This window comes from Danio aesculapii, chromosome 21 (assembly GCF_903798145.1).
Source record: "Danio aesculapii chromosome 21, fDanAes4.1, whole genome shotgun sequence".
In the NCBI taxonomy this organism is placed as follows: Eukaryota; Metazoa; Chordata; class Actinopteri; order Cypriniformes; family Danionidae; genus Danio; species Danio aesculapii.
This window is the reverse complement of record NC_079455.1, coordinates 1,161,456-1,213,955: the sequence shown is the minus strand read 5'-3', so window position 1 is coordinate 1,213,955 and position 52,500 is coordinate 1,161,456. Positions and strand designations below refer to the sequence as shown.

Genomic DNA, 52,500 nt, shown 5'->3' with positions numbered 1-52,500 from the left:
TGGTGTATAGAGTGTCATATTGGGCTGATATAAGCACACCCAGTGCTTTTTTTCAATTTAACAACATAAAAACGGTGGACCAATTGGAGCGGTTTTTAAACCGACCGCAACTTTATGTAGGAGAGCGGTCCCCCCACCCACCAATATTGATTGACAGGCGCGTCATCATATCCCTCAGTTTGTTGATTCACGTCCGCCATTTTCAGCGTGAGTTGAAGCGATATCACTAAAGGAACACGCTAGCTCTAATCGGAATTATTGGTTGTATCTTTAGGTAGGTTTGCAAACATGTGTACTTCTCATTGAGTCTACCTTATACTTCAGCCGTTTGCATTTCTCGCGATCCCAGAAGCTCCCTGTGATCTTAACTAGCATGCGTTTTAGAATTCTAAACATCGGTTTCTATCAGGGTACACTCAAGTCGACGGCTGGGCGCCGCGGACCGCTGCAGAAACCTATGTTTAGAATTCAAAAATGCGTGGCGCGATGATTCGGGACACTTCATGTTTCTGCCGCGCCACAGAGAGTGTCTGGTGTGCCGTGTCACGGCTTCGAGCGGCGCATCCGGTGCCTCAGTCAAAGTTAATTCAGTGTGCGTGGTTATTAGTTTCTGTGTACAAGCTCGGCACTTGAAACTAGCACACAGTTGGCTGTAAAACTGTACAAAGACACAATGATTTTGTACTCTCTGCTTGGTCTGTGTCAGAGTCGTACATGTACGACTGAATGTGGATCCTCTCACTCCTGCTCCTTCTCTCAGTCTGCCTGTCAGACTCTGTTGCAAACGCAGAGCGGGTGAGCTCATGGCCCCGCCCCTTGTTACGTTGGGCAGGAAGCCGAAACTAATTTACATGTGAAGCAACACACCCCTAAATCAGCGAGCTGTGACTAAACATTGCAATAAATGACTAAAGGTTACTCCGTTATTGGGCACGAAGAAATATCACCGGCTAAGATTAATAAATGCTTTTGTAGTTGTCATTCCATCGACTTTAGTTAAATTTGTTTAAGAAAAATAGTTAACTAATGAAACCCTGCTGTAAACAGTCAACCAACAAAAGACCAGTCAAACTAAAGTCTTGTTAATAGCGAGAATTGTACCTTACAATAAAATGTGACCAAAAAACAATCTGAATATTAACTGTTTATTATAATGATTTTATTCTACATGCCTAATCGTACCCAACATCTAGACCCAATGACTACCTTACTGATCACTAATAATCAGCTAATTAGTAGAATATTGAGCTCAAAATCCTATGTTTTGTATCTATCTTATCTAAAGGTTTGTTAATAACATTAATTTACATTAATATGATCCAAAACAACACCATCAAGTCCACTTCTGAATGGCGAAAGAACTAAATGAAGACTTTGGAGTGGCCTAGTCAATGTCCTGACCTGAATCCAATTAAGACGCTGTGACATGACCTTAAAAAAACATATTAGCATATTACATAGTATTATTTCTTCAGTTTGTGCTATTCGACATGCTTTTTAATTCAATACTTTAGGCATTGATTTTGTTTCATCCATTTCATATATATATACATTTAAAAAAACGATATCCGCAACACACTGCATAAGCAAATGAAATGCAGAAGGGAATAAATGAAAGCCTGATCATTCTGCCTTTGTAGCAGCAACTGCATCTCGGTAATTGAGTGAACGAATCGATGACATCACTCAGCGTTTCTCTGCTCCAGCACGTCACCACGGGAACAGACTGTTTCTTGAGATGGGGCGTTCCGCTGTATTGAATTTAATTTGTCCAAAAGCGCCTGATACAGCAAAACATCTTTTATTTATTTGCTCGGTAAAGCCCCTTTCAAATGAACCACTGAACCTGAGAATAGACTGCCACACCATCCTTCCTTTTCTATTCATTTTTATGAGGCTGCGTATCCCCCCGTGGGACCTTTCGAAGGCTTTCGGATGAAAAAATACAGCAATACTGATGCGTGTTATGCGCTTTGATTGTCATTGGTAATTTAAGGCTACATTCCTGGTCCATTACGGTGCTACATCATTTTTTTTTTTGTTGTTGTTGTCAATTTATCTAAACCTAACCCAAGGATTTTTACATCATTTATAAAGCCCTGACAGGACAACAAAACTATTCCAGGCCTTTTCTGTGCCTGCTTGTTTGTTCACGCAAACTTTTCAGATCAGAAAGCTACACAGAGAGGTTAGAGCGATTAGTTTATCCAAGAAAAAGAAAAATTAACATTGATTATGTAAGAAGGTCACTGGTTTGAGTCCCAGTTTGGTCAGTTTCTGTGTGGAGTTTGCATGTTCTCCCCGTGTTGGTGTGGGTTTCCTCTGGGTGCTCTAGTTTCCCTCACAAGTCCAAACACATGCGCTATAGGGGAAATGAAGAAACTAAACTGGGTGTAGTGTATGAATGTGTACATGTGTGTGAATGAGTGTTTATGGGTGTTTCCCAGTTACCAGTACCATCAGATGCAATTTGTTATAGTATATTAAGGAAGAAAATTGATAGCATGTTTACCCTAAGCAATAAAATACTGTCATTTATTCTCAAACGTTGTTTAATCACATCTAAAACATTCAATGTGTCGTCTTTCATCTATATAACTCGTGTTGAATATAGAAACGTTATGTTTTTGGTGTTGTTTAAATTAATTACACATTAAAGTGAAGCAAAAACTAAGCCAGTGGGTTTTTTTTTTCATTTAGATTCGTACAAAATGACTTTCATTAAAACGTCAATTAAATTATGAAAGCAGCACAATTCCATTTTAAAGCAGTTTCAAGCACTTCATCCAAAATTTAAGCACTTTTAAAACTTTATAAACAACACCAAGTCCACTTATGAATGGCTGAAGTAAAACAAAAAAAGACTTTGAAATGGCCTAGTCAATGTCCTGACCTGAATCCAATTGAGACGCTGTGACATGACCATAAAAACACCGTTCATGATCCAAAACAACACCAAGTCCACTTATGAATGGCTGAAGTAAAACATAAAAAAAAAACTTTGGAATGGCCTAGTCAAAGTCCTGATCTGAATCCAATTGAGGCACTGTGACATGACCATAAAAACACTGTTTATAATCCAACACAACACCATCAAGTCCACTTATGAATGGCTGAAGTAAAATAAAAAAAGACTTTGAAATGACCTAGTCAAAGTCCTGACCTGAATCCAATTGAGATGCTTTGAGATTACCATAAAAACACTGTTCATGCTAAAACAAAAACTCCTCCAATGTGGCTAAATTACAACAATTTTGCAAAGATGAGTGGGTCAACAAACATTGTAGTTTATGGACATTTTTTAATATCAGATACAATGTTTATCATACCAGAATCACATTTTCAAAATTTCAGCCCAGGCTCACTGTGATTACGTACCCCAGTATACATTTCTGGAGAGCGCAAAATATGTCCCAAGAGCTGCGTTTTTTTGCAGTTTTTGTTTCCGTAAATCCACCAGAGGTCGCTGTGTATGCTTTTTCAGATCTCAAATCTCTCTTGCGAGTGCTATTTATGCCTGCTGTTCTCACGTAAATCCACCAGAGGCCACTGTGCAGCCATAGGTCACACAAATGCAGCCATAGGTTTCTCTGGCTACATAATTCATGCTCTCCAGAAATGTATATAGGGCTACGTTTTCACAATGAGCCTGTGTTGCAAAATTTGTACGCATCTTGGTTTAAATTGAGTTTAAATTGAGGTCTCAGGATTAAAACTTCAAGGGTCTGTGCTACTTTTCTAAGTTTTGTAGCTATAAAGCATGCTAGGAAGCTAGGAAAGTCTGTTTTCTCTTTCCATATATATTCATCAAAGTTCTCACAGGCAAGAAACGAAGCCTTCAATTTACAAGCAATTCATCATCTGCTGTCAGTGTGATGTGTGGCTACAGGAAACCATGAAGTCTTTTATTTTGTAGTAACACCACTCTAAGACTATCTTGAGATGCAGCGGACATTTTGGCAGGTTTGTCTGCGGCGTAGAACGAATCTCTTCAATCAGACTTCACTTAAGCATTTCCCATTCTGCAGCACAGCACTTTCATTGTCATTTCTCTCAAGCGAACGCTGTGGGGGGGAAATGATGTGTGTGAAATATCACTAGTGCTCTTTGTAACTCTGCTTTGGCATGCTCACTTGGTTTGCCGAAGCAAGGCTTCTCCAAGGCATGTGATTTCACTTTATTCAGTCACCATTTACAATAAGGCTGCATTAAAGCTCCTATGAAGTGCTTTGAAATGTGCGTTTTTATTTGATGTTTGACGTCATCTCAATCGAAACATCACGAGAGGGCGGGGCATATAGCAGCTCCTCCCCTTTTGAAAAGTCAGCCAGTAGTATTTAGTTTTCCTCACAGCTCTGCCAGTGAGTGTTTGAGCTCAAGCGCATCAAATGAAGAGCCAATAAGAAGAAGGGGCGGGGCATGTCAGACACTAGAGAGGATTTGACTGGTCAGAAGAGTTGATGAGAAACTGAAGTATGAGGAGACGTGAATATAATCGTCGATCCACTTGGGCAGAAGTGATCAACCGTAAACTTTACATGTTGATATCAGTTTTATATCTTCTAAACATCAATATTTGTCACTGTTTTGGAGTACATTAGCTTATAGATATCCTACAAACTAACAATACTGATACTAACATCTACAAAGCTTTATTTTAATGTCAAGGGGAGTGCAATAGGTGGTTATCTTTAGGGAAAAACAAATGGTCTGCTGGTTGAAAGTCTCTTCACATCCTGATAGCAATGTATTATATGTATTCTAATATTCTGAGATGCAAGACCAATTATTTATATATATATATATACACACACACACACGTGTTACATTGACTTCATTGTACATCTGATTTTAAAAACATGATGCTTGTGTTGTATTGTTTTCCCCTCTCCTGCTGCAGTGTTGGCAGCAGATCCAGCTCACAGCTCTGCTTCAGGGATTTACACTTGTTCATTTGAGCTTGATTGGCTACTGGAGGCAATTTACACTCATTTTAAACAAGATTTCTCCTGGTACTGTGTTTCATAGACCACACACAGTGGTGTGTGTATTTCTCATTACGCCACACGTGTCACTTTATCCTTCTTAAACACTTACAGTACGTGAGCTGCTTAAAGCATCGTTGTGCCTTATAGAAACTCATCCATACAATTTTAAAAAGTCAACATAATGTTTCTGCACTGCCAAAAAAAGCTTTGCTTACTTCATTTTTAGTTTTGTATCTAGTCCAGATATCAAAAGATTCTTAAATCAAGATGCATTTTCCAGACAAGCAAAAAATATAGTCTTGTTTTCAGAAAGAATGAGTCAAATGAAGTGAGTTTTTCCCTAAAACACGCAAAATAATCTGACAATGAGGTTAGCAGAATAATCTTGAATAAATTTGAGATATTTAGACCCAAACTCTATTTTTTTTAACCCCTACCCGTTCCCCTTAACCCTTAAAACAGAGTGTAAAGGGGAAGAGCTTCAAATTTACCTCTAAGAAAGGGGACGCCACTACAACACCTGCACACATCATCATATGCCATCGTGATCTCTTACTTCATATGAGATCGACTATATGAGACCTGCTGTAGTTATTCCAGTTGTGTTATGTTTTGGTAATCACTAAAGGCAACAATATCATGTTTTCATAACCATATAATGTGGCAATATTCTCATAACCAGCGATGCCCACAGTAGGGCCTGCAGGCCAAAGTTGGCCCACCACCCCATCTGAGAATAATTAGAAACGCAGGTTGCGGCGAAAGCCTTCAATGGAGACCGCCATTACTAATTCAACGTAACCTTTTGTTTGTGTGTTTGTTTAATTCAGGGGTGTCCAAACGCAGTCCTGGAGGGCCGGTGTCCTGCATATTTGAGTTCCAACCCCAATTAGACACACCTGAACCAGCTAATCAAGCTCTTTCTAGGTATACTAGAAACTTCCAGACTGGTGTGTTGTGATGTGTTGGAGGAAGTTGGAGCAAAACTATGCAGGACGCGAGCCTTCCAGAACCGAGTTTGGACACCCCTGGTTTAATTGTTGGGTTACAAAAAAGTCAACTGAAATGACATGTTTTAATACACAAGACATCGATGAGCAAATCAAGGCAAAGGCAGGTTCAGCATGACTCGTGTATTTAGCATTGAACACCATTGTGTTATAAATGTGTTTTCAGTCGGCGCCAATAGCCTTGTGGTTAGTGCGTCGACACATGGCACCTAGGTGTTCACGGCGACCCGAGTTCGATTCTCGGCTCAAGGTCCTTTGCCGACCCTTCCTCTATCTCTGCCCCAATACTTTCCTGTCTCTAAATCTCCACTGTCCTATTACAATAAAGGTGAAAACCCCTAAAAAAATATTTATAAATGTGTTTCATTGTAAAAAGTTCATTATAAAATCTAAAAAAACGTATAATAATAAATATAAATGGCCCCGAGTCAGGCTAACGTAGGAACCACCAATCAGACGATTCCTAACTCAGTATAAATAAACAAAGCATCTTACCTTTAATCATCTTCGTCTTGAAGAATCCCCCCCTCCCACCCCCTCTCCTCCTCTTTTTTTCTCTATAGGGCAGCACGGCGGCTCGCACTCTGGCCTCACAGCAAGAATGCCTCCGGTTCGGGTCTCTACCTGGCCAGTTGGCATTTCTCTGCGGAGTTCATGTTCTCCCCACGCTCGCGTGGGTTTTCCCCGGGTCTTCCGGTTTCCTCCCACAGTCCAAAATATGAGATATAAGTAAATTGATGAAACCAAATAAACACCATAGTCAAATTCCGCCAGCAACACACCCTCATAACAATCTTTAAGCAGCAGGAGCGGGTGGGGTGGGGCGGCTCTCGAGATCTGTCGCAGTATTTTGTGAAGTTTATTTATAAACTAATATCGAGAGGATCATGTGCTTATTATTGATCACAGCTGGTCCCGCATTATCCAACTGATGATTCACCAATCAGACGATTCCTAAGCCACTATAAATACCCTCAGTTCCATATCACAGCCATCTTTGTTTTGATGAATCCCCCCTTCCACCCCTACTCCTCCTCCTTTCCTAGATGGGTGGCACGGTGGGCCAGTGGTTAGCACTGTTGCATCACAGCAAGAACGTCACTGGTTCTAGTCTTTACCAAGCCAGCCGACGTTTCTGTGAGGAGTTTACACATTCTCCCCGTGCTCTCGTGGGTTTCCGCCTGTTTCCTCCCACCGTCCAAAAACATGCAACTTAAACTAATTGACTAATCCAAATTAGCACTATAGACATGCTCCTAGTAAGTAGTTATCTCTTAAGAGCAATCACTATCTGTTCATTAGCTACTACAGCAGAGTTCTCCAGATCTACCTGAGCTCAAACTCGCCTCTCGCCTTGCAATGGGAGGAAACCCCAAGCTTGAGGATCTTATGAGCTCAGGGCTCTCTCCTGGGACAGCATGCCAAGCTTTATAATCAATCATCAGCTAAGTGTGAACTCTTGAAGTATGTTTAAGAGCGTTTAATAATGGTGGACAGAATGAAAGTGTGTGTGAGTGTGTTCAGTCCTGTCTGTTTCAGAGGTGTTAATTAAACACCGTCTGCCTCTGGGACGTCACTGTCCACTACACCACAGTGGCCCCTCTGCCAGAAATATATACAGGGGCCCATGGGCCCACAGGCGGATCATCAAACACACTGCCCTGCTGCCAACACACACACACACACTTAAACTTTGTCCTCATCATGCACACTCACAAAAAACGCACACACACATATACACAAGTACACACAGATGCACACACACACATATACAGAGAAACACACAGACACTCACACAAATATACAGTCACACACACAGATGCACACAGACACATACACAGAGAAATAGACACACACACAAACACAAAAACACACACATAACTACATACACACAAACATACTCGCGCATATACACACAGACACACACAAACAGAAACACACTCACACAAATACACATAAACTCACAGTCACACACACACACACAGATTCACTCACACATACACACTCACAAAGACACTGACACGCAAACACAGACAGACACACACACACACACACACACACTGAGCGCTCCAGATGTAAGGAGGCTTGAGGTTTACAGTGGTCTGGTGTTCAGGCTGAATGTGTGTGTGTTCTGATTGAGTAATGACCGCTCTGCTGATACACACTGGAGGAGGAGAAGGAGAGATGTTGCTGCTCTCTCCATCCGCCTCTGTTTTTAATATCTCCTGCCTGCTCTCAGTCCCACCATGAGTTTTACACACACACACTTTTCTGTTTTAGTGGAGTGTTAGGACTCGCCTGCACACAAAACGGCCTGATTTTACGCTCGGCTGTAAGGGGCAATAAATGTGGGATATTCGTCCTGAATGAGCATTTGCACTCCAGATGTCGGCTGATGTCTGGAGAGCTGCTTCAGTGGCCGAGATCTTATTTCTCAAGGACAGGAACGCTGTGAAAGAGGAGTTTAGCTGCACTGTAGAGCAGAGTCAGAGCCATCAGTGAAAGAGGATCAGTCTAACTGCCTTCACAACACAACACATGTTTAAAGCACAAACATCTCAAAAGTGTTGGCCTATAGGGGTTTGGGTTGGGTGGTTTGGTTGGGTAGGGTTATTTGGTTTGGTTAATTTGGATGGGTTTGGTTGGTTTGGTTAGGTTTGGGGGGGGGGGGGTATGGGTTGGGTGTGGTTGGTTGTTTAGTTTTGTTTGGGGTTGAGTTTTGATTTTTGGTTAGTGGTTAGTTGGTTGGTTGTTTGGTTGGTTAGTTGGTTGGGTGGGAAGCGTGGTTTTTTGGGGGGTCGGTTAGTTTGATTTGGTTTGGTTAATTAGGTTGGTTTGGGGTTAGGCTTGGTTGGTTTCGATTGGTTGGTTTAAGGTTGGGTTGGGGTGTTGGGGTGGTTTTGTTGCTTGGTTAGTTGAGTAAGTGGGTTGGTTTAGTTTGGTTTGGGTGGTTGGGTTGGCTGGCTGGGTGGGTGGGGTGGTTTGGTTTGGTTTGGTTTAGGTTTGGTTGGGGTGGTTGGTTGGTTGGTTGTTTAAGTGGGTTGGCTGTGTTTGGTTGGTTGGTTGGTTGGTTGGTTGGTTGGAGTGGGGTTAGACGGTTGGTTTGGTTTGGGGTTGGGGTGGTTAGTTGGTTGATTGTTTAAGTGGGTTGGTTGTGTTTGGTTGGTTGGTTGGTTTGTTTGGTTTGGGGTTAAGTTGGATGGGTTGAGTTTTTTTGGTTGGTGGTTGGGTGGGTTTGTTTGGTTTTGTTGGTTAGGGATTGGGTAGTGATGGTTGGTTGGTTGGTTGAGTAAGTGGGTTGGTTATATAAGGTTGGGTTGGTTTTTTTGGTTGATTGGTTTGGTTTGGGGTTGGGTAGGGTAGGGGTGGTTGGTTGAGTAAGTGGGTTGCTTGGGTAGGGTTGGGTTAGGTTGGTGGTTTGGTTTGGGGTTGGGTAGGGAAGGGTAGGGTAGGGGTGGTTGGTTGAGTAAGTGGGTTGCTTGGGTAGGGTTGGGTTTGGCTGGTTGGTTTGGGGTCGGGTTGAGTTGGGGGTTTTTTTTGGTTGGTTGAATGGTTGTTGAGTGGGTTGGTTTGGGGTTGGTGGTTGGGTAGATTGGTTTGGGTTGGTTGGTTGGTTTAGGGTTGGGTTGTGTTAGGTTTTAGGGTTGGTTAAGTAGGTGGTTGGTTGGTTGGTTGGTTGGTTGGGTCTGTGTTTGGGTTGTTTGGTTGGGTGTTTTGGGTTGGGTTGGCTGGTTGGTCCTTTGAGATAAAACTGCATTTAGTGACTTATTTCTTGCATAAAACAAGTCTATATAAATGTTAAGAATAGCGTATACATAATTTACAGTTTTAATAACTCATTTCTGATAACTCCTATCATTTGTATTTACCGTGATTACAATACGTAATATTTTACTAGCTATTTTGCAAGTTACTAGTATTCAGCTTAAAGTGCTATTTAAAAACTTAACTAGGTAAGTTAGGTTAGTAGTCGTAATAATAATAATTGTCTTTTTGTTTGTTTTTTGCTTTTTTAAAATTACAGTTAAGGTAAAGGATATAACACTTTCCACAGGAGAAAAATATAATAGGAAATATTGTGAAAATGTTCCTTGCTGTATTATTTTATTAGAAAAATATACACACCAACCTCTTACATTTGGTTATATTAACTAAACATTCTGAATGTTTTACATAGCAGTCTGCATGTAGATCTTGAAATATTCATATTCTGATAGAATAAGCAACATTAGACTTCATGATCTGCTGATAACAAGACTATCAGTTTGTCTGTTTTTTATTAAAATGCTCATTTTTATTGTGAAAATCTGACATGACTAATATACTTAATATAATACTACGTGTTCAGTAATCTCTTTATAGTTTCAGTAAAAAAAAAGTTCAGTAAAAACTAGCCCTTTTATAAAATAGGAGACAGTTATATCTATTTTTTATAAGATTTTATTTTTGTTTATTGTTATTCTTTTTATCCTATTGTTTGTTTAAGTAATAATAAATAATATACAACAATAATCTATAAAATAAAAACATTGTTAATTTATGTATGTATATTTTTTGTACATATGTGATATTTAACCTTATTATTCATATCCTTATTTAATGAATAATTATGTTTTCCTGATAATGTCTTTCTTAAAAACCTTCTGCACTTTAACAAAGACATCTGCGCCACCTAGTGACAAGAAACTGTTTTAACACTCACAAACACCATTGAGAGAAGTGCTGTGAAAATAAAGGCAAAGAATTTTGAACTGTTTCTAAAGTATGGCTTTACAGTAGAAAACCAAATTATTAATTGCTATTTGGGAAATAGGTTAATAATAATTATACTGAGCAAGAACATTTTCCACAGTGTTTCCTATTATATATTTCTGGAGAAGAAAGTCTCATTTCTTTCAGTTCGGATGGACGGAACAAATCCAAAAGTAATAACTTATGGTCAATATTATTGGCCTCCTTAAGAAATTATTTCATCATTTCATTCATTATACCTTTACCAAAAGTATTACAAACTACTGTTTATTGCATCATTATTAAATCATCATTAAAAATTAAACAATTCAAAGGGATTCAGCTCAAAATAGCACACAGATAATGTTTTCTAACTCTCTGAAACTGACCCTTACTGGCTTTGATTCTAATTGTGTGGTGTTTTGGTGACTGTCGCTTTAAATTCAAATGAGATTGTGCTCTATTCAAAAGAGGGCGGAGCTACAAACGCCTGTGTGTCAGCATAGTGGCAGATTCAAAACACTAATGGACAGCTGGCTGCTACTCACTCAGAGCTGCTGTTTATGCTAATGAGAAAGAGATGGTCACTAGTGGGCGGGGCTTTCCCCCTCTGATGACACGTACAAAGGGAGGATGTCAATCAAAGTGTTTCTGCAGATTTAAATCAAGTCTGATTATAAAATAAGCAATTAATACATGCTGACCATTAGAGGCTGGATATATTCACACACTGCTGACACACAACTGGGTTTAAACCCTTTATAAAAGTGATTTCTGCATGATAGGTCTTCTTTAATATTGCCGTGTGTTTAATGATTTGAGCTTTTATTTTACATTGTCATTTCAAACTGACACGTTTGTACATTCAGAGATTTATGCAGAAACAGCGCTAGTAAATAATGTCACTGTACACTGATGATCATCATCCAAATCAAATCAGTAACAGAGAATAAAATCAGTGTGTTCAGAGTGTGGAGCGAATACACACTACAGTATCAGAAAACAAAACTGTGTGTGTGCAATGGCATGACAAAATAACAGGAAGGTACGTTGGATGAGAGAGTTCAAATGTGCTGCAAGTTATTAGCTTTCTTTCTTCTGTTGAGCACAAAAGAAGATATTTTGAAGAATGTTGAAAACCTGTAAGCATTGACTTCCATACGTTTTGTTTTCCCTACTATGGAAGTCAATGGTTACAGGTTACAAGTGGCTGGGCTGTGGCTGGGCTCCCCAACACATTTCCACTGTGTCCTGCAGTTTTTGCAGTGTGTTTCTGTATTAATTATTAAATCAGTTTCTGTATAAATTTATTAAAGTGCATGTTGTCAAACTGATGATGTTTTCTACGTTTCTCAGGCATAATAAAAATAATAATTAAAATGATGTCAGCATTTACTCAACCTTAAAGAGTTTCTTCTGTTGAACACAAAAGAAGATATTTTGAAGAATGTTGGAAACATATAAGCATTGACCTCCACCGTATGTTTTTCCTACAACTAAAGTCAATGGTTACAGGTTTCTAAGATCTAATAACTTCTTCAGTGTTTAACAGAAGAAAAAAACTCATGATAAACCACATGAGGAAGAGTAAATAATGAGTAAATATTATTTTTGGGGTGAACTATCCCTTTAATGTCCTGATGTTTTCTACGTTTCTTACGGATAAAAACAAAAAAATTGGTTATATCATCATTTATTCACTCTTTATGAGTTTCTCTTATCGGCTGAACACTAAAGAAGATATTTTGAAGAATGTTGGAAACCTGTAACCGTTCACTTCAATAATATTTGTTTGTCTTACTATGCAAGTCAATGGTTACAGGTTCCCAACATTCTTCAAAATATCTTTATCAGTGTTCAAAAGAAGAGGAAAACTCAACATGAGGAAGAGGAAATGAGTATATTTTCAATTACATGTGAACTAACCCTTTAACTTGAGACACATTTGAACTTTCTGGGCCACCGTAGAAAGGCTTAAAAGAGTTGCTGTTTTATTTTCAACACTCTTTTGTAATGGCAGCCAGCACTAAAGAATTCATAACTCGAATTTTGGCTGGAAGAAACTTAGACTAAGCTGCAAAAAATGCTGGTCTTAATCTTGTTTCTAGTCCAAATGTCTAAAAATTCTTAAAACAAGAAGCATTTTCAACACAAGCAGAGCATATTTTCGTGTTTTCTTGTCAAAATTAAGTGAGTTTTTCCTTAAAACAAGCAAAATAATCTGCCAATGCAGTCAAAAAACTCATCTTATTTCAATTTTCATGGTCATATTTAGCTTGTTTTAAGGAAAACTCCCTTAATTTTGACTCAATATTTCTGAAAACAACACTATATTCATTGCTTGTCCAGAAAATGAGAATTTCCAGATATTTAGACTAGAAACAAGACAGAAACTCTAAGTAAGAACAGCATTTAGCAGTGTCGCTCTGTAAAATGTGCTGAGGTCACAGAACTGTGGACTTACAGACGTCCTGTCTTTAATCTCCCATCCGAGAGTGGCAGCAGAGCTAACATTTGAGGAGAGAGGTGAGTGTGCAGTGAGTGATTTGTTTTGTTCCGTGTCCTCATATTGCCGCCAGCTCTTGCGTCAGCAGCTCTTTCTCCTTCTGCAGTTTGATGATGCTCTGTTTGTTCTGCTCCAGTCGGTCCTCCAGCCACTGTAAGAGCGGCCCGCTGATGGCTGACATCTGACTGCACAGGTTTTTCGTGAACACTGACAAACACACACATTGCAAAAAAAGGTCACACTTTATTTTAATGTTCAATGCGTGCTTTTAACAGACCATTAAAGGGATGGATGTTTAACTCTGTACAGTAAGGCTCCATTTAATATCAGTTCATTTAACTAAATTCAATATAACGACAACTGCAAGATAGTTTATTAAGGCATAGTTAATGTCTAACGCATTAAAAGTTAATAACTAATTAAGTTCAGTTGTGTTTTTTGCTAAGGTGGTTGCTAAGGTGTTGCTAGGTGGTTGTTAAGGTGTTGCTAGGTGGTTGCTAAGGTGTTGCTAGGCAGTTGCTAAGGTGTTGCTAGGCAGTTGCTAAGGTGTTGCTAGGCGGTTGCTAAGGTGTTTGCAAACAAAAAATAAACGACAACTGCAAAATCATTTATTAGGGCTTAGTTAATGTCTAATGCATTAAAAGTTAATAACTAATTAAATTCAGTTGTGTTTTTTTAAATAACCTCTAACATTTCTCTATAATCTGGATTTTAATGCATTACCTAACTAATGAGACTTTATTATAAAGTGTTACCTATTCATAATCCCTTTGCAATGTAATTAGTTTAAAACCTTTGAGCTAAACATGTATATGCAATAAATCAATACACCACATATTTTTTGGCTATTTTTAATGTTTTTTCAATATCATGATATGAATTTATAATAATTAAATTATATATTTTTATAATTAATTTATGTTATATTAATATAATTATTAATATAATAATCAATACATTAACTTATGGATCAGTTTTGCATTATTTTTATATGCTAATTGAAATTATTTTTCACAGATTGTGTATGGAGTCAATCTAGGGCCATATATACTTGAATACTAAGGTGTTGCTAGGCGGTTGCTAGGCGGTTGCTAAGGTGTTGCTAGGCACTTGCTAAGGTGTTGCAAGGTGGTTGCTAGGTGGTTGCTAAGGTGTTGCTAAGGTGTTCGCAAACAAAAAATTAGGTAATGAGCAAAAATAAATGAATGCAAATCTCCAAAAATCACAAACCTAACAAAAATAAAGGGTTGCAAAGGGAAAATTAAACTCTAAGCAGTGCAAAATAATAATAATAATAATCAAAATTTTGATTTGCTTTTTAGTCAACCGTGAGTTTGTGATGCTGTTTTCACTTGGCACTTCATGGCCTGTCGTAAACACCCCTTGTTCCCTTGACTCCGTCCCCTTGTCAAATCAGGGCCACAAAGTGCAGAAACGCCCAGAAACGTGATGTGTAAAGTAAAAACAGTATTGCAAACTCACGGCTGAATATATGCAAATGTTTTAGGGTTTTTTGCACTGCTTGGTTTTTATTTGCAGTTCTTATGTTTGCAAATTTAAGTTTTATTTCTCAAAACTTAATTTTCCCTTTTGTAGTTCTTTATTATTATTCTTCATTTTTGTCAGCAAAAATATTTTTTTCTCAAAAATTAATTATATTTGCATTTTTTTTTTTTGCTCAATACTTTATTTTTTGTTTGCAAAACTTTATTTTAATTTGCAGGTATACAGCTGAAGTCAGAATTATTAGCCCCTTTTTGAAATATTTATTCTTTTTTAAATATTTCCCAAATGATGTTGAACAGATTCAGGAAATTTTCACAGTATATCTGATAATATTTTTTCTTCTGGAGAAAGTCTTATTTGTTTTATTTCGCCTAGAATAAAAGCAGTTTTTAATTTTTTAAACATTTTAAGGTCAATATTATTAGCCCCTTTAAGCTATATTTATTTTTTCGATAGTCTAATTACCCTAACCTGCCTAGTTAACCTAATTAAGTTGGTAAAGCCTTTAAATGTCACTTTAAGCTGAATACTAGTGTCTTGAAGAATATCTAGTCTAATATTATTTACTGTCATCAAGACAAAGAGAAAATAAATCAGTTATTAGAGATGAGTTATTAAAACTATTATGATTAGAAATGTGTTGAGAAAATCTGCTCTCCGTTAAACAGAAATTAGGGAAAAAATAAGCAAGGGGGCTAATAATTCAGGAGGGCTAACAATTCTGACTTCAACTGTATATGGCCCTAGATTGACTCCATAATTGTGTAGCAAAAAAACAAAAATAGGAAACACGTATCATGATAACAACAAACTCGTTTGCAACTTTATTAAATTGCGAGCAAAAACAATATCTTGAAATGAGACATTACCTGATCCATTATGTATCTTTGTGATTGGATCCAGGTGAGTTAAACTGAAGAAGAAAAATAATTATACTGTATGGAAATATATGAAGAGGTTCATTAGAAAAACTCAATATTGAATCATTTTCAGATGTAATGATTTTAAATTGTGCATTGAAGAGAAAAAATTACTATAAATTTAGATTTATGGAAATTACTAAAACTCAAAGTTCGTACAAAGTCAAATTTAAGCACTTTTAAATCACTTAACAGGTTCATTTTCCACATTTTCATGCACTTTACAAGTGTGTCGAATCACCTGCATACCTATACAGGGGTTGGACAATAAAAATGAAACACTGGCCAATTTAGTGTTGAAGGTTTCATGGCTAAATTTGACCAGTGTTCTCTGATGAGTGCATCTTCACTGTCTTTCCCACATCCGGGAGAGTTACAGTGTGGAGAAGCCCCAAAGAAGCATCCCACCCAGACTGCTGATACCGAATGCTGAACTTGCAGAGTGAAGATCAGTGAAGGTTTGAGCTCAATATCAAGTCATTACCTTGGCTCAATACTTGTGCTAGACGGGCGCTGGGTCACTGCCAAGGACTACCCAACCATTCTGGAGGACCATGTGACCCAACATGTCAAAAACACTATCATGAAGGCAGTGGCGTGTATCAGGATGATAATGCACCAACACACAGCAAGACTGGTGGCAGAGTGGTTTGATCAACAAGAAAGTGAAGTGAAGCATACCATGGCCTGCACAGTACCCAGATCTAAATGTTATTGAGCACTTTGGGCTGTTTTAGAGGAGTGAGTCAGGAATGTTTTCCTCCACCAGCATCACGTAGTGACCTGAACACTATTCTGAAGAAGAATGGTTCGAAATCCCTCTGGCCGATTTGCAGGACCTGTATTTGTCATTCCCAAGAGGAGTTGATGCTATATTGGCTGCAAAAGGAGGCCCTAAACAACACTAATAAATATAGTGCTCTAAAACCAGGCGTTTCAGTTTCATTCTCCAACCCCTGTGTATATTAATTGCTTCGTAAACATACATATATATATATATATATATATATATATATGTATGTTTACGAAGCAATATATATATGCATGGTGTCCTGAGAAACTCTTTACCGCATAGAATAACCTGAAATTTAGCTAAAATGAACTCCTGAATATGCTCATTTACAATAATCTGAAAGTGAAATGAGCAGGTCTAACAGCATACCTGTGAATCCTCCTGTACGTGTCCTGCTCTTCCTGACAGAGGATTCTGGGTAACTCCACTGCCGACTCCAGACACACTTTCCCAATGGCTTCATGTGGAACGACATGGATCGGGATCTCGATCCGCTCATACCTTGTCATAAAAAGGAGCGTCATTTGCATATTCATGAGCATATCGATGCGTAAAAGATCATGCAACAAATGATTAATTGCAGTGTTAGTACATATTAGATAACATAAAGTGAAATTAAAAACTCAACAGGCCCTTCACAAGCAATTAAACAATGAATCAAATGTTTCCTGAACAGTCTTCATAACATTTGGGATCATGTAAATGCATAAGTCTAAATATATAACACTGTTCAAGAGGTTTCTGGCTATTTTAAAGAAGAAATCGTACATTCACATGTTCATTTGATCGTGTTGATTTTAACATGTGAAGCTCATTGCGTTTTTTCTGTAAGGGAAGCGAATTAAACATGGTGATTTGAAGAAATGCATAAAAGGGAAAGTAGTGTGTTTACTCTGAGCCTTTCTGGGCCTGTACTGACTGGAAGCAGGTGTACAGCACTCGACCAGTCTACAAGAGAAACACAAACAACCAGCAGGGTAAACAACACACAGCAAAACGCTTCAGAAATCAAAATGTAAAGTCTTTTAGTTAATGCCATCTCAGCAACCGAGGCTATTTTCATGGCAAGAACATTTCAATAATAAATGTACAATTAAAAAACAACAAACAATTGAATACATTTACATTTAGTCATTTAGCTGATGCTTTTATCCAAAGCGACTTACAAATGAGGACAAGAAAGCAATTTACACAACTATAACAGCAGCAGTGAGCAAGTGCTATAGACGTTTCAGGTGTGTAAAGTCTAAGAAGCAAAGCATTAGTAATGTTGTTTTTTTATTTTGAGAGAGAGAGAGAGAGAGAGAGAGAGAGAGAGAGAGAGAGAGAGAGTACAGTTAGTGGTATAGCCAGAGAGGCAGTTACAGATTAGGAAGGAAAGTGGAGACTAAACAGTTGAGTTTAGTGGTTTCTTGAAGACAGCAAGTGACTCTGCTGTTCTGATGTAGTTAGGGAGTTCATTCCACCAACTGGGCAGATTGAATGTGAGAGTTCGGGAAAGTGATCTGTCATTCCCAAGAGGAGTTGATGCTATATTGGCTGCAAAAGGAGGCCCTAAACAATACTAATAAATTATATCGCTCTAAAACCAGGCGTTTCAGTTTCATTCTCCAACCCCTGTGTATATTAATTGCTTCGTAAACATATATATGTATATGCATGGCGTCCTGAGAAACTCTTTACCGCATAGAATAACCTGAAATTGAGCTAAAATGAACTCCTGAATATGCTAATTTACAATAATCTGAAAGTGAAATGAGCAGGTCTAACAGCATACCTGTGAATCCTCCTGATAATCTGCGCATCTCTGATAGTAAAATAATACGTTAATCTTAAACGTTTTTAAATGAACATTTATTTATAAAAACTAAAGTTTGTCATCAGACAACATTTTCTTCATTTTCAAATAGAGACAGAAAGACACTTGAGCAGATACAGAAACAAGATAACTAAAAGGGTGCCACTTCAGCCTAAACGGCAGCCATGTTGTGTTTACTTGGCCTTTTTCTTCGCACTGTGCAAAAACAGACCAGCATCTACTATTCGGGCGATTCCGCCTCACCTCCAAACGCAGCCAGCTACACTGAATTAGCGTTCGCTCGCACCGCGTGTTGTAGGAATGACCAAGATTCTCCTCACAGGGCGCTGCAGTCGTGGAAATAAGCGATCTTGTTTCTCCCAGAACGATAGCAGATTTTCCTCTGATGACTCCTCTAAGTGAAACTTCGAACAGTGGGCGACTCTTACACTTCATCCATTAGCCTATTATTGGGCGTCTCATATCTTCCCATTCCGCATAGCCCACTCTCTGCTTTTGGTCCACTGCCATGTCCCGCTACATCCACCCGCAACCGACCCGCAATAAATCATAATGTATTTTTTTATTACCCGACCCGCGGATTATCCGCAGCGCCCGCGGATATAACCGCCATCCGCGCATCACTAATACAGAGTAATACCAAAGCTATCAAGACTTCCCAACTGCTGGAATAAATACTTAATATACATGATTAATTTTGGTTGTTAATTCCCTTGTATACTGTTCTATGTGTAATTCTGTACTCCTTTTTTTATTGATTTTTATTAATCAATAACAAAAATTAATTAATTAATTAATTAAATTTGTTTCTAAAAAGATTGGATATGGTTGCGGCCGGAAGTTAACGAGAATTTTTATATTATTTATTAAATTTTCCATTTATTTTATATTATTAACGTCTACCCCCACTCCAACCCTAAACCCAACCGTCACAGTACTGTAAAAATATTAATTATTATTATACAGTGTCATTAAAAAATGCTGCTATATTAATGTGCATATCGCAAATCCGGTCGGCCGCGTATCCGATCTAGACTTTACCCTGTGTCTGCAGCGTTAAGCAAAGCTAGCAGGCACATGTCTCATTTAAAAAGATGGTCTCAGATCATTATATGGTTTTAAATACTTGCAGATAAAAGGTTTTTGTGAATACTATCTGTATTGGAACAACCCTAGTTATTATTATTATGTGATGTGAGACCCCCTTTTAAATGAGATGGTACATCCCAAGAGGATTATCCTAATAAATAAAGTCAAACTCAAACAAACCTTTGTGTTTTTATCCTCTATGAAGCAGGAGAAGATGAGTCCGACAAACCCCTGATCCATCATCTGATACATGGCTTGAGTGCGAACATCTGTGTAATGCAGGAATACAGCAAGGTGCATGTATTAAAGCTTGTAATACCAAACCCACTCTACTAATATCTGAAGTGTAGATGCTGATACGGACCCACATGCGAGGGCCACACGGTGATGTGCGGATGAGAGTGGTACCAGCCCACAACCCTCATGGGACGTCCCGTCATCTCTGCCAACCTGTGCCTCGTGTTCAGGAAAATCACATTCAAAGAGTGTGTGTGTAGAGTGTATAGAGTGAGAGTTAGTGCGTGTGTGTGTTAGTTTGTGAATAGTGTGTGTGTTAGTGTTAGTTTGTGTGTAGAGTGTATAGAGTGAGAGTTAGTGCATGTGTGTGTGTTAGTTTGTGAATAGTGTGTGTGTGTTAGTGTTAGTTTGTGTGTAGAGTGTATAAAGTGAGAGTTAGTGCGTGTGTGTGTGTTAGTTTGTGAATAGTGTGTGTTTTAGTGTTAGTTTGTGTGTAGAGTGTATAGAGTGAGAGTTAGTGCATGTGTGTGTGTTAGTTTGTGAATAGTGTGTGTGTGTTAGTGTTAGTTTGTGTGTAAAGTGTATAGAGTGAGAGTTAGTGCGAGTGTGTGTGTGTGTTAGTTTGTGTATAAAGTGTGTGTGTTAGTGTTAGTTTGTGTGTAGAGTGTATAAAGTGAGAGTTAGTGCGTATGTGTGTGTGTTAGTGTTAGTTTGTGTGTAGAGTGTATAAAGTGAGAGTTAGTGCGTGTGTGTGTGTGTTAGTGTTAGTTTGTGTGTAGAGTGTATAAAGTGAGAGTTAGTGCATGTGTGTGTGTGTTAGTTTGTGTATAAAGTGTGTGTGTTAGTGTTAGTTTGTGTGTAGAGTGTATAGAGTGAGAGTTAGTGTGTGTGTGTTAGTGTTAGTTTGTGTGTAAAGTGTATAGAGTGAGAGTTAGTGCGAGTGTGTGTGTGTGTTAGTTTGTGTATAAAGTGTGTGTGTTAGTGTTAGTTTGTGTGTAGAGTGTATAAAGTGAGAGTTAGTGCATGTGTGTGTGTGTTAGTTTGTGTATAAAGTGTGTGTGTTAGTGTTAGTTTGTGTGTAGAGTGTATAAAGTGAGAGTTAGTGCATGTGTGTGTGTGTGTGTTAGTTTGTGAACAGTTTGTGTGTTAGTGTTAGTTTGTGTGTAGAGTGTATAGAGTGAGTGTGTGTGAAATGTATAGTTTGAATGAACATTGTTTGTGTAGAGTGTATAGCGTGTGTGTTTGCGTACAGTGTCTGCTTGTGTAGAGTGTGTGTTTGTGTGTTCATAAACTGTATTTTGTTGCAAGTGAGTGTTGAGGGAGTGAGTGTGTGTAAAGTGTTTGTTAGTTTGTGTGTAGAGTGTCAGGTTGTGTAGAGTTAGTGATTTTGTGTGTGTATAAGGATATCTTGGGGTCTCGGTTTGTGTAGTGTGTGTCTTTGTATTTATAGAGCATCTGTTTGTGTGTAGAGTGTGTGTGTGTGTGTGTGTGTGTGTGTAAGGATATCTCGGCCTCAGTGGACGCGGCTGACAGCTGTTCCGGTGAAATCTCCACTCGGTCTTTCCTCTTGTCTGAGCGCCGCAGGATGATCACTGAATGAATGTGCACTATACGGTTCGTGTCCACCTGACAGAGACATACAGCCGTTATAACGCTTCATAAACACACATAGAGCACACCGTATGTTAAAAACAATCTTATAAACAAACCTCTCCGATGCAGAGTCCCATCACCTCCTCTTTCTCGGTGCTCAGCGCGTGGTTCATACACACCAGAAACGCGTCCGACTCTAAATGCACTGCGCTGACAGCCATCGTGTACAGTAAAGTCTACAAAAGATAATATTCTGCTTTGATTTGTTTGTTTTTGTTTATTACTGTACTACACTTCCATATCCGCGAATAGCGTGCGCTACATTATATTCCTTCCGACAGGAAACAAACGTGTACGTATGTTGATCGGGGAGAACTACACTCACCGGCCACTTTATTAGGTACACATTACTATTAAAAGGTTGGACCCCTTTTGCCTTCAGAACTGCTTTAATCCTTCGTGACAGAGATTCAACAAGCTACTGGAAATATTCCTCAGAGATTTTGCTCCATGTTGACATGATAGCATCACATAGTTGCTGCAGATTTGTCGGCTGCACATCCATGATGTGAATCTCCCGTTTCACCACATCCCAAAGGTGCTCTATTGGATTGAGCTCTAGTGACTGTGGAGGCCATTTTAGTACAGTGAACTCATTGTCATGTTCAAGAAACCAGTCTGAGATGATTCATGCTTTATGACATGGTGTGTTATCCTGCTGGAAGTAGCCATCAGAAGATGAAGACACTGTGGTCATAAAGGGATGGACATGGTCAGCAACAATACTCAGGTAGGCTGTGGCGTTGATGCTCATTTGGTACTAATGGACCCAAAGTGTGTCAAGAAAATCTCCCCCACACCATTACACCACCAGCAGCAGCCTGAACCGCTGATACAAGGCAGGATGGATCCATGCTTTTATGTTGTGGACACCAAATTCTGAGCCGAGCATCCGAATGTGTCAGCAGAAATGGAGACTCATCAGACCAGGCAACGTTTCTCCAATCTTCTATTGTCCAGTTTTGGTGAGCCTGTGTGAATTGTAGCCTCAGTTTCCTGTTCTTAGCTGACAGGAGTGGCACCCGGTGTGGTCTTCTGCTGCTGTAGCCCATCTGCCTCAAGGTTGGACGTGTTGTGTGTTCAGAGATGCTCTTCTGCAGACCTCGGTTGTAACGAGTGCTTATTTGAGTTACTGTTGCCTTCTATCAGCTGGAACCAGTCTGGCCATTCTCCTCTGACCTCTGGCATCAACAAGGCATTTGCGCCCACAGAACTGCCGCTCACTGGATATTTCCTCTTTGTTGGACCGTTCTCTGTAAACCCTAGAGATGGAAATCCCAGTAGATCAGCGGTTTCTGAAATACTCAGAGCAGCCCGTCTGGCACCAACAACCATGCCACGTTCAAAGTCACTTAAATCCCCTTTCTTCCCCATTCTGATGCTCGCTTTGAACTGCAGCAGATCGTCTTTGAAGATATCGAATTACACCACTTTGGAAACCATTTGCCTTTTTAAAATCTATTCATAAGCAGTTATCATTTATGTATTATACATGAACATTATTATGTGGGGAAAAAACGTAAAATAGAGTCATATTTAAAATGATATATGTTGTTTAACGTAAACGCAAGCAGAATCATTTCACTGAATTTTGAAACAAGCAGTTAAAACATAAATAATTATTACTATTTAGAAACCCTCATTTTCTTTGTGTTCGCTTGTAGATTGCTTTTATTAACTGAATTGAGCGAATGTTTGCAGCAGAGGGCGACACAGAACTGGATTGTACATGTTTGTGACTAAATCATTTGTTGATCATAAAATATAAACGCATGTCAAAAGTGACAGCTGTTATTACTAATATAGGTTAAACGAATATATGAAGATAATACAAACTATTTTATTGACACTAGCATCAAACGTACTATTATTTACCACAGGAACATGTTTTCTCGTCGGAGGACATTTAGAGCAGGACACACAGCTGCGAAAATGTTTTCGTTTATTTATTAAATTACCAATATAATTGTGTTTTACTAACGCCAACACCTACCTTAACCTTAAACATACCCCTCACAGTGATGTACAAAAAGCAATTATTGTATTACAGGCTCGCAAATAATAATGCTAAATTGATATGCGCATGCGCAGTGTTTTCGGTCACGTCCTTGTGTTTACAATCGACTTTAACTGGAAATAATCCTCAAAGTTGGACTTTACCGCTTCGTTTCATAAAATAAGATGTCACAGAAAGATCCTTGTCAAAAACAGGCCTGCGCCATACAGAAATGTTTACAAGGTAGCCTTACATGCTGTCATTATTGTGTTCAGCTCGCCTTATACATGAAAACTATAGGCTGTTGTGTGACTTTTGTGTTTATCAGCTAACAGATACATTGAAAGTCGATGTGAGGATGTGATTCGGGCCATGAAGAAGTGCTGTGAGCTCCACACAGGAGAAAACTCAGTTTGCTGCTCTGGATTTGCCAAAGAAAACAAACCTACAGACCCAAAGACATGATAACATTCAAAAGAAGGATCTACAGTACGTGTATTTGCTGCTACACATCATTAAACACTGTCGTTTAGTGGATTTAGCATGGTCGTCTTACACTTATCTCTATAATGACGATGTATTCCCACAAATAAACTCCATTTAAAGAGACGGTACATCCAAAAAATGTCAATTCTGTCATCACAGTACCGTGTATTTGCTGCTACACATCATTAACTGTAACAGTAAATCTATGCATATAGCATTGACGTCTTACACTTATCTCTATATTAAAAGTGTATTCCCTACTGGAAAAAAACAGGCTAAACCAGCATAGGCTGGTTGACTGGTTTTAGCTGGTCAACCAGGCTGGTTTTAGAGGGGTTTTGGCCTCTTCCAGGGTGGTTTCCAGCCATTTCCAGACTGGTCTTTGCGGGTCAGGCTGGGAGATGACCAGCTAAAACAAGCTTGACCACCCTAGCCAGCCAAAACCAGCTATGTCCAGCTTAAACCAGGCTGGTCAAGATGGTTTTAGTTGGTCATTTTCCAGCCTGACCAGCAAAGACCAGACTGGAAATGCCTGGAAACCAGGCTGGTAGTGGCCAAAACCCCTCTAAAACCAGGCTGGCCAACCAGCTAAAAACCAGCCAACCAGATTAGGCTGGTTTAAGCTGTTTTTTTCAGTAGGGTTCTGACAAATAAACTTAATTTAAAGAGACAGTCCTGCCATAATCTCAATTCTGTCTTCAGTACGTGTACAGGTGCTGGTCATATAATTAAAATATCTTCAAAAAGTTGATTTATTTTACTAATTCCATTCCAGAAGACTAACTTGTATAATGTATAGTCAGTCCACACAGACTGATATATTTCAAGTGTTTATTTCTTTTGATTTTGACGACCACTAATAAAAAAAACAAATTCAGTATCTCAGAAAATTACAATATTACTTAAGACCAATACAAAGAAAGGATTTTTAGAAATCTTGGTCAACTGTCAGTGGTCAGTACCTGGATGGGAGACCACATGGGAAAACTGGGTTGCTGTTGGAATTGGTGTTAGTGAGGCCAGCAGGGGGCGCTCAACCTGCGGTCTGTGTGAGTCCTAATGTAAAGTTAAGGGGACACTATACTTTCAGGGTGTGCAATCTATTCGGATGAGACGTTAAACTGAGATCCTGACTCTCTGTTTCAATTGATTTTGATCTTCTATATGAAGCTGCTTTGACACAATCTACATTGTAAAAGCGCTATACAAATAAAGGTGAATTGAATTATTTATATCATCTATCATAGTGAATGGCACCTTTAAAGTTTAATTATTTTATTGACGTAACAATGAACATCACTTAGACACGTTCAGATTTCCTCAAGTCGGAAAATACAGCGGGGGTTTGTAATAATACAATTGATAATCAGATCACATAATATGACAAAAAAGAAAGTCAAATATCACAACGTGCAAAGCATAAGCTGCAATTTAGAAAAATAGATGATATATAAAATATCAAGAGCACAATCACAGTTGCTTAAATCCTGATTCACAACTTTTTAAACCCTTGATTTTGGAAATAATATCCAGATTTATTACAAAAATAATGCATGTGAATATTTGAGCTTGATGATATAATTCTGCAAGTTTGCATGTAGTTTTTTTTTTTTAAAGGCCTGCAAATATTTACATGTCTGAATTCAAGTCATGTACCAACAAAATACAGCAAAAATAATATTCAATGTTACAGGGGCTTTAAATAATGCACATCAAACCACTGAACTATACATTCTTCAATATATAAATGTTTCATTACGGACACATCGCAACATGCCTACGCATATTAATGAGAAGTCAAACTGGTAAAGCAGTGCTGAGTTAAATGCAAGCTGCTGTATAAAGTGTTAGATGACATCCTCGAGCTTAAAGACATGATGATAAAGGCTCCTATGAGGCCAAACCGAGCAGAAACCCTCCTGCGAAACCTCCTGTCAGGACAATGTTGTTCTTGACGAACAGCTGCACCTGCACAGAGCCAGAAAACATCAACACCTCTGCTTTAAAACACATTATCATGCTGTGTTCACACCGGACGATGCATGCTCGAATGAATCCTTAAAACAAGCTAAATAATGAGGGAAGATGTTTTGACATAAGATTATTTCATTAATTGCATTGTCAGGTTTTTATTTTGCTTGTTTTAAACCAAAACTCACTTAATTTTGACTCATTATTTGGGGTGGGCGATATGACCTAAATTTAATATCACGGTATTTTTCATCTTTTGAACGGTGACGGTATAATATCACGGTATTACTTTCAATAGCAAAATAATATACATCTCAAGGAAGAACGGACAAAAGAAAGTCTCACTTCTATCGCTCTTTAAAAGTTTTGGTTTGGTTCATTGTAAATGCTCAGTCTCGTTATGAGCTGATCTTCATTTCTCTGTGTTGGTGGAATAAAGCAGGCGAGTCAGCCGCACCAATTTATGAGCAGACAGAGCAGGATTCTCATGATGACCATCAGCGCAATTCCGCTCTTTGTTATGAGCCGTAGTTTCAGTGTAAACTTAGTAAAGGTGAGTTTCTTTGGCGATGATGTGTACAGTATTAGACTTTATATTTAGCGGACATTTGCGCTGAACACGCGGTGAATGCAACGCATCGAGATTCAGGCACCTTCTCCGAAAACACTCAAATTGATCTCAGCTGGCGGATCAACATTTACCTCATGTCATGATCGCTGTCATCTGCGCCATTATTATTATTATAACTTTAGGTGAGGTTTGCAAACCTGTGCACTTTTCACTCTTCACTTTTCACTCATGCCATTTGCATTTCCTGCAGTAACAAAAGCTCCCTGTTATCTGACAGCGGGAAGCGTTGAGTGACTGACAGCTAATATGAACCAATACAGCAGCAGGGTAGAGCGATTCAGCAAGTTTTAAGAGAAAATCAAATCAGATTGCACTACAACCATTATATTCAGTCGCACAAATGCTCCCAAATATATTATGAGGGCGCATAGATTACATTTCGGGCGCTCATGCGACCAAAATGGTTGCAATTTCGAGCCCTGTAGTATAAGGACATGTATTCAGACCACAACGGAACGTTTGAAGAAAATTGAATGCCTTATTATTTAGAATTAGCTATTATTGATGTAAATGCAGCTGTTCGAGGCGCATAATTGATTTATTACGGTATTGACGGTATTAGAAAATCCATGTCGTGGCGCAATGTCACACCGGTGATGACTATGACACCGGTGTACCGCCCACCCCTACTCATTATTTCTGAAAACAAGATCACATGCTTTGCTTGTCTAGAAAATGCTTCTTGATTTAACATGTTTCAGACATTTGTACTAGAAAGAAGGCATCATGTATAGCAGCTTCTGATAAACCTGTCAGGTTTTATCCTGCCACAACAACCGACTGGATGTACATCATCCCCTACATAGACATTTTTTTTTTTACACAATAACAGGTGATTTCCCCACCTCGTTAAATTTAGTAGTGACTTCTTTCGGGGGCTTGTCTGAGTTCAGCTTCAGTTGCTTCTTGGCCTTGTTCACGTCGTGCTCGACTCTTTTCCAGTCTACTTTAATGTAGCCCGTGTGATGTGCGATCTGAAAGCATATCAGAGTCTGCTTAAACATTCAATAACATTATATATAATGTACAACTGCCATCATGATGCAGTTTTTACAATTTACCTGGAGAAGAAAGAAACCTCCGCCAACAGCCGATGCAGCAACTTTCCCAACTTTCTGAAACAGGTATCCTGCACACCTGAAACAGAGTCATTTACAGTGTTTTTTTAATTGGTGTGGTGCTATTTTTCAGAAGTACACTGTAAAAAATATCTGTTATTGAACAGTTTTCGTATTTAGTTTTATTTGTGGTTTTGAATTGCATTATGGGATGTTGATTTGGCTGGATACCTAGTCATATGGGATTCATTGGAAACGAACGTGCAGATAAAGCAGCTAAGGAAGCCATACAGTTGGAGATAACAGAATGTAAAACTCCTGTGTCCGATATCAAACCTGTTTTAAATCTGTATGTTAATAAGAACTGGCAAATGGAATGGGATGAATGTAGGAATAACAAATTGTATGAAGCGAGTCCATTTGTAAATGAAAGAAATGATTACCTTTTTGAAAATAGACATGGCCAGGTTGTACATACGAGATGCAGAATCGAACACTCAAGACTTACACAGGCATATTGAAAATAGACATGGCCAGGTTGTACATACGAGATGCAGAATCAGACACTCAAGACTAACACAGGCATATTTATTGAAAGGGGAAGAAAAAGTTGCGACTTGTGTAAGAATATTTTGACGATAAAACATATTTTAATAGGATGTGTATTTTTAAATGACGTTAGAGAACGTTTTTATTCGGGAAATATTTTAAGTGAAATGTTTTAAAAGGTGCCTTCTGGAGCACTTTCACAGCGGTTCATTCTGCTGTGGTGACCCCTGATAAATAAAGGGACTAAGCCGATGGAAAATGAATGATAAAATGGTGATAAAATAGTGGTAATACTTAAATCAAATAAAATGAATTAAAATGCAGTACTTTAGGTAAAATTTGAGTCAACTCAAAAAAAAACTCTGCAGCAAGTTGCCATACAATTTTGAGTTGAGTCAACTTTTATTTTACAGTGCTATAACTAAACACAACTGGTGCAAATGGTCAAAAACATGCTCAAATCGTTTTGAGTTTTGAAAAATCTACCAATTGCTTGTGAAAATAGTGCAATAAAGTCGATTTTTAAAAAATATTCCATACACCATGCATGCATTCACACACATTACTGTTTGTATGAAGACTCACCAACTGTTTACTCCCAAAATGTACTAATTGGTTGTGAAAATTAAAATAACCTGTATTCATTACAGTCTACAGCGCTCAACATATGAGTTCGCGCCTCACAAATCTCTCATTTAGATGAATATTTTATAGATTAGGAAGCTCTATAATATTATATTTGTGTGTATACATTATATTAGTCAGTACTGAAGCCAAATCTGGAGCTAATCTAACTAAATAGCTGATGATAAGCTCCAAAACTAGTACATCCATAATTTATGTAAGGGGAAAATATTAAAGAAATGAAAAATGTATGCAGTGCTGTCGCCTCACAGCAAGAAGGTCACTGGTTCGAGCCTCAGCTGGGTCAGTTGGCATTTCTGTGTGGAGTTTGCATGTTCTCCCTGCATTCGCGTGGGTTTTCTCCAGGTTCCCCAACAGTCCAAAGACATGCGCTATAGTGGAATTGGGTTGGCTAAATTGTCCGTAGTGTATGTGTGTAAATGAGTGTGTATGGATGTTTCCCAGTGATGGGTTGCAGCTAGAAGGGCATCCGCTGCGTAAAACATGTGCTGGATAAGTTGGCGGTTCATTCCTCTGTGGCGACCCCTGATTAATAAAGGGACTAAGCCGAAAAGAAAACGAATAAATGAAAAATGTATACAATTTTGTTGAGATTTTGTAGTTTGTAATTCTTTTTTTAATATTTTGCTTGAATTTAATTGTATTATCTTCTGTTTCTAAAGATGTTTGGTGACTAAAATATAATTTTACCAAATATATCTGTTTAATAAATCTGTTTCATTCAAATGCACCAAAGAATATGACCTATATTCACTGAGAAATGGATGAAAATATTCGTTCTCCAAATAGGGTGCATTCATTTATGTTGAGCACTGTATGCATTCCTACACATTATTGTTGATGTGAAGACCCACCAGCCGCTCACTCCTCCAATAGCCAGCTGAGTGGCCACAGAGTATTTCTCAGCCGCAGGTCCGGAGCTGTTTTTCCCAAACATTTTGTTCCACCACCTTTTGTTCTGATCCTTGACTTTCTCTGCCAGTTCCAGAACATCAAAGCTTTCTGTCGGAAAACAGAAATGTGCTTTAATATCACATACACAGTTGAATTCATAATTACTCGCCCTCCTGTAAATCATTACATATTTCCCACATGGTGTTTAACACACTCAGGAATTTCTCACAGTATTTCCTCTAATATTTTTTCTTCTGGAGAAAGTCTTATTAGTTTTATTTCGGCTAGAATAAAAGCAGATTTTAATTGTTTTAAACCATTTTAAGCTCAATATTATTCAGCAATATTTTGGATTGTCTCCAGAATAAATCACTGTTATACAATGACTTGCCTAATTACCCTAACTTTACCCTAATTACCCTAGTTAAGCCTTTAAATGTCACTTTAAGCTGAATACTAGTGTCTTGAAGAATATCTAGTCTAATATTATTTACTGTCATCATGACAAAGAGAAAATAAATCAGTTATTAGAGATGAGTTATTAACACTATTATGTGCAGAAATGTGTTAACAAAATCAATAAAAAAAAATAATAAAATATATATATATATATATATATATATATATATATATATATATATATATACAGGGGGCTAATAATACTGACTTCAACTGTATGTATTATTTTATTATATTATTTATTATTTTTTCAGCACACTGATGTTAGAAAAACCAGGAAAACACAACCTGATTAAACTGATGACTATGATGGATTGTGTGTTTGCGTGTAATGTGATTTATGTGGACACAAAATTGTATAATGACATGGGTATTACAATGTTGAAGTGGTTTATGAGGACATGCAGTAATTTAAAACTGTTTAAAATCATACTTAATAGGGTTTTTCACAGTCATATTTTGCCACAGATTTCCTATGAGATGGGTTTAGGGGTATGTCATTTAATAATCAGTTTTTATATAACCAGCACTATAAACTGCATCAGGCCTATGGGGAGTACTTATAAATCATAACAAAAACGTCTGTGGGTGTCCATGTTTTTATGTCAGAGTGGGGACCTAGAATTGAACGCACTCAAACTCATGGAGACATAAATCGAACACAAATGCTTTTAAAGCTCACAGATGAAACATTTTGAAAGCGTAATGATGCGGATCGCTTCAGAATGTAAACAGGGTTGGGTTATTGAGGTAAAGTTGGTTCTATATTCACACATTTGGGTTTTGGTGTTCAATATAATACTAAAAGATCATTTAAAAAGGCTAATACGGATTAATTATAATTATGTACTGTTATGAGCACAACTTGTGACACAATATCTATATTGTTTAACATAATACTTTGAATTTTGGGTCTGAAAGCACATGCAAGTATGAGTTCAAATCAACATTAGCACTATTTAATGCAGTGGTTCCCAAAGTGGGGGTCACTTGGTGATTTCCAAAAATATACAGTTGAAGTCAGAAGTATTTGCCCCCCTGTTTATTTTTTTTCTCCCCAGTTTCTGTTTAACAGAGAGCAGATTTTCTCAACACGTTTCTAATCATAATAGTTTTAATAACACTAGTATACAGCTTAAAGTGACATTTAAAGGCTTAACTAGGGTAATTAGGTTAACTAGACAGGTTAGGGTAACTAGGCAAGTCATTGTATAATGATGGTTTGTTCTGTAGACAGTCGAAATAAAATATATAGCTTAAAGGGGCTAATAATATTGACCTTAAAATGGTGTTTAAAAAATTAAAAACTGCTTTTATTCTAGCTGAAATAAAACAAAAAAGACTTTCTCCAGAAGAAAAAATATTATCAGACATACTGTGAACATTTCCTTGCCCTGTTAAACATCATTTGGAAAATATTTAAATATTTAAAAGAAGAAAAAAATCAAAGGGGGGGGCTAATAATTCTGACTTCAACTGTATATGTTATTAAACTATTAGAATAACCATATTTTAACCATAAAAATAGTAGCTTTTAATAGTAAAAAAAACAACATGCAAATGAAAAGCTGTCAGCCTTCCAATTTAGTTTCATAGGCTCGGTGTGTTTACGTTAGATTAACAACACAGCAATAGCGTCAGCTGCTGCAGATTGATTTTATAGCACCAGGTTAAACTTTCTGACACCTTTATGGCAATCAAATACATCAAAAATAGATACAGGCCACAACTGAAGATTGTGTGGTGGCCTCCAAAATTAAACCAACAATAGACTTGTGCTTAAAACATTGTGTCCACCAGTCTCATTAGGTGAGGTTAATAATAATTAAACAAATTAATAAATGACTCTAAAAATTATATGCTTCTTAGACTGTTGCACTTTTTTTGTGTTGTCAATAAGCTCTTGTTTACATAGGCGTATTGTTGTGTGTAGATTTATAACCACCTTCAAGGTATTTGGGGGTCGCGAGTCGCTGGCATTGTTATTTTAGGGGTCGTGGGCTGAAAAGTTTGGGAACCCCTGATTTAGTTGACTGAAAATATGATTTCCCTATTTAAAATGTGCAAATAATACTTTTCTGAAATGATATTATTAAGGAGAACGTCTGAATGTGCCAATATAAAACCAACATTACCTCAATAGTTGAGTTTAAGTGTAGAGTTAGGCTCTCTGTACAGTATAAATCATTATGTCTATGAAAAACCATGTGTGTGCGTGTGTGTAAGAGCTGTGGGCTGTCTTGAGTGTTTACATGACAGTAACCTTGGCCAATGAAGTGACCTTGCTGGACTCCAGACATAAGCCAGAATCAGAAATAGCACAACTCCTGCAGACGGACAGAGCCTAGTATCGCTTTCACACTCTGAAACGCTGGATCATGAGTTAGACATGCCATGACTCGACAAACACACTCACACTAGCACACAGTCCACTGAAAACGAACATTATCAGACCTCCAGAACAGCTTTTGCAGCTTTTCCTTGTGTACTGAAGGCATTTGGCCTTGTTTAATTCAGTCTGCCAAGCACAATGTTTCTCTGTCCTCGACAGGAGAGCTTCAGTCACTCCTATAGGATGTGTTTATATCAGTCTTTCACTAAATTGAGCAGATGTATGTCTCTCTGTGTGTAATACAGAGGGGTGTGTCTGTAATATGACTCACACCATAAGCATTTTAACTGGTTCTGCATGTGGCTTTGTTTATGATATTGCGTCAATAAGCCTGTTGATAAAATAATAAGCTGTATACTCTGTTTTAAATGCGAGAATCTCTCTTTGTGTGAGCTGAACGGCGAACTAACATGCACAGCTAGTTTACTGTAACTTCTGCTACATGTACAACGTGCGTCTATACGAGTTATGCATATCTGAAGGACTTTCGGGATAATAAGTAGGTTATTATAACGTCAAAATGAAGGAATAATTTAATTACAGACTCATTAATATTTGTATATAGTCATAAAGTGAAGAAATGCGTTGTGCTTACCCTTCTCAGACATTTTCTTTCGTTTTCCGTCCGGACGATAAAGTGCTGCGCATCCTGCGCGTCACGTGACGCATTCAGACCTTTCTATTTGAGAAATGAAAAAAGAAAATGAAATGAAAGAACGAAAGCATAAATATGTGTCGAGATACATAAATATGTGCGTTTATTTATGTAAACATTGAGAGGTATACAGAAAGAGAGAAATTTGTTTGGCGTTGGTTGATGTTTTAAGTGTGATCACCCCTGAAATGGATCATACCATGTCTGTTCGGTGACGCTGCTGCTGAAAGGGTGAATATAAAATTTGCTTAATTTTAATAATAACCACACTTTATCTTTAATAACCACAACATTACTGAACGCACAAAGAATAAAAGGTATAAATTCCGAATGTTAATATTAATGTATGTCATATGTAAATTAGTATTATATATTCACTCGTTTTATGAGTATATTTAGGTGATGATTAACTGAATACTGCAGTCAGTTTCCTGAAGGTTTCAGTCACCAGTGAAGAGACAAAGACTGGAGAAAAACAGAAGACATTTCAGTGGAGAAATAGAAAGCTTAGCAGTGCCTGGTTATTTATTACTTCATGGATTGCTATGTGTGCTTTATTACACATTAATTTAAAAAGTTGCTATACTTTTAAACTAACCTATTTCTTAATTATTTGCCAATGCATTTAAAAAAAGATGGCTGATTGCTTTTAAAATATTAATTTAGCATCAACAATTATAAATAAAAGTAGACTAAAATTGTTAAAATATCTGCATTACTAAATTATGATTCCTAATTTAGATTATAAAGTCATGTTTCAATGGTTAAGAGTCACGAAAGCATAACCTCTGTTAATGTTCTGCACCAGTAAATGTACATACAATTAAATGTGTTTCCTTTTTTCATTAATGCATTCACTCGTGCATTTCAACCTTCATTCGTTCATTTGATCGTTCATTAATTCCTACCTTTATTTATTTGTTCATTCATTAATTTCTACTTTTATTCATTTATACAAACATTTGTTTATTTATTTATTCAGTCCTGCCTTCCTTCAATTCATTCATTTCTGCCTTCATTCATTCATTCATTCATTTCATTCATTTCTGCCTTAATTCATTCATACCTTTATTTGTTCTTATTAATTTATTCTACCTTAATGAATTCTTATTTTAATTCATTACTACCTTTGTTCATTTCAAAATTCAATAATTCTCACCTTTATTCATTCATTGAATTGTTTCTACCTTCATTCATTCATTTGTTCATTTATTCCTACTTTAATTCATTCATTCATTTATTCATTAATTCCTAAATATATTAATTCAAGACCACCTTCATTTATTAATTCCTGTTCATTCATTCATTTCCACCTTTATTCATTATTGATTTATCATTATTCATTCATTCAATTGTTTATTTATTTCTACTTTCATTCATTCATTCCTAAAGTTATGCAATTTATACTTCATTCATTTATTCCCATTCATTAATTCTTACCTTTATTCATTATTGAATTGTTCCCACCTTCATCCATTCGTTTATTTATTTCTACTTTCATTCATTCATTCATTCATTCATTCATTCATTCATTCATTCATTCCTAAATTTATGCATTCATGACTACCTTCATAAATTCATTCCTATTCATTCATTAATTCTCACCTTTTATTAATTCATTGAATTTTTCCTACCTTCATTCATTTATTTGTTCATTTATTCCTATTTTGATTCATTTATTCATTCCTAAATTTGTTCATTCATGACTGCCTTCATTTATTCCGGTTCATTCATTCATTTATTCATTCATTCATTCATCCTTTTATTGATTTGTTAAATTGTTCCTACATTCATTCATTTGTTCATTTATTCCTACTTTAATTTATTCATTCCTAAATTTATTCATTCATGACCACCTTTATTGATATATTCCTATGTTCATTCATTCATGCTTACCTTTATTCATTATTGAATTGTTCCTACCTTCATTCATTTATTTGTTAATTTATTCCTACTTTAATTCATTCATTCCTAAATTTATTCATTCATGATTACCTTCATTCATTTATTCCAATTCATTCATCTATTCATTCAAACCTTTATTCAGTCATTGAATTGTTCCTACCTTCATTCATTCATTTATTTATACTTTAATTCATTTATTTATTCATTCCTAAGTTTATTCATTCATGATTACCTTCATTCATTTATTCCTATTCATTCATTTGTTCATTCATTCTTACCTTTTTTCAGTCATTGAATCGTTCCTACCTTCATTCATTTGTTCATTCATTCCTACTTTCATTTATTCCTTCCTTAATTTGTTATTTCATGACTACCTTCATTGATTTATTCCTGTTCATTCATTTATTCACTCATTCTTACCTTTATTCATTTTAGAATTGTTACCTTACCTTCATTCATTCATTTGTCAATTTATTCCTACTTTAATTCATTCATTCATTCATTCCTAAATTTATGCATTCATGATTATCTTCATTAATTTATTCCCATTCATTCATTCATTCATTCATTCATTCATTCATTCATTCATTCATTCATTCTCACCTTTATTAATTAATTGAATTGTTCCTACCTTCATTCATGCATTTGTTCTTTCATTCCTGCTTTAATTCATTCATTCATTCCTAAATTTACTCATTCATTTATTCCTATTCATTCATTAATTCTTATTTTTATTCATTCATTTGTTCATTTATTCCTACTTTAATTAATTCATTCATTTATTCCTATTCATTCATTAATTCTTACTTTTATTCATTCATTTGTTCATTTGTTCCTACTTTAATTAATTCATTCATTTATTCCAATTCATTCATTCATTCTTACCGTTATTAATTAATTGAATTGTTCCTACCTTCATTCATGCATTTGTTCTTTCATTCCTACTTTAATTCATTCATTCATTCCTAAATTTACTCATTCATGACTACCTTCATTAATTTATTCCTATTCATTCATTAATTCTTACTTTTATTCATTCATTTGTTCATTTATTCCTACTTTAATTAATTAATTCATTTATTCCTAAATTTACTCATTCATGACTACCTTTATTCATTTATTCCTATTAATTCATTCATTCTTACCGTTATTAATTAATTGAATTTTTCCTACCTTCATTCATGCATTTGTTCTTTCATTCCTACTTTAATTCATTCATTCATTCCTAAATTTATGCATTCATGATTATCTTCATTAATTTATTCCTATTCATTCATTCATTCATTCTCACCTTTATTAATTAATTGAATTGTTCCTACCTTCATTCATGCATTTGTTCTTTCATTCCTAAATTTACTCATTCATGACTACCTTTATTCATTTATTCCTATTAATTCATTCATTCTTACCGTTATTAATTAATTGAATTGTTCCTACCTTCATTCATTCATTTGTTAATTTATTCCCACTTTAATTAATTCATTCATTCATTCCTAAATTTACTCATTCATGACTACCTTCATTAATTTATTCCAATTCATTCATTCATTCATTCATACATTCTCACCTTTATTATTTAATTGAATTGTTCCTACCTTCATTCATGCATTTGTTCTTTCATTCCTACTTTAATTCATTCATTCATTCCTAAATGTATGCATTCATGACTACCTTCATTCATTTATTCCTATTCATTCATTCATTCATTCATTCATACATTCTCACCTTTATTAATTAATTGAATTGTTCCTACCTTCATTCATGCATTTGTTCTTTCATTCCTACTTTAATTCATTCATTCATTCCTAAATTTACTCATTCATGACTACCTTCATTAATTTATTCCTATTCATTCATTCATTCATTAATTCTCACCTTTATTAATTAATTGAATTGTTCCTACCTTCATTCATGCATTTGTTCTTTCATTCCTACTTTAATTCATTCATTCATTCCTAAATGTATGCATTCATGACTACCTTCATTCATTTATTCCTATTCATTCATTCATTCATTCATTCATACATTCTCACCTTTATTAATTAATTGAATTGTTCCTACCTTCATTCATGCATTTGTTCTTTCATTCCTACTTTAATTCATTCATTCATTCCTAAATTTACTCATTCATGACTACCTTCATTAATTTATTCCTATTCATTCATTCATTCATTAATTCTCACCTTTATTAATTAATTGAATTGTTCCTACCTTCATTCATGCATTTGTTCTTTCATTCCTACTTTAATTCATTCATTCATTCCTAAATTTACTCATTCATGACTACCTTCATTCATTTATTCCTATTCATTCATTAATTCTTATTTTTATTCATTCATTTGTTCATTTATTCCTACTTTACTAATTCATTCTTTTATTCCTAAATTTATGCATTCATGACTACCTTTATTCATTTATTCCTATTCATTTATTCATTCTCACCTTTATTAATTAATTGAATTGTTCCTACCTTCATTCATTCATTTGTTCTTTTATTCCTACTTTAATTCATTCATTCATTTCTAAATGTGTTCATTCATGACCACCTTTATTCATTTATTTATTATATTTAGTGCCAAAACTTTGAAGCTCAATATCTCGAAATCATTCAGAGCGCAGACAGAACCGTGTAATTCAGCTGATGATTTCATCTTTGCAAAACACTTTATTGAACAACTCCTCCACTTGACATGCACATCACCACATACTAACAAAGGAAAACATTGAAGATAAATACTTATCAGATAAATACAGCTTAACTTCTGTATTTACAAACACAAAACAAATCAAACTATTAATTTTATTATTATTTCTCCTTCAAAAACTGAATTTGATTAACTAAATTGGCCTAAATTTAGTGTGTATGGGTGTTTCCCAGTAGTGGGTTGCAGCTGGAAGGGCATCTGCTGGAATAGTTGGCGGTTCATTCTGCTGTGGTGACTCCTGATGAATAAGAGACTAAGCTGAAGGAAAATGAATGAATAAGAATGAAACAGGAATAAAGAAAGAAGTGTGTGTGTGTGTGTGTGTTTGCAGAATGTGTGTGTAGCGTGTGTGATTGCGGAGTGTCTGCGCGTGTGTGGGTTTGCGGAGTGCGTGTGTGTAGCGTGTGACGTCTCCACTGACCCAGTATTCAGATGTAGCTGCTCTTCTGAATCACACAGACTCTACACCGAGTACTGAGTCTGCAGATCACGTCATATCAGCACACACACTCACAGCAGCTTATAACCATCTTACGGATGCTTTATGAACACTTGTCCTCAGTCGAGAGAGAGTGTGTGTGTGTGTGCTGCATTCACTTTAGCTGAAGTGAAAGTGTGTCTCCTGCTCATGCAGATTAGGGGATTCCCCAGCAGCATCCACAGTCACTGGACACAGGCTGAGGACACAGGCTGTGTGTTGATGTGACCGCAGGGGAGAGCACACAATAATCTACAGTCCCCGAAAACACACATCAAGAGGAGAGAAGAGAATGCTTTCTTTCTTTCTTTCTTTCATTATTTAATCATTTCTTTGATTAATTCTTTCTTTTTTCTTTTTCTTTTTATTCTTTTTTTCTTTCTTTCAATATTTTCATTAATAATCCTTTCTTTAATTGAATATTTCTCTCTGTTTGAATGTTTCTGTCTTTCTTTCATCATTTAATCCTTTTTATAATTTATTAATTCTTTCTTTTTTATTTTAAATGTTTTATTCTTTCTTTCTTTCTTTCTTTCTTTCATCATTTAATCTCTTCTTTAATTTATGAATTCTTTCTTTTTTCATTGAAATGTTTTTATTCTTTCTTATTTTCAATATTTGATTGATTAATTCCTTCTTTTTTCATTTTTGCTTTTACTCTTTCTTTTTTTAAATACTTCAATAATTCTTTCTTTCTTTTCTTTCTTTCTTTCTTTTATCATTTAATCCTCTCTTTAATTTATTAGTTCTTTATTTTTTCATTTAAATGTTTTTATTTGTTTCTTTCTTTCTATCTTTCAATATTTAATCCTTTCTTTATTTTATTAATTCTTTTGTTTTTTATTGAATTTTTTTATTCTTTCTTTCTTTAATTACTTTAATTTAATAATTCTCTTTCTTTCTTTCTTTCTTTCTTTCTTTCTTCCTTTCTTTCTTTCTTTCTTTCTTTCTTTCTTTCTTTCTTTCTTTCTTTCTTTCCTTTATCATTTAATCTCTTCTTTAATTTATTAATTCTTTCTTTTTTCATTTAATTGTTTTTATTCTTTCTTATTTTCAATATTTGATTGATTAATTCTTTTTTTTTCATTTTTGCTTTCATTATTCAATTCTTTTATTATTTAATCCTTTCTTTGATTCATTCTTTTATTTTAAATGTTTTTATTCTTTCTTTCATTCCTTTAATCCTTTCTTTATTTTATTAATTCTTTTGTTTTTATTAAATTTTTTTATTCTTTCTTTTTTAAAATACTTTAATAATTCTTTCTTTCTTTCTTTCTTTTATCATTTAATCCTTTCTTTAATTTATTAATTCTTTTGTTTTTCATTTAAAATTTTTTATTCTTTCTTTCTTTAAATACTTTAATTTAATAATTCTCTTTCTTTCTTTCTTTCATCATTTAATCTCTTCTTTAATTTATTAATTCTTTCTTTTTTCATTGAAATGTTTTGATTCTTTCTTATTTTCAATATTTGATTGATTAATTCTTTCTTTTTTCATTTTTGCTTTCATTATTCAATTCTTTTATTATTTTATCCTTTCTTTGATTCATTCTTTTATTTTAAATGTTTTTATTCTTTCTTTCTTTGTAAAGTCTTTCTTTTTTCTTAACTTTATTCTTTCTTTAATTCTTTCATTATTTAATCCTTTCTTTATTTTATTAATTCCTTCTTTTTTATTTTTTTTATTCTTTCTTTCTTTTTTCTTTCTTTGTTTCTTTAAATATTTTAATTAATTATAATTACTGAAATATAATATTTCTCTCTGTTTGTTTCTTTTTTGTTTCTTTCATCATTTAATCCTTTCTTTAATTTATTCATTCTTTTGTTTTTTATTAACATTTTTCTTTGTTTGTTTGTTTCTTTCTGTCTTTAAATAGTTTAATTTAATATTTCTCTCAGTTTGTTTCTTTGTTTTTTTCATTCTTTCTTTCCTTCATCATTTAATCCTTTCTTTAATTTATTCATTCTTTCTATTTTCATTTTTCCATTCTATTATTATTTAATCCCTTCTTTATTTAATTATTTCTTTTTTATTTTAACTTTTTTATTCTTTCTTTCATTATTATTATTATTGTTTATATTTATGAAACTATTTCATGGCTAATAAAACTGTACATGGTACAATCCAAGTACCCTACAGTACGTGGGCCCATAGAATCATCCAAACCCCCCTCTAACTATCGCCCTAACCATCTCTTTTTACCCGCTGCCGGCTTTTTACAGTCTAATAGACCAGCGAATGTAGAAAATGACTTACCTCATCTCCATGTGCTGTCTTCAGTGTTACTCGCTGTTGTCTTTTAGCTCATCTCACACACACACACACACACACACACACACACTGAGTTTCTTCTTGTTGCTAAGTGTTTCTTGTTGTTATTATTTCAGCTCAACACACAAACACACACACACACACACACACACACACCGTGACTACCTGTTGTACCCAAGTTTTTCTTGCTGTTGTCTTTCAGCTCATCACACACACACACACACACACACACACACACACACACTGAGACCACATTGTAGCTAATTGTTTCCCACTGTTGTATTTTAGTTCAACACACACACATACACACACACACTCACACACACACGCACACACACACACACACACACACACACACACACACAGAGAGAGACTTTACCTGTTGTAGCTGTTCCTTGCTGTTGTCTTTCAGGTCATCACACACACACACACACACACACACGAACCCGTCTCCACTGAACTCCTCAGTAACGTTAGAGTTCAGTCTCACGCGAAACGGTCTGTTGCTCCACATCCTTCCTCCCGCTGCATCGACTCTCGATTCTCAGAAAAAGCCTCCACTTCCTCGCACACGAGGAGCTGTGAGCGGCTATGAAGAGGCAGAGCTGGTTATCAGCTGCTTTTGAGTGCCCGTCGAGTGTGTGCGGGTGGCTCTCGATGAATTCCCCCAGCTCTGTCTTTTCACCTGCTCGGGAATTGTGTGTGTTAGTCAGCCTACGGGGGACAGTCCCTTATAAGAGTACACTTTTGGACACACACGCTTGCTCAGAGTCCTATAAGAGGCTGTGTAAAACACTCTTTAAAAGCAAAGTACTCGTAATGCTCGTTTGTTTACATTAGTTGTAGAATCATCACAACAGATTGCCTTTGAAATCGTCTACTACTCGAGTGTGTGTGTGTAACATTTCAATTTGAATACACCTTCCCAAATGTCTGAATACACTTGTTCTATTTTAGTGATGGTGAAAATACGCTCTGCACCCCGGCGCATGGTCTAACAGGGTTGTGCCTATTCTCTTAGTGAGTTCTGGGTGTGTTTTCAGCATAACGTGCATTAAACCAGAGTCTCGTCTCTCATTCCCTTTAAGACTCAGTTGTGTCTCTCCATGGGACTTTGTAAGTGTAAAAACTGAACGCTTCACTAGCGAGAAAACAGTTAAACAGAGCATCTGCAGCGCGAGGATAAAGAACGAGCCTCCTCCATTCAGCCTCTTTACTTTCTCTTTACTTTACTCCTTTACTTTACTCCTTTACTTTGGTGGAGTAAGGAAACGGTGGAAACATTTAAAAACAATGTTCCTTAGAGAAAGAGGGGAAGACATTTGGATATTTCACCTTCAACAGTGCAGAACATCATTAAAAGATTGAAGGAATCTGAATTTCAGTGCGTAAAGGACAAGAGCACAAGCCTGAGCTGAACAGCCGTGATCTCCGATCCCTAACTATTCTGCATCAAGAATCCTCATTCATCTTAAATTCGTCTTAATATTATGTGCTATTATGAGTTATTAAAACTATTATGATTAGAAATGTGTTGGAAAAAACTTCTCGATGTTCAACAGAAATTGGGGCAAATATATGGGGGGCTAATAATTCTGACACCAACTGTATATTATAAATGCAAATACTACCGTGTGTGTGAGAGAGAGCATTACGTCACTCATTATCTGACTGCAGTGTGTACTTATCTGACCTTCTGAGCTGACGTCATCCTCTGCTAAACTCAGTCCCTGTCTCGCTTATATTTGCATAAACATTTTGGTGAATCATAAATCTCCCGACCGTCGGTGAACAGAAAGTCAAGTCAAAGCGAATGTGTTCAGAAAGTCTGCGTAATGTTCAGCACGTCATCGTCTGTAGTGGCTGCCTGGGCTTTTTCTTTTTCTTTCATTTGACTCTTTTTTTTTAATTATACAATGTAAATAAAATTAGCAAAACATAAATATAATACTTATTTATGCATCATTACTTATTTACAGTAAGAAAAACATGAATTAAATATAAAAGTAATATTCATTTATTTTATTTTCGGCTTAGTCCCTTTATTAATCCGGGGTCGCCACAGCAGAATGAACCACCAACTTATCCAGCACATTTTAAGCAGCGAATGCCCTTCTAGCTGCAACCCATCACTGGGAAACACCCATACACACTCATTCACACACATACACTACAGTCAATTTAGCTTACCCAGTTCCCCTATAGCACATGTGTTTGGACTGTGGAGCACCTGGTGGAAACCCACACGAATGCAGGGAGAACATGCAAACTGGCTTGGGTGTCTGGAGTCGCTGATGATCCTCTTGGCTTTCCTCATGCACCGCCTGGTGTAGATGTCCTGGAGGGAGGGACATCTACATATCAGAATATTAAAGTAGTGAGGGTGACACGGTGGCGCAGTGGTTAGCACTGTGGCCTCACAGCAAGAAGGACGCTGGTTCGAGCCTCAGCTGGATCAGTGTGGAGTTTGCATGTTCTCCCCGTGTTGGCGTGGGTTTCCTCCGGGTGCTCCGGTTTCCCCCACAGTCCAAACACATGCACTATAGGGGAACTGATGAACTAGATTGGCTGTAGTGTTTGAGTATGGGTGTTTCCCAGTACTGGGTTGCAGCTGGAAAGGCATCCGCTGTGTAAAACATATGCTGGAATAGTTGGCGGTTCATTCCGCTGTGGCAACCCCTGATGAATAAAGGGATTTAGCTAAAGTAAAATAAATGAATTACGGCAGCGACGTTATTTTTTTTCAGGAACTGAACACTCAAGACTTTCAGATTCTTTGACTTCTTTAAGGGAGCGTTCACCCAAAAATGAAGATTCACGCTTGTTTTTTATTTATTTATGAGTTTCTTTCTTCAGTTGAACATTACAGAAGATAGTTTGAAGTACTCTGGAAACCTGTACCCATTGACTTCCATGAAAACAAATACTATAGAAGTCAATGGTTACAGGTTTTCAGCATTCTTCAAAATATCTTCTTTTGTGTTCAGCTTAAGTTAAAGGATGTAGATGGTTTTTTCAGTTGTATCCTCCCTTTGACTTGCTCATCTTCAGTGTTGAACTGACACGTTTGATGTATTCGTGCTGGAACTGCTGAACAGACTAAACCAAGAAGCTTCAGCAGCGCAGCAGGCACAACTCTCTGCCCACAGACCTTCCCAGAACTCTGCTTACACACACACACATACACAGAGAGAGTCAGACACATACACATACATACACACACACAAACGCATAAACACATATGCACTCAAAAAATATATACACACACACACTATATATATATATATATGCATGTGTAAATGTAAGTGTGTGTGTGTGTCTGTCTCTGTATGTATATATATATATATATATATATATATATATATATATATATATATATATATATATATATATATACATACAGAGACAGACACACACACACACTTACATTTACACATGCACATACACACACGCACATACTCGTACACACATAAACACTCACAGATATATACACCCACAGATATACACATACACATACAAAAACACACACGCACATATACACACATACTCATACATATAACACATAAGGACACACACACATACAATGACACTCATGGACACACACTTACACAGGGACACTCTCTGACACACACACACACACACACACACACACACACATGCATATTCTGTGTTTTCATGTGTTATGGGGACTTCCCACAGCTGTAATGATGTTTCTCGTGTACAGACTGTATATTCCCCAACCTTCCCCCTAAACACAACCCTCAGAGGAAACACTCTGCCTTCTTACATCTTTAAAACACTTCATTCAGTCTCATTTATGAGCCCTTTTCCTCATGAAGACCTAAAATGTCCCCTCAAGGTCAAATTATAATGGTATCGCTATACTTGTGGGGACATTTGGTCCTCAATGTACGAGGACCACACAAACACACACACACACACACACACTCAGTATTCTCCCCACCCTAGAGTAGACATTGTCAGTAATTCACTGCAGGTCATCTTTACGGTTGAAGTAAAAAAAAAAACTCCCACAATTAACAAATAAGTTTTAATCAGAACATCAGCGATCGCCTCTTATAGTTTCAGAAATTACCGGCATCAATGGTTCCACCAGGAACCTTCAATATCATGGAACCTTTTCATCCCATAGAAGCTTCCTCTCAGTGGAAAAAAGCTTCTTTACAATGTTAAAATGTCAACCCAGGCTCATTCTGATTATGTACCCCCGTATACACTTCGGGAGAGCGCCGAATACATCCCGGGAGCTACATTTTTTTGCAGGTCTTGTTTTTTTGCGAATCCACCAGAGGGCGCTGTGTACGCTTTTTCAGATCTCATATTTCTCTCACGAGTGCCATCCACACCTGCTGTTCTCATGTAAATCCACCAGAGGCCGCTGTCGACTGACTAACTGACCTACAGAACCCCCCACCCCCACCCTCCTCCTTCCCTAAACCGATAGTGTTTTCAAAAGCGATCCAGAAAAAGAAAAGCCCTCACGGCAGCCTGATTTTTTTACCACGTTTTCAGATTTTACCACATTCTTACCCTGTTATTTACTTGTTTATTTTAAATTTTGGCCTTCTGTTTTTGTCCTTGTGGAACTGTTCTTTGCCAGACTCGAACCTTGCCGTCGTGGTCAACTTCTCTCTGCGCCTCAAGTCCAATGTACTCCAATGTAAGACACTGGAGAAACTGGTAACAGCAGAAACGCCGTCCACACAGAGCCAAGCGTTCAGCTGGTAGCGTGAAATTTTAAAGACGTTCCCTGGGTATATAATTCGTGATCTCCAGAAATATATAGGGGTACATGCCTGTGTTGCAACATGTTTTTAACAGTAACAAAAAAGGATTCACTGTTCATTTAAAGGTCCTGTGGGGAACCACAAATATTTCTTTTAGCATCTTTGTGAAAATTATTATTATTATTCATTCATTTTCCTTCTGCTTAGTCTCTATTTCAGGGGTCACCACAGTGGAATGACCCACCAACTATTCCAGCATAGTGTTTAATACAGCGGATGCCCATCCAGCTGCAAGTCAGTACTAGGAAACACCCATACACTCTCATTCACACACACACTCATACACTAAGACCAATTTAGTTAATCAATTCCCCTATAGCACATGTGTGTGGACTAAGGGGGAAACCCACGCCAACACGGGCAGAACATGCAAGCTCCACACAGAAAGGCTAACTGAGCCAGCCGGGACTCGAACCAGTGAGTACAGCGAGTTCCCAGTACTGGGTTGCGGAAGGGTATGGAAGGGTATGTGCTGTGTAAAACATGCTGGAATAGTTGGCGATTCATTCTGCTGTGGCAACCCCTGATAAATAAGAGACTAAGCTGAAGGAAAATGTATGAATGATTCTTTATTTTATAAGACTCAAGAGCAAGGCGACTGTATTTATATGCAGTTTTGACTTTGTGGATATTGACAGTCATATCTGATGACCCCCAGTCTTATTTATTTGCTTTAAAAGCTCTTTTTATTTTATTTTAAGACATTTATGGAGGAAAAATATATATATATATATTGTAAAAACTGATATTTTCAGGATTTCTGATGTTTTAGACAGACAGACAGATAGATAGATAGATAGATAGATAGATAGATAGATAGATAGATAGATAGATAGATAGATAGATAGATAGATAGATAGATAGCATCAGTAATTAAGTAATGTTAAATTAAATATTAATTTGAAGGCCTCTTGAAAGTCTTCTGATGCCCTCTAGTGGTTGAGGGTCACCGTCATACAAGCTTTAGTAATGAATAAGTATGAAATAAAAACATACCATAATAATAAACCTGTATGTAAATTCACGATGAGTCATGGCTACATTCTATCCAATGAAAACACTGCCTCAGCGTCCACAAACTAAAATATTGGTTTGAGGTTTAAGTACTATATTTACCACAAGGGGTCGCTTATGAAGTTTGAAAATTCCACAGAAGAAATGCTTCTTATATGCTTTTATATTTATTTATTTATTTAAATATGACCTTAATGTAAGGTATGGATGACTATATTACATTATCTATCTATCTATCTATCTATCTATCTATCTATCTGTCTGTCTGTCTGTCTGTCTGTCTGTCTGTCTGTCTGTCTGTCTGTCTGTCTGTCTGTCTGTCTGTCTGTCTGTCTGTCTGTCTGTCTGCCTGCCTGCCTGCCTGCCTGCCTGCCTGCCTGCCTGCCTGCCTGCCTGCCTGCCTGCCTGCCTGCCTGCCTGCCTGCCTGCCTGCCTGTCTGTCTGTCTGTCTGTCTGCCTGCCTGCCTATCTATCTATCTATCTATCTATCTATCTATCTATCTATCTATCTATCTATCTATCTATCTATCTATCTATCTATCTATCTATCTATCTATCTATCTATCTATCTATCTATCTATCTATCTATCTATCTATGTCTGTCTATGTATGCATTTATTTATTTATTTATTTATTTATTATTATTATTATTTTTGTTTCGCAGGTTTGGTGCTTGAGGCAGCACAGTGTCTTAGTGGTTAGCACTGTTGCCTCACAGCAAGAAGGTCGCTGGTTCGAGCCCCGGCTGGGTCAGTTGGCATTTCTGTGTGGAGTTTGCATGTTCTCCCCATATTGGCGTGGGTTTCCTCCGGGTGCGCCGGTTTCCCCCCACAGTCCAAACACATGCGCAATAGGGTCAATTTAGAAGAACTAATTGGCTGTAGTGTATCACCTCTGTATGAATAAGTGTGTATGGGTGTTTCCCAGTGCGTAAAAAACATGGAATAGTTGGCGGTTCATTCCTCTGTGGTGACCCCTGACGAATAAGTTCAGGAGGTTAAGGAGTTGGCTGTCTGGTGCAGTAACAACAACCTGGAGCTCAACACGCTCAAAACAGTGGAGATGATAGTGGACTTCAGGAGAAACCCCCCTGCTCTCCCCCCACTGAGCATCATGGACAGCATTGTGGCAGCAGTGGAGTCATTCAAGTTCCTGGGCACCACCATCTCTAAGGACCTGAAGTGGGACACTCACATTGACTCCATTGTCAAAAAAGCTCAACAGAGGATGTACTTTCTTCGTCAGCTGAGGAAGTTTAACCTCCCAAAGGAGCTGCTGAAACAGTTCTACACCTCCATCATTGAATCAGTCATCTGCACATCAATAACTGTCTGGTTTAGCTCAGCTACTAAATACGACCTCCAAAGACTACGTCGAATAGTTCGGACTGCTGAGCGAATCACTGGTACAACCCTTCCTACTCCCCAAGAACTGTACTTATCCAGAGCGAGCAGAAGGGCTGCCAAAATCACTCTGGACCCCTCACACCCAGCACACTGCCTCTTTGAACTTTTACCTTCTGGTCGACGCTACAGAGCACTGCGCACCAGAACAGCCCGACACAGAAACAGTTTCTTCCCTCAGGCAATCCATCTCATGAACACTTGATGATAATAATTGTGGAGCCAACATCACTACTTGCTATACACTTTTATACACATATACACTTATTTAACAACACACTTTACATGCCAATTTGCACATAACAGCTGCACATATAACGTTGTATATAGTAATAAACATGTACATACACTTGTCAATCTGTATATTTGCACTCACTACTTACTTCTATTTTTAAAAAAATATATTTATTATCTGTTTTTTGTCCTGTCTCTGTTATCCTGTTGCACTGTAGAAGCTCTGACACCAAAACAAATTCCTCGTATGTGTGAACATACCTGGCAATAAAGCTCTTTCTGATTCTGATTCTGATTCTGATAAAGGGAATATGAACGAATGTTTGGTCCTCCATAGTAAGAAACCCATGTCTGTTGCATTTTTTAAATTTATTTCTTTCTTCTTTAATAACTCACCGAACAAAAATGTGGTGAAAATGAAGTTATAGATATAATTTATACTTATATTTATTTAATATAAATGTCTTGGGTCTTTAAGTAGCTGCATACTTTGCTTATGATGGTAACCATTGACTTCCTTACTATGAAGGTCAATAGTTACCGGTTTCCAACATTCTTTGAAACATCTTCTTTAGTGTTCAACAGAAGGAACAAAGTCATAAAGGTTTGAAACGGTTTGAAAGCCCTTGATGGTAAGTAAATTGAGTATTTTTTTTAGGTGAATGGATTTTTTTTCTCCATTTTATTAGTTTAACCTCCATTTTTGATTCGTGCTCATCATTTTATAAAATGGGCCCCTCGCGAGAGTTATAGCGGCTCCGGTGGTGAAGGAGTTACCGGCTGGAGAGAGGCGGAGCCGCGGCGCGCGACCTGTTCTTTTCCGGGAAACGAGCGGTGCGGTTTCTGGGGGAAGTGAGCGCGCATGCGCGTTCTGGTCTAGGTGGATTTGGGGACCCGGACTGGCGAACAGGGCGGCGTTTCTATGGTGAAGCAGCTTTTTCATACGCCACATGGAGCAGATCGCGTCGCATCTTCCGCTTCTGCTTTTTAACGAGTGAAAATTTCGTTATTACGGCCTCTGGCTTGATGAACACCAGCCTCTTTTGGAGCTTTCATGTAACGACCTGGAATATTCTTAGCGAACAATCGGTTACGTTAGCATTCAAACCTTCGCCTTTGCAAAGGCGTCTTCCACCTTAAAACAGTCGCTAATATTTGCGTGGATATCCTGCAAAGTAGCTCGTTTTAAGCGTATATTTAGTGACCTGCAATATTTTAGCGAATAATCAGTTAGCATTGAACCATCGTCTTCGGAAATGCGTCTTCCTCCCTAAAACGGTCCTATCTGTGTGTATCTCCGGTGTCTCCTCCTCCTCCAGCGGGTGTGTGGGTCTGATGAAGCGGCCGATGGTGCGCTCCTCCCCGGTCAGTTCATCACTCTTTCCCCCGAGGCAGATCTGAAGTTCATGTTCCGCCAGGAGGTCGGCGTCCTGTCCTTCATTCCGTCTTGCTCCTACCTTTTCCAATACGAGCAAAGGAACATGTCTCGGTATAATATCTACAGCCTGCTGGACTGGATGTACGGCGGTGTGGACCCCATGTTTGAGGGCAACGGAGGGCCCGAGTGCGCCGCCTTCATCAGTCCGCGTCAGAGGCTTCTAGAGACGCTGATAATCGTCTTTTTCTCGGTCCTGGAGGTGCTGCTGGCCCTCAAGAAGCTCAGCGTTCCGAAGGAGGTCAGGGATGTGGGGAAGGAAGGCCGGAGGAATAACGTTAAGGAGGACAGCTGGGGCAAGAACCTGTTGCTCGTGGCTCTCTGCATGACTTTTGGGGTTGAGGTTGGATTCAAGTTCGCCACGAAGACCGTCATCTACCTGCTCAACCCGTGCCATGTGGTCACTATGGTGCAGGTGAGTGTGTTTATGCTAAATACATGGTGAATTGTTGTGCAGAATAATCATAATATGAGATGATTAGACTTGATCTTGGCTGGACAATGAAAGATTGCAGTTTTGACATTTAAATAAAAGTGTTGGTCCATCTTTATCCCAATCAATCAATCAATCAATCAATCAATCCATCAATCATCAAAAATTATTCTTTGTGTAAAATTTCAAGCTTGAAAAATACAACTTTGTGCATTTAGTTAAAAGTAAGTTCACCCAGGGTTGCAGGATACTAGAGTTTAGCCATGCTGATAGATTTTATCTAATTTTGTCCTATATCTGATACTGATTTTTAATTTAGTTAAAGGGATACTTCATCCTATGGTTGCACACTGCCGGATATTAGCCGATATTAGATAAGCTGATACATTTCATGTAATTATGGCTGATATTTAATTTAGTTAAAGGGATATTTCATTCTTGGGTTGCACGAAACTGTCTGTATATTTGATATGCTGATATATTTCAACTAAATATGGCGGATATGCCATACCAATATTTAACTTAGTTAAAGGAATAGTTCACCATAAGGTTGCATGATACAGGAATTTTGCCGATATCCAATATGCTGATATATTTAACTAAAAATGGTACATTTATTTAGTTAGAGGGATATTTCGTCCTAGGCTTGTATGATACTGCATTTTTGTTGATATTTGGCATGCTGATATATTTCAGTTAAATTTGACCAATATCTTATACCGATATTTAATTTAAAGGGATATTTCGTCCTAGGCTTGTATGATACTGATTTTTTTTAAAAATATTTTATATATGCTGATATATTTCAGCTAAATATGGCCGATATCTTAAACCAATATTTAATTTAATTAAAGGGATATTTCGTCCAAGGCTTGTATGATACTGAATTTTTGTTGATATTATATATGCTGATATATTTCAGCTAAATATGACCAATATCTAATACCGATATTTAATTTATTTAAAGGGATATTTCGTCCAAGGCTTGTATGATACAGGATTTTTGTTGATATTTGGTATGCTGATATATTTCAGCTAAATATGACCAATATCTGATTCCGATATTTAATTTAGTTAAAGGCATATTTCGTCCTAGGTTTGTAAGATACTGAATTTTTGTTGATATTATATATGCTGATATATTTCAACTAAATATGGTCTATCTTAAACCGATATTTAATTTATTTAAAGGGATATTTCGTCCAAGGCTTGTATGATGCAGGATTTTTGTTGATATTTGGTATGCTGATATATTTCAGCTAAATATGACCAATATCTGATTCCGATATTTAATATAGTTAAAGGGATATTTCGTCCTAGCGTTGAACAATACTGGATTTTTGCCGATATCTGATATGCTGATATACTTCAGCTGAATATTGCCAATATCCAATACTGACATTTCATTTAGTTAAAGGATATTTCGTCCTAGGGTTGCATGATAATGCATTTTTGCCAATATCCGATATGCTGATCTATTTAAACTAATTTTGGCCGATAAATGATACCGATATTTAGGTCCAGTTTTTTGCCTTACTGGAATCAATTTGGGCTTAATAAAGCAAACACTGTACTTGTTTAAATATTTAGGCTATAGTTGGTTTCAGTTTCAGAGTCCAAAGTCTTGTTTTGAATGAAAAAAACAATGGATGAAATAAAAAAAGTTAATTTACTCACCCACTTGTCACTACTCTGTTATAGCTTCTTTCTTCTGTTGAACATAAAAGAAGATATTTTGAAGAATGTTGGAAAATATAATTTTAATTTCCTACTATGGGTGTTCCTACTATGGGTAACAGGGGAAAAAAAACTCCATACAGGTTTTAAAACCACCTGAAGCCGAGATAATAGTGAATAAATGTTTATTTTGGGATGAACCATCCCTTTAATTTGAAGTGGTTTTGGGTTTTATATGTAAATTGGTTTGTTTCAGTCGAGGGATATTTCTTTTAGCTTCTGAGAACTGGATATAATTGTACAAGCTGCTAATTTAAATACAGTACTCTTTGGTATGCTTCAAAGCGAGTCCTAAAAATGTGCACTACTTATTATTTTATTTATGAATTCCTTATTCTCCTGACCTCTCGTTTCCTTCATCTAGGGTTTGAGAGTGAGCCAGATAAGAGAGTCAAGGCAAATAAAACAAGTTTAGATTTGCTCTTAGGTATGGGGTTGTGCAGATCTGGCGATAAGACATGATTTGGGCTGGAAAATTGCAGGTTTGCCATTCAAAAGTGTTGGTTCATCAAAAAATATATAAAAATTATTAATACATGGGGCAACATGATGCCTCAGAGCAAGAAGGTTGCTGGTTCGAGTCTCAGCTGGGCCAGTTGGCATTTCTTTGTGGAGTTTGCATGTTTTTCGTCTGTTGGACGCAAAAGAAGATATTTTGAAAAATGTTGGAAAGTTGTAACCCTTGACCACCATGGTGTTTTTATTCCATTCAATGGTAGTCAATGGTTAACGGTTTCCAGCATTCTTCAAAATATCTTCTATTGTGTTCAACAGAAGAGAAAACTTGTTTGGTTTGAAAGCCACTGAGGTTGAGTAAATAGTGAGTAAATAGTAATTTTTGTGTGAACTATCCCTTTATTTTATTTATTTATTTATTTTTAAAGTAAATCGGTTTGTTTTAGTGGAGGTCATTTGGCTTCTGAGAACTGAATGTCTTTGTATTAGCCGCTTATTTAAATAACAGATTTGCATAGCACACAGAGAGGAGCAAATCTAAACTTGTTAGGTTTATTTGCCTTCACTTTCTTATTTGGTTCACTCTCAAAACCCAGATGAAGGAAACGAGAGGTCAGGAGCGTAATAAAAGA

The 52,500-nt window shown here is 36.9% G+C and overlaps 4 protein-coding genes across 4 annotated transcripts; 2 read left to right on the top strand and 2 right to left on the bottom strand.

Annotated features, from left to right (window-relative positions):
• Nucleotides 1-11,537: 11,537 nt before the first annotated feature.
• brcc3 (BRCA1/BRCA2-containing complex, subunit 3) lies at nt 11,538-21,540 on the bottom strand. Its single transcript, XM_056447012.1, has 8 exons — nt 21,309-21,540; nt 21,106-21,225; nt 19,727-19,814; nt 19,543-19,631; nt 17,347-17,402; nt 16,824-16,955; nt 15,611-15,654; nt 11,538-13,442 (listed from the first exon to the last, which is right to left on the bottom strand). The coding sequence occupies exons 1-8, from the start codon at nt 21,411-21,413 to the stop codon at nt 13,294-13,296; spliced, it is 783 nt and encodes a 260-aa protein (XP_056302987.1). The 5' UTR covers nt 21,414-21,540; the 3' UTR covers nt 11,538-13,293.
• A 1,780-nt stretch (nt 21,541-23,320) lies between these two features.
• Nucleotides 23,321-23,785, top strand: cmc4 (C-x(9)-C motif containing 4 homolog (S. cerevisiae)). Its single transcript, XM_056446612.1, has 2 exons — nt 23,321-23,491; nt 23,577-23,785. Exons 1-2 carry the CDS (start codon nt 23,434-23,436, stop codon nt 23,711-23,713), a joined length of 195 nt encoding a protein of 64 aa, XP_056302587.1. The 5' UTR covers nt 23,321-23,433; the 3' UTR covers nt 23,714-23,785.
• Nucleotides 23,786-24,992: 1,207 nt separating this feature from the next.
• Nucleotides 24,993-33,012, bottom strand: fundc2 (fun14 domain containing 2). Its single transcript, XM_056446914.1, has 5 exons — nt 32,929-33,012; nt 29,443-29,590; nt 27,398-27,473; nt 27,182-27,310; nt 24,993-25,702 (listed from the first exon to the last, which is right to left on the bottom strand). The coding sequence occupies exons 1-5, from the start codon at nt 32,939-32,941 to the stop codon at nt 25,625-25,627; spliced, it is 444 nt and encodes a 147-aa protein (XP_056302889.1). The 5' UTR covers nt 32,942-33,012; the 3' UTR covers nt 24,993-25,624.
• A 15,655-nt stretch (nt 33,013-48,667) lies between these two features.
• Nucleotides 48,668-50,039, top strand: LOC130214971 (transmembrane protein 164). Its single transcript, XM_056446850.1, has 2 exons — nt 48,668-49,657; nt 49,995-50,039. The coding sequence occupies exons 1-2, from the start codon at nt 49,214-49,216 to the stop codon at nt 50,037-50,039; spliced, it is 489 nt and encodes a 162-aa protein (XP_056302825.1). The 5' UTR covers nt 48,668-49,213.
• Nucleotides 50,040-52,500: the final 2,461 nt, after the last annotated feature.

Coding starts and splice junctions, on each gene's coding strand:
- brcc3 (XM_056447012.1), bottom strand. CDS start 21,413: ATGGCTGTCAGCGCAGTGCATTTAGAGTCGGACGCGTTTCTGGTGTGT. Junction 17,403..19,542: donor TAGAGGATAAAAACACAAAG/GTTTGTTTGAGT, acceptor TTTCTCTTGTAG/ACTGGTCGAGTGCTGTACAC. Junction 13,443..15,610: donor AAAGATACATAATGGATCAG/GTAATGTCTCAT, acceptor TGTGTTTGTCAG/TGTTCACGAAAAACCTGTGC.
- cmc4 (XM_056446612.1), top strand. CDS start 23,434: ATGTCACAGAAAGATCCTTGTCAAAAACAGGCCTGCGCCATACAGAAA. Junction 23,492..23,576: donor CATACAGAAATGTTTACAAG/GTAGCCTTACAT, acceptor TGTGTTTATCAG/CTAACAGATACATTGAAAGT.
- fundc2 (XM_056446914.1), bottom strand. Junction 27,474..29,442: donor ATTGGAGGAGTGAGCGGCTG/GTGGGTCTTCAC, acceptor ACTCTGTTTCAG/GTGTGCAGGATACCTGTTTC. Junction 25,703..27,181: donor TCACTACTAAATTTAACGAG/GTGGGGAAATCA, acceptor GGCTCTGTGCAG/GTGCAGCTGTTCGTCAAGAA.
- LOC130214971 (XM_056446850.1), top strand. CDS start 49,214: ATGTTCCGCCAGGAGGTCGGCGTCCTGTCCTTCATTCCGTCTTGCTCC. Junction 49,658..49,994: donor ATGTGGTCACTATGGTGCAG/GTGAGTGTGTTT, acceptor TTTTTAATTTAG/TTAAAGGGATACTTCATCCT.